The sequence below is a fragment of the Schistocerca americana genome, chromosome 1, assembly GCF_021461395.2.
Source record: "Schistocerca americana isolate TAMUIC-IGC-003095 chromosome 1, iqSchAmer2.1, whole genome shotgun sequence".
NCBI lineage: Eukaryota > Metazoa > Arthropoda > Insecta > Orthoptera > Acrididae > Schistocerca > Schistocerca americana.
Window position 1 is genome coordinate 480,896,077 of NC_060119.1, and position 72,089 is coordinate 480,968,165.

A 72,089-nucleotide genomic window follows, 5' to 3' on the forward strand; every position below is an offset into this window, starting at 1 on the left:
AAGTGTTTTCAACTCATGGTTTTCGTTCTCAAGTTTAGTGATATCTCGTCTCAGTATATCAGCAACTAGCTGAAGACTTTTTAATCGTTCATTTAACTTTTCGATTTCTTCTTTACCGTTATTACAAACACTATTTTTTACAACGTGGCTGTAGCTTTTTGTCTCGTTAATATTACTCACTTCTACACTCGACTCGCTTTCCCTTAAATATTGTACAGCTTCCCACTCCGTTGTAGTTCCTACCTCTCTCGTCAGCTGAACATGCAAGGCAGACTCGCATGCTTCACAACAAAATTTAATTTGCTCTTTGGAATTTCTCACGAGACGTATTTCACTGTTGCTTAAAGACCAACACAATCACTGTGAAACTGTTTTCTACACCATAATCCACAGATCACGAATATTTCCGTGGTTTTTATTAATTTATTGCACTTAAGACACGATTTACTCTTGTCACTAGCGGCCATCTTATATTAAAGGAAATCAAAATGTTATTGCAGAATGCAGATGCTTTGTCTAGATCACAACAAGGTTTAGATGAATTTAGTGAATTAACAGAGCAAGATGCAGTAATCAAAGCGTTATTAATGCAAGGTACAACAGATCAGTCTGATTACCCTAGTTTTGTAAGCAAATGAAAATTATAAAAAATATGAGTTCCTTGGCAACTAGTCCATAATTGTACAAGTAGCATTTCCTTATAAATCCTTGAACCAGTAGGTGAGTATTTCCTTTCTTCCCTTCCAAACAAAGGAGGCGGCGCCAAGCATAGTTAGGCCAGCAATGCATAATGTTTGAATGTTTTTCCTCCCTCCTCTATCTAAGGAAGTAATGAGCTCACATAAATGATAAAAGCATGTCTGTAAAATGAAATATAAATTTATCATATGCATGTATTGTACCATAATAATGTGTTATGTAATTAATTTGTATGTGTGATGTGAATGAAGATAAGTTGAAACTAACAAACAAACTGTAGAAACTGAAACCAGTTAGTGAAAAATTTATGACCATAGCATAAGCAATGGATGGAACGTCGGCCATAGGTCTCTCTCTCTCTCTCTCTCTCTCTCTCTCTCTCTCTCTCTCTCTCTCTCTTTCCACCCAGAACGAAGACAGGCGCCATGGCAATCCTTTAATATGTAATACTCAGGTGAAAGTGTGACACTCAATGTGAAATTAACACTAAGAAATGAGTGCATGCACATTCGACTGTAGCAACTAGCATGTTGACCATTAGCGGCTCATGCTTAGCTGACAAACATACTAGTGTGCAGGTGCCAAACCTGGCAATGATGCCGAAGCAAACTGAACATTATTGTCAGTGTGATAAATTCAAATATGTAATGAACTATCATATTATGTATATAATGTTTTAATTAGTTGTAGAACTCTAAAATACCTAGGAAAACCTGACATATCCATTCCATTGAATAAAAGAGAAGCTGACAAATAAAGGACATCAACCCCTATCAGTCAATGTAAATATAAGTTAGGTGCATTAAAAACACTGTATGTCTCATACCATGTCAACGTACAGTGTGGGGGCAATGTGTAGGTACATGATGAAAGACGACCCCCCCCACCACCACCACCGGATATGTTAAAGTTAAAATTTATTAAAAAATGATCTAATAAAAATCTGATTATAAGCATCGACAAAGACATTAATTATGAATGCACAGTAAAGTTCAGACAAATGACCATAAAACATCATTCACTTTTTTTTGTACATGATTTTGTTTCACTCTCTTGTATGTACACTGTGTGATCAAAAGAATCCGGACATCCCCAAAACCATATGTTTTTCATTTAGGTGCATTGTGCTGCCACCTGCTGCCAGGTACTCCATATCAGCGACCCCAGTAGTCATTAGACATCATGAAAGAGCAGAATCAGGTGCTCCATGGAACTCACAGCCTTTGAACGTGGTCAAGTGATTGGGTGTCACATGTGTAATACATCTGTACACGAAATTTCCACACTCCTAAACATCCCTAGGTCCACTGCTTGCAATCGGATAGTGAAATGGAAACGTGAAGGGTTACATACAGCACAAATGCGTACAGGTCGACCTCATCTGTTGACTGACAGAGACTGCTAACAGTTGAAGAGGGTCATAATGTGTAATAGGCAGACATCTATCCAGATCATCATGTACGAATTCCAAACTGCATCAGGATCCACTTCCAAGTACTATGACAATTAGGTGGGAGGTGAGAAAACTTGGATTTCGTGGTCGAGTGGCTGCTCGTAAGCCACATATCATGCCGTTAAATGCCAAACAACACCTATCTTGGTGTAAGGAGTGTAAACATTGGCCGATTGTCCGCCCCAGTAGCTGAGTGGTCAGCGTGACGGATTGCCGTCCTCTGGGCCCGGGTTCGATTCCCGGCTGGGTCGGAGATTTTCTCCGCTCAGGGACTGGGTGTTGTGTTGTGTTCATCATCATTTCATCCCCATCCGGCGTGCAGGTCGCCCAATGTGGCGCCGAATGTAATAAGACCTGCGATATGGCGGCCGTACCTGCCCCGCGAGGGGCCTCCCGGCCAATGACGCCAAACGCTCATTTCCATTGGCCGATTGAACATTGGAAAAATGTTGTGTGGAGTTTTGAATCGTGGTACACAAAGTGGCAATCCAATGGCAGGGTGTGGGTATGGCGAATGCCCAGTGAATGTCGTCTGCCAGCTTGTATAGTGCCAACAGTAAAATCTGGAAGCTGTGGTGTTATGGGGTGGTCTTGTTTTTCATGGAGGGGGCTTTCACCCCTTGCTGTTTTGTGTGGCACTATCATAGCACAGGCTGACATTGATGTTTTAAGGACCTTCTTGCTTCACACTGTTGAAAAGCAATTTGGGGATGGATCTTTCAAAACGATCGATATAATGATTTCAGTTTGAAGTTTATTTTGTTACATGTTACATTTTTACTTACAATATAGTTCAAATCACAATAAATGGCAATTATTTTCGATGATCATGTCATTATACAACTTCCGTTCTGAGAAAAATTGTGCTTCATGTCTTCACAAAATTATATTAGCAGTTCTCGCCTTCTGATTTCACACAGACAATTGCTGTATTTGAACGTATAATACAATGTACTGAAGGCAAATGAATCTGACTGTTGTCCACTGCAACACAGTTTAGCAACACGGATTTTGTTTGCTCGCTCTCTGCCACCACGCATGCACAAACCTCATCCCCTCCACACTTCCCTATCACTCTGCACCTATGCGTGGAAGCAACATCCTATGTGAAGTGGGCAATAGTGCACTTGTAAATGCCATAGTGATCCCAAACATTGTGAGTATGCAATATAAAATCGTTCACATAGTCTTCTGTTAAATAAATGCACCACTGGCTTTGATTTGGTGATTGGTTGATTTTATTTTGTGTTCCATAGGTCCAACTGTATTGGGTTCACAAGGACATGGAATGTGTCAGTTTTTTACAAATACAATTTGATAATATTATAGCATATACAGACATTGAGTACATAGTTATAAAAAAATTTACACAGTAAATGCTTTGAGCAGCAATACAGAAAAAAGACTGTACATATTTTCTTAGAATCATTAAAGCACTAAGGAAAAAACAAGACCCCTTTATAAATTGTAAAAAATTTCTTTACATTATAATTGGTGTTTTGTAATAGTTTCAATCCATCCGTTAAGTCTCCCCTGTCCTGAGGTTCTTGGAAGCTTTTCTGAACCGTACAACTTTCCCTAAACCTCTCCAGTCCTTTTCCTTCACCCCTCTTCCTTTCCCATCAGCTCTTCTGCCAGAAGGAACCACTGACTCCAAAAGCTTGTAAAAGTTAAATCCTTTTGTTTGTGTGTTCCCCTGCTGCCACGTGGTGAGTAGATTTTTTTAAAATAAATGCTTTGTTTAAAGTCTTACATAACAACATTAGCTGAAACACACCATAAGCAGGTGCGTAAATGATTAAGAGCTCTCTGTGGTAGGTAGAACTGCCACTATTGTGACATGGCATTATGAGCAACTCATAGTTTGAAAGGGGCCTCATTGTGCATCTCCATTTGGCCAGCTGCTAGAATTGTGCAATATCCATATTTGCGGGGCATTCAGATGTGACAATTGCCTGAGGTTGCACTCCACAGGAACATGAAGGCAGGCATTCTCATCATCAAGGTCCTGTCCAACCACGTCTGGCCGTCACAAGTCAGAATCACCATAGTGTGCACCAAGCACATCATAACCCCTACACATTTGCACCCACTGTCCAAGAACGGACCTCCTGCAACATTCTGTATGATCCCATTAGTCAGAGACTAGCAACAACTGTTTTTGGGAATTACAGCCCCATGCATAGGATGCCATCAAGAGAACAACACAAATGGTTACATTTGAAGTGGTTCCATGACTGGGAAGTGTGGATTGCTGATGAATGGCATTGCAATGTGTTCAGCAGTGAATTGTGGTTCTGTACTACCCTGGATAACCATCATAGTAAGTATGGTGGCAGCTAGGGAAGAGGTCCCATTCTTCCAATGTTTATGGTAGGCACAGCAGTGTTACTCCCAGTGTTGTGGTGTGGGGAGCCATTGGATATGACTTCAGGTCATGACTGGTAGTGAATGGGGGAACTGTGACAGCACAACAGCATATCACCAACATCCTGCACCCTCACATATTATCTCCCATGTGACGGTATTGTGGTGCTTTCTTTCAACAGGATAATACTTGTTCACATATGGAATGTGTGTCTATGAACTGTATGCATGATGTTGAGGTACTTCTGTAGCCAGTAAGATCCCCAGACCTGTCTCCAACAGAACATGTATGGGATCGGCTCAGACAATAATTCCATGCTAGTGTCAGTATCCAGGATATCACAGACCAGTTACAACAGTTGTAGGCCATCTTGCCTCAGAAGAGGATACAGTGGCTTTATGGTATCCTTTCTAGCTGAATCATTGCATGCACCCAGGTTAGAGAGAGTGCAATGTCATACTGATAAGGAGGCTCATACTGCCAATTTCTTCATAAATTTGACTCAATATTGTACTAACTGAAATAACCTCACATACCTTGTGATGGTTCACTTTCTTTTATTTCTTCACTTGTTGTCCTCAGTGTTGAGGTGCTGCATTGTGATATTGGCTGAAAAATGGGGTGTGGAAGTAAAATGCTGACTACTTTAAATACTGTAGCCAACAGGTACACAGCTGCGTTCCATAGTAGTTTACTTTCACTGTTCACAACCACCAATAATACACAGTTTTAGATGGCCAGTGCACTATTATTTTAACTTTCCATAAGCCTCATTAACAGTTTACAGGAAAACCTTCACATACTGCTACAATTGTTTACTATTGAACATCTATGGGCAGTAAAAACCTAACCACGAAGTTCACAGTTCTTGAAGAGTAGAAAGGTACATATGGAGCAGACACTGTCATTGTTTTAACACAAGGCCTAATTGTGTAACATTTATTTCACAGTAAAGTTAAAGCATTGTTGTTGTTCTAACCAACACAGGTTTCTTGTCTGAAACTTGGCATGGTCTGACTGTCTCATGACCAAAAATAGGGCCCTTATATATCCTCACAATAATAGGTACTGAAACTACACATTTTTCGAAGTTAAATTTACAGAAATTACAAGTAAAACTTAACTCATTAAATTAACTGAATACATCAAAAAATTGGTTCTTTTTAACAGTTTCTTCTACTACAAGAATTAGGACAAATTATTTGTTTAAATAATGAAATTAACAAATATCATAATGCAAGCAATACTTTTGACAAAACTGTTAATTACTCTGGAATTAATTAAGGGTTGGCTTTGCTAACATAGAGCCAAATTGATCCTTTAAGAATACTATAAGTTGTTCCTCCAAATGTTTGTAATTAGAACAGAATTTATATTTGTTTATATGTCAACAATAGAACTTAAGTTATGAAACAATTTTTGATTTCACCCTATAACAAAAGGTACTAAATAGGAACAGTCAAAAAAATTAGAAAATCAATTACATACATAAAACTAAGCACAAAATTAAAGCTGTTGTTATATTCTTTAGAACTGAGGACCACCCTTCTCTTTTATGGAAATGCAGATTATATTCACATATATTAATGGTAATTAGTTGAAACTGAAAAAACGAATTTAAGTAGGCAGTTGGTAAAACTAGAGGGGAAGTAAAAATATTCCAGCTTGCTCCGTCACAACCTTCTTAAGGCATGGAGTTTCATTTTATTTCCTCCTCCCTTTCTGGGTGCTTAACTTCTTTTGCCAAATGGTGCATATAAAGTAATCCAGAAATATGATGCAATTATCTATAACAAAGAACTACCTGAAGAAAGGTAAGGTTTCAGCATGGTGGAAAGATTAGCAACTTGTTTAAATATTCAGAAATTTAAAAGTGTGGCCATTTGAAAATGCAAAAAATAGTATCCTATGACTGAAATATCAATGAGTGACAATTGGAATCAGTCAACGCATGCAAATACCTGGACGTAATAAATTTGTAGGGATGTAAAACAGAATGATCACATAAGCTGAGTCATAGGTAAGGCAGGAAGCAGACTTGGTGTCTGAGCAGGATACGGTGGAAATGTGCACAGTCTACAAAGAAGCCTGCTTAAAAATAATTTGTGCATCTCATCTTAGAATATTGCTCAAGTGTGTGATGATGATGAGGTCCCATACTCCAAGGAGCATAGGGAACAATGTGGGAGACCCGAATTGCCGACTAGGCAAGGTCGTAACGGAGGTGGTTTGCCTTTGCCTTCCTCCAACCATAATGGGGATGAATGATGATCATGAAGAAAACACAACAACATCCAGTCATCTCAAGGCAGGGAAAATCCCTGACCCCACTGGGAATCGAACCCGTGCGCAGGAAGAGAGAATGCTACTGCAAGACCACGAGCTGCGGACTCAAGTGTGTAGGCATATACGAAATAGAAGCAACAAGGGATATCAAATGTGTATGAATAAGCTTTTCATATGTTTGTATGACTTACAGGAGTGTGTCAAGGAGAAAACTTGAGTTGTCAGACACTTGAGGATAGGCACCAGCTATCATATGAAAGCTTATTTACAACCATTATGAAAGTGTAGAGTATAGATATATTTTTCAGTTGCTTGCATAAGGACTGTGAAGACAAGATTATGCTAATTACAGAGGTATTTAGTCAGCTATTCTCTCCACATTTCCTATGTGATTGGAATGGTATGAGTTCCTAACATGTGGTAGAATGTGAAGTACCCTCTGCCATGCACTTTACAGTCGATTGTGGATCATGTACATAAATGGAGGTGTAGAATTATTGGTTTGAGTAGATTAGCAATAGTCACAATAATTTTTCGTTTGTATACTGTACAGAAGTTGCCAGCAGTGGTTGCTTGTGCCTGTTGGTGCATAACTTGACTATTTCCATGTGCCTGAAGTCTCCACTTCATGACAGTATTTATGGAAATCAATGTACAAATAAGTGAATGACTCAATAAATGAGTTACATCTACTAGAGCATACTACACAAAGTAAATATCTTTCTTTCAAAAAAAAATTGTTTGGAAATGGAAAAGCATGAAGCATGTTTGGTAACTGGGATACTGACTAAGCAAAAAAATTGTACGAATCAAACAGTGCAGTACAAAATTACATTAAAGATATCATTCTCAAGGTAGGGTCTCTCGAGGATAATAATGTATAACTGAAGTACTATATTACATGTGCAAACGCTGTACATTCTTGTTTCAATGACTACCTCCATTAACATATCATCTCTTGATCTCATTTAGTGATTAGACACCAGACTCACAGCTGGGAGTATGTGAGTTAAAGTTCACGTCCTACTATTCAAGCTTAAATATTCTGTACTTTTTCGTAAACCACTTAAGGCAAATATTGAGACTGATTATTTGAGAAGTAAATGTCCAGTTTTCTACCCCACATCTCTCCAATATGAGAATATCATTTGTCATTTAGGGGGCATTTTTCACTATTTTACCTTCCTTCTTCCTTCCTTTCTTGACTGTGTTCACTACAGAAAAGTCTTTTCTTATTTTACCTAGGCTATAAATGGAGAAATATGACTGTAGACTTAACAGTACCCATAACTTTACAATGCACTCCACAATTTGACAGAATATCTAACATGATTGGTGAAACTTGTGTTGTGTAATTGTACAGAAGATGCAGAAAATCAGATTATGATATCACAGTGTAAGAGTGCTGCTTACTGTTCATTGTACACTGTGTGTCATCTATTTTAATAGAAAAGAAGTCCTACATAATAAGGAAAAGGGAATTGACTGAGATGATTGGGATGTGTGGGATGTGTGAGGGAGGCTGGGGGCTGGGATGGAGGAGGGGGACAGAGAGAGTGTAGCATTTCATTGCATGATTTAATTAATGAAGATTTAGTATTGTTTCTTCCTTATCTTTTAGTTGCCTGTCTGTGGCCTTGTGTGTGGTTATGACAGAATTTGTCTCCTCCTTGTATAGTTATGCCTGTAAGGAAATTCAGTATTTTAGTCTAACTTCTCTTCAGCAGTATACAATTGGAACTTTAATATTGAGAACTATTTGTTTACAGCTTGTACAAAATAGATACATGTTTCAAAGTGTTACTGACCTTCAAAGTAGTAACCAGCCTTGTGTATAACCCGTTGCCAGCAATGTGGAAGTCGTAGGATACTCTTAGCAGTACCAGTTGTGTTGATAGTTCAAGCGGCATAGTCTATTGCCGGACGAATTTGTAGCAGTTCTGAAGTGAATGACGTGAAGTGTTTCCTTCAGTATAGAAATCAAGTTGAACTCACAAGGGCTTAAGTCAGGGGAGTGAAGTAGGCGGTATAGGATGTAGCAGCTCCATTGGTCAAACAAATCAGTAACAGCTTGCACTGTATGTGCTTGAGCATTGTCCTGCAAAATGATGGTCAGGTCCTGCAGAAAGTGTCATTACTGTTCATTTTTGGAACACAACCTACGACCAGCTTAGAGACAGCAGTGATGACACTTTCTGCAGGGCCTGACAATAATTTTGCAGGACAGTGCTTAAGCATGTACAGTGCAAGCTGTTGCTGATTTGTTTGACTGATGGGGCTGCTACATCCTATACCACCTACTGCACTCCCCTGACTTAAGCCCTTGTGTACTCAACTCGATTTCTAAACTGAAGGAAACACTTCACGGCATTCACTTCAGAACTGCTACAAATTTGTCAGGCAATAGACCACGCCACTCAAACTGTCAACACAACTGGCACTGTTAAGAGTCTCCTGGGACTTCCACATTGCTGGCAACTGGTTATACACAATGCTGGTGACTACTTTGAAACATGTATCTATTTTGTACGAGCTGTAAATAAATAGTTGTCACTATTAAAGTTCCAACCCTCGTATGAAGATCTTTCACATCTATAACCATATATTGTGCATAAACATATAAAATATCATCCAGATAACATCAAACTTCTATCAAATCATAAAATCCAACATGAAACCTCTACATAGAAATCTATCCACAGAACAAATCTATATGCTTGATGATTCATTTACAGTTTGTTTATCTGAGAAAGTATCATAACTACTGTGACAAATACATATAAAGTGGGCCAGTGATGCTAGGACCTCCTGTATTCACATCTGTACTGATACTTCCTCTTGTGAAGTTATCGTGATACTGTCTCATCTTGAAGACAGACAATTACATACCTTGAGAAAATGATTAAGTGGGCCCTGTGGCAAAAATTAGTATTATATTGTGATATGATTCTTTTCAGTTTTATCATAGAATGCAGGTTTTCACAGCTGGTCTGGTAATTGTGATATTACTGATATGTCTTTTATGGGCACTAGGCCATGGTCCGTAGGATAATCCTATGCCTAATGTTTTGTCTTCCAATGCTGGAGACATCATCAAAGGATTTAACAACTCAGAAATCAGTTACAGATTCAAACAAGCTCAGCAAGCTAAATTGTTTGCATGTATCCACACACAACATCATCATACTGCTGCCTTTGGTACCCTTCACACAAAGACGGGAGCCACTGAGAAGTGCTTCCAATGGAAAAGTACTAGTTTAAAAGGAAGCTTTGGGACATGCAGTGCCACCACCCTTCTATAGCACTCAGTGATGAATTACAGCCACTGGTGGCATGGAAGCACCACTGGGCTACTGCTGGTGGAACATTACTTCCATTAGTGTCCTTCACAGTATGCCACTTATGGCCCTGCTAAATGGCCAAGCAGTGGGTAAAACCACTTGTTAATAGTTAGCTCATGATGTATTGGGATTGTTGCTCACTGTTATTTGATAATATGGTCATGTAGGTCAATGTAGAAGATTTATATGTGAAGCTGAAACACATCCGTCAACATGCAACATAGTGTGAGGAATATTAAGATGAAATGCATAAAATTAAAGTTTTCACCAAATGTTGGAGGCAAACATTCTTCAGAGAAGCAGACAATTGGTGAGCATCACTCACATTTCTTCCCACTTGTTTTGGGTCTGTTGACATGTCGTGTAGCCCATAAGTACTCAAAGTATATTCATATCTGTACCTGTCTCAATCACAAAAAAGATTCTGCAAATTACAGCAGAATTTTATAAGAACTCCAAGAAATTCTGGAGATACATTCAAAGGCCAATCAAAAATTATGTACTCTTCAGAAAGCATGCTAAAAGTACATGCAACTTATCTCCTAGCCCTACAGGAAATACAGGGTTCACAAGATGGCAGCAAATAGTAATGGTAAAGTTCTTAGCTTACATAAAAAAACTCGTGTTTTGACAGGGAAAAGTGTAAAAAATGTGGAAAAGTACTAAAAACCGGAATCACATGCAAGGAATGTAATAAGTTATATCATTTTCGATGTGCAAAAGTGGACTCATCTGTGAAAGAAAATAATGAATTTAAAACATGCTGGAACTGTTGTAGTCTGTGTTGCGTTAAGAACTCGGATAACTATCATAAAGCAAAAATTTGTGACTGTAGGTGTGAATTATCTGTACTAGTCAGTGATATGGAAAGTGAAATCCAGAGGCTAAAGGCTGAAGCTACTCTCTTAAATAAGAAGGTGTGTGAATTTGAACAACAGCGCATGATGAATGACTGTAGGCCTAAACTGAAAACCGAGGAAAGCTTTCCTGCCGTCACTACTCAAAACAGGTTACAAATTCTTGACGAAATGGTGGAACAAGAACAAGTTCAGTCTGTGCAAACTAGAAGTAATCCTTCAAGCAGCAAAAGAAACTGTCAGTGATAAGTTCAGAAAACACCAAGTTCCAAACTCGTGTGGAAAACGTGAAACTGAACGTAAACAAACCATCCAAGGAAGTGGAATCTGTGAAAGTACATGCAAGAAATCATTCCTAGAGAAAAACAGAAGAAACGACGACAATCAGAAACTCAAGCAGGGCCAGATTCTATTATATGGAGACAGCCATGGATGTGAAATACTGCAAAACATCGCAAATATGCAAGACAACTTTGCAGCTGTAGGCCACATCCAGCCTGGAGCTCCTCTTTCTGCTGTGGTGAAGCCGTGCATGCAGGATTGTGACTCCTCCTCATCCAATGACTGTGTCGTCATTATGGGAGGTTCATATGATGTAGCAAGAAATCAAGCAAATGATGCAATTAGACATATGAAAATGGTACTGGATAAGTTAAATGACACCTAAACAATGGTTGTCAACATTCCACAGAGGCATGATCTTATGAAACAGTCTATTGTGAACCAGGAAATTCATAAAACAAATGATAGGATTAAAGCTCTATGTAGTAAATTTCAGAATGTGTCTCTAGTAGATGTCAGCTATCTAGAAAGGGAGCTGCACACATCTCATGGTCTGCATATGAACAAAAGAGGCAAAAAGATTGTTAGTAGCAAAATTATTGAGGAAGTCAGGTGACATTGTTCACAAAATTTTGAAAAGAAGTCCATTGCCATGCGGTGGTACAACCCACCTCAACAAAATCTGCCACAGCACCAGCCACAGCTGGCAAGCCAGGGAAACTTGTAAAGCATGCTGGCCTCATTGCTAGTCCAAAATTATCCTCTAAGGTCCATCAGGTAAAATTCAGCCTTAAAATCATACACCAGAATCTTGGTAGTCTTAGAAATAAGCATAATGATCTAGATGTAATTTCACGGATTGACAAACCCAATACATTAGTTGTAACTGAACATTGGTACAATGAAGCTCTGATTAGCATTAGTCAACCACTATGTATGAAATTCTGCACAGCCTTCAGTAGAAAAGACAAGACTGGGGGAGGTGTAGATATTTTCACTGTAAATGAAAGTAATTTTAATGTTATTGATGTGAGTGCCTTCTGCTTGGAAGGAGTCTCAGAATTTGCTGCAATAAACGTAAAATGGGTAGAGATAACATAACAGTTATCGGTGTTTACAGGCCACCTGCAGCAAATACAGATACCTTTTTTGTAAATCTTTCTGACTTGCTTGTATATATAGACACAACATTTTCTGGGCCAAATGGTCATGTAAACATTATAGTTACAGGGGATATAAATATAGATTTATTAACAAATGATGTCAGCACCAAAAAGTTACATATCCTGTGTGATGAATTTAATCTGACCCCACTCATTCGGGAACCCACTAGAGAAACTGGCAATAGCAAAACAGATCTTTACAACATAATAACAAACATGACCCACCTATCCAACAGTGCATTGGTTTTAAAACTAGCCATCTCAGATCACCATGGAGTACAGCTTAAATTGGAGCTCCATGAGGCCCCCACTGTCACCACAAAGCAACAGTTTGTAACTAAAAGAATAATGTATAATGACAACATAAATAGACTAAACTGCATGCTAGCACAAATAAAATGGTTTGAAAATAATAGCTTTTCATATGATAGCTTTGCAGCTGACTTCTATTACTGCTTTGATACCACATGCCCAGTTGTAATCACAAAAAAGAAACAAACAAAAAATATAAACAAAAATATTTGGGTAAATAGTAATTTCACTGAAGCGAGGGAAAAATTAAAACTACTCCACAGTGCAATGCTGAATAATAGAGAGATTCCTGAGCTAAAGGAAGCCTTCAAAATATATCAAGAACACAATAAGGACTTACTCACACGGACCAGGAGTAACTATGTTGCAAATAAGCTTCAAAACTCACACTACGTAACTGCTGACATCTGGGCAGTCATAAACAGTTTTAGAAACTGCAATGACAAATCCTGTATGGACTTTACTATTAACCACAATGGCATGCTCATAAAAGACCAACTGGAAATTGTAAATATTTTTAATGAATATTTTTCTTCCGTAGGGGAAGCCATAAATGACAAACATAAAAACATGCACTACAGTTTTAAAGGTAATACATGTGACCATAGTATATATCTACCCCCACAAACTGTGCAGAAATAATGGATATCATTAGCTCTCTAAAACCCTCTAATTCAGCTGGGCATGATGGCCTAAATATTAATGTTTTTAAAGCCTGTAGCCAAAATGTCTCTGTACCTCTGTCTGTAGCAAGCAACAATATAATAGAATGAGGCACCTTTCCAGACAGACTAAAAATAGCACAGGTAACACCCATTTTTAAGAAAGGTGACAACAACAAAATAGAAAACTACAGACCAGTCTCAATCCTGCCTGTCTTTTCCAAAATAGTTGAGAAAGTTATATACAACAGGATTATAAACTTTCTTAACAAACACAACCTGATGTTTGAAAATCAAAATGGATTCTTAAAAGGTAAATCAACTAGCACTGCAGCTGCTCAATTAATTGAAGAGGTGTTAGGGGGTATCGAAAGCAAGGAAGATGTGGCAGGTGTATACCTAGACCTGGAAAAAGCCTTTGATTGTGTGAATGTTGACATCCTATTAGACAAGCTATGGAACATGGGCATTAGAGGCGCTGCTTATGACCTAGTAAAGTGTTATATGAGCAATAGAAAACAATTTGTTCTACTTAAAACGGAAAGTGGTGTCTACAAATCAGATATCACTTGCACAAAATATGGTGTGTCCCAGGGCTCAGTGTTGGGCCCCCTTCTGTTCTTGATCTATGTAAATGATATTAAATAGTGTACTATAAATTCCAAAATTGTTCTCTATGCCGATGACATGTCTATTGTGTGTAAAAAGGAATCATGTAATGAACTAGAGACCGAGTGTAATAATGTGACAAAAGAAATTGTTCAGTTTTTTAATGAAAGCCACTTAAATGTAAGCAACAGTAAATCATGTTTGATGGAGTTTAAGAAAAGTAGCTTGAATAATGAAATTAAACTATACATCGGCAACAAATTGGTAAAGAAAGAGTCTAGCGTAAAATTCCTTGGTGTCACAATCCAAAGCAACCTGAAATGGGACGCAAATATTGACTCCCTAGCAACTAAGTTGTCAAAAAATATATTAGCAATTAGTACTATTAGCAAGTCCTAAGGACTGCATACCATGCTCTTTTCTCCTCTCACTTGAACTACGGTATTGAAATTTGGGTGGCAACAACCAAAGCTAATCTAGATAAGCTACTCATTCTTCAAAAAAAGGGATGTAAGAATAATATGTGGAGCAAAATATAGGGAATCTTGTTGCAACTTGTTTCCAAAAACAGAGGTGTTAACTGTTATAAACATATACATTCTAAAAGCCATATTGCTTGTGAAAAGACTGTACCCAAACACTTATTCAGATTTCCACCAGTAAAATACTAGAAATAAAGAAAAATTTTACATTGGCAGCCACAGAACAGCACTTTACGAAAAGGGGCCTCAGTTCGCAGGTATAAAATTAGCTAATGCACTGCCTAGTGCAGTCATGGCTCTTCCTACAATTAAACTGAAACATCAGCTTAAGAAATTTTTAGTAAAATACCTTTTCTACACATTAGAAGAGTACCATACTTATATGAAGAACAACAAATGCTTTGAGAAATTATGTGAATAGAAATCAGTAAACATCTTATTTTAATTTTGTTGTAAATTAATGACGTATTTAGAAGAACGTGTCTTGTGTATTGTACAAATAACTTAAATCATTACTGTTTCTTTGTACATGTGCAGTGTACCATTCAATGTTGAATAAAACTATTATTATTATTATTATTATTATTTTACAATCGTATTGACCAACTAGGATCATGTTAACAACTTCCGTTCCTTTTCTTCCTTTGTTGTTGTTTCCTATTTTTCCAGTATTCCCTCATTTTCTCCCCATGAAGTCTCTTCCTTTCTTCTGTCCATGTTACTCCCGATTTTTTATTTCTTCTGCTGTGAAAGCCTTCCAAATTTAGTATTTTGTTTTTAAAATGGTTTCTTTCTGCTATTTCTGATTCTTTGATGTTGTTTCTTTCAAGATCTTTTCTTACTTCTCTAATCCATGCTATGGTCGATTTCTTCTTCCAGAAAGGTAGGAGTATTTGTTTTGTTAGTCTATTTCCATCCATTTAGTAGAGATGTCCAAAAAAGGTTAATCTTTGTTTGGCCATTACTTCAGACATTTTCTATATATTTTTGTAGATCTCCTCATTACTTCTTATTTTCCAACCATTTGCAGTTTTCATTGCACCTATTATTTTTCTAATAATCCTTCTTTCCAGTACCTCTAGTTTGTCCATCTTATAGTTCATCGTTAGGCATTCAGATCCATATAAACATTCTGGCCGTACCACTGTGGTGTAGTGTTTTAGTTTTATTTTTCTAGATATACATTTCTTGTTGTAAATATTTTTGGTCAAACCATATGCTCTTTCCATTTTGTCAATTCTTCCATCTATTGTAGATTTTTCTAGTCCATTCTGTTGTATAGTTTCTCCAAGATATTTAAAGTTATTTACCTGCTCTATTTTACCTATTTGTGTTTCTATGTATTTTGGTGCATTTTTTATACTTGTCATGAATTTTGTTTTTTCAGCTGAAATTTTGAGACCAGTTCTGTTTGCTAACTTTTCCAGAATGTTTATTTGAGTAACTGCTTCTGTCAGGATTTCTGAAAGTATTGCAAAATCATCCGCAAAAGCCAAGCAGTTTACCTTAATTCCATTTGTTTTCCTTCTCAGAGTCATTGGTCCAATTTTGTGATTTCTTAGCTCTGAATTCCAGATCCTTACAATTTTTTCTAGAACACCGTTAAACAATAAAGGTGATAAACCGTCACCTTGTCTAACACCAGTTTTTATTTCAAAAGGCTGAGATACTTCTCCCATAAATTTGACTTTAGATACTGTACCTGTTAGTGTTTCATGAATTATTATTATTATTATTATTATTATTATTACAAAAACAACAGGAATGTTTGAAATGAGTAGTAGCAGCCATAGGCAGGTGGCAGCAGTGCAGGTTTATGACAGTGAGTCGACAGTCCGCCATTTCAGTAATCATGGATCAGTGGAATGGACAACAGCATGTGTTAGCCACAAAAATGTTTTATAAAAACAATGATTGTTTGGTAGTGGCGCAGAGGGAGTTTCAACATTTATATAATTTAGGACTCATGATGCCATTCTGTCAAAACATGAGATAAAATGTTGGATTAATAACTTTGAAGAGACTGGATCTGCCTTTGAGAAGAAACCAACAGGACAACCAAGAAGTGTGCATTCTCCAGTGAGCATTGATGTTGTACGCGAGCCTGTCTTATGGAGCCCACGGCATTCAATTCATAAGCAAGCAGCAGTGGTTGGAATGGAGTGTTCGCAGAATTCTTCACCTTGATTTAAAATTTCACCTTTACAAACTACAAATGCTACAATTGAAGGACAATGATTACTGGTTATAATTATGATTCTGTCAACAAATGATAACAAAAATAAACAATGACAACGAATTTCTAAATAAGTGGTTGAGGTCAAATGAGGCACATTTTCATCTCACAGCTTATTTGAATAAACAGAACTACCATTACTGGGCAAACACAAATCCTAATGACATTCATGAGCGCCCTTTACATGCTAGTAAAGTGACAGTATGATGTGATGTATCATCAAATGGGATTATCAGATGGTATTCTTTTGCAAATGAACATTGAAACAATAACTGTCAATGCCAATCATTATGTGGAGATGTTACAAACTTTCGTTACACCTTTCCAAATGTTCAAGAAGGCTGGTTTCAACAGGATGGAGTGACATCACACACTGCACAGCAATCAATGGCATATGTGCGAGAATTGTTTCTCAACTGTGTGATCCCGTGATTCAGTAACATTCCCTGGCCCCTAGATAGCCAGATTTACCCATTTGTGATTTTTTCTTGTTGGGCTATCTCAAGAGCAAAGTCTACATGAGTTGACCAACAACCCTGGATAAGCTAAAACGAGAATTTGGAATGCAATTCACAGTATCCCAGCTGAGATGTTGCATTGGTCACTGAGGAATCTCAACAGCAGATTTCATGAATGTACTCATATAGGAGGATGCCATCTAAAGGATGTAATTTTTAAAAAAATGATAAATGCCATCAGTGTTTTGTAAATGCAAAGTTGTAAGGTTTCAATTACTATGAATGCAATTTCTTTACTTCATCACTTCTAGTCTTATTGGATTGTGGAAATGTTCCTGTTTCTCTGTGTCACCCTGTATCTGAAAATTCTTTAAAAAGAATATGTGTCCATATTAATGAGTAAGAAAGGTAATATATCACAGCCTTAATCACCTATGATTACAAGAGGAATGTAGTCAAAGCCTTCATACAACTGCCTGCTTTGAGGAAATTCAACTTCATTGTCAATTAACTTCTTATAAGCAATGAATTCTTGAAAACAAATCAATCTGGCAACCTTCTACTTGCTCCAACGTCAATGAACATGAGTCTGCAGTGAGAATCACACACTCCATCAACAATATAAGGAAGAAGTTTTTCTTGTTGTAGTAAAACAACTCACAGACAGCTGGTTTGATGACAATTATATGTTTACCATTTGTAGCTGCCATGCAGTTGGGTAAACTAGCTGTCTTTTACCAAACCTTTAACACTCTTCCTTTGAGAAATAGTGGCACCTAGGATTTACTTTTAAATTAACTCTTTTTGATTTTATTACTCAATTAGAAAAGTGAAAGAGAGGGATCCTGCCCATCAGACTCCATGACGGAATCGAAACAGTGGCGCAGCCACAGCAGTTCAAAGCAGCACAGTGCGACTAAAAAGGGGCCATTCTCTTTCCAGTGGTGCCGCACAATGCCACGTGACAGTCCAGTGTCCTACAGAGAAGTGTTTCTCAATGGCTCATGTGAAAGGGCATTAAGGTGATGGAGTCACACTCGTGTATGCTATGGAGCTTGCTGTGGGGAACAGTTGGTGCTGTTCATTTTGTTATCACCAAGGCCCACAACTTACTTAATTTCAATCAAACTTCTTTTCAGTTGAAATTGTTTGGAGAACTCGTGCAGTGCAGTTGTTAAATATTTTTGTATGGAAAATTTTGAAGAAGCAAGAAATGTAGCAAAGTGGAAACATCTCCACCTATTATGTGCTTCAATTTTTGTGATGGAGACAGGGGCAATTTTGGAAGAATTAAATCTATACCTTTATCTTCCTTCTTAAAAACATTAATCATGTCTGACTCTCAGAATGTTCTTAAAAGTATTCAACACTGAAGATGGAATAATGTAACCAGCAGTTATATTTTTGATGTGTTATCTGAATACACTTATTGTAAATGAAGAGAGCAGACGCTTAATCTGCTGTAAGTGCAGTCCCACACTGGCATCCAATATAATGAAGAAGTTGATGTCTTAGCAAAGCAAGCTGCAGCTGCAGGAACTCTTCTCAATTTGAAATTTCCATATACAGATTACTGATGTGAAATCAAGAGCCATGGAAAACAGCAATGGCAAGAGATGTGGAATGTGTTCCAACAAACAAAATCTGGATATTATGTGGCTGTGGTGCCGATGAGGTCGACACCAGCATCGATATGCGTTCATCTTTAGACTCTGAGCATCGTCTTTGGACTCTGAGCATTGTCTTTGAGCTGCTCCACCATGTTCAGTTCTTTGTGAGCCTTTCATGTGTTTAGGTGAATAAATGAACTACTGCTAAATGGGTGTTGTTTGGTGTAACCAACCCGAACAATCTCATCACTAGTGACCCCGAGTTGTAACGTCTTCTGTTTTCGCTGTTTTACTGTGTCCGCGACCTCGGCGTTGGTTATTTTTGCATGTATCAGACACACACAGCATTTAAACAATGACTTTGGCCGAGCGCCTAACACTGGATTTTGTGATCGACATGCATCGTGTTGCAGGCGATGTACACCCGCCACGACTGCAACATGATGCCTCTCCCACGATGATTCCGCCGATTTCCCGAGACGTTTTCGAGCCTGCAACAATAAGTGAGGTTAGGAGTGCGCATGACTGTGGCTATCAAATGCCTTTATTCCCACCACATGTGCCCTCCCTCATCGACTGCAGTTACCTCCGTACAGTGCGGGACCAATGTCGATTTTTGCAAATGCTTCGTCGGAAAACCTACTACCACCAGGACAACAATTTGCCACGCCGTAATCTGTGCAGTACCATGTGAACACCTGCCACATGGCCGGAACTGCTTCGTTCACAGGTCTACCTGCTCAGCATCTGACCACACCCACACCTGCCTCGGTTCAGCTTCAGCACATGTCTTCCTACCTCGATACCTCGGCCTGCAAGAGGAACAATAACTTGTTACCTGTGCCTGACCTCCACCTCCGTCCCACTGCTATGCCTCAGTGTTTTGTGCCACGATATTCACCTTATCCGCACACCGTTTCGAGTGGAGTGACTATGAACAGTGAACATTCACACATTCCATCCCACGTTCGACATGATTTCCCACACCGTGCTTCTGGACAGCCCACACCTCTGCAGCCTCCCTGCAACACAGGTGGCCCCAGCTCTGATCATATGTCAAGCTTTCCATGGACTAACACGCGTTCTCAAACTTCGAACTTTTTCTCACCTGTCGCCCCTGCGCTGGCTCCAGTCGAGCCTCCGCTACCATTCTCAGCACATCTTGGTGCCCCTTCAGCGTCGGTCTTTCACGACGTGTCAATCCAAACACACCCACAACATGTTGAGCTTCCACAACCGCTATTGACACATTACGGTGTCTCACCTGGGTCGGCCTTCCGCATTGCGACGGATCGTGCTCAACCACAACGCGTCACCTTCACGCTGCCACCCGAACAGCCGTCGTCGCCACATCCCCTGGAGGCACACTCTCCTGGAATACTGCAGCAACAACAGCTTGATTCAGGCAGTGCCCCGATGAACTCAACTCAACCTGTTCTTCCGAACATTCTACAACGCTTACCAATGCTGCCGCCATTTAATCCCGACAGAGCAACAACCTGGTTCAACCATTACAAATTCGACGAGTCAACCAGGTTTCTGTGCCTCATCACCCACCTGCACGACCAGGAGGACTTGATTGCTGATCTGGTCGACATCCCGGACTCATCTACCAAGTACACCCTAGCCAAAAAGACAGTTCTACGTCGGCTTGCACACTCAACTGAGGCAGCAATATGGCAAGTGCTTCACGTCAGGCAACTAGGCAATGGCAAACCTTCCTAGCTCTGGAGATGGCTACGTGCCCTGGTCAGCGCCGATCTACTCTCTGACACAGCTCTCCTCGCCATCTGGTCAGATAAACTATCTCTTCAAATCCACTTTGCTCTGGCTCAAAGGTCTCCTGAACCAGTCAAGCAAATATGAGAATTGCTGACAAGCTACATGATGCATCACTGCTCTATTTCGCCAGCCACTGCCTACCTGACAAGTCCCAAGTTCAGGCTCATCGCCCTGCATTCGGACGGGGTCGGGGCCGTACTGTGCCGACTGTTCTGCTCACTCCGGGAAGCAGTAAACAAGCAACTGGGACATCACCAGCCCCCCCTATGGTCATGCCCCCTCCTGCAACCGAACCTGCTGCGGCCACTGAACATTGGCCGCTGCCACTGGCAATGGACCTTCCACAGGAAATGCAACCGCATTAAAAGTACTTTTACTTCCACACATGGTTTGGTGAGGTGGCACGGAACTGCAGACCACCCTGCTACTTCCCAAATGCCAATTCCAGGTAGGTCCGAGTGCTGCCTCCTGAGCACAACATGACAGGCAACTCCCAGTGCTCCATTCTGTCCGGGAACGACCGGAAAATTGGGGACGACTTTACATGAAAGACATTTCGTCGGGACACCTTTTCCTAGTGGACACAGGCGCTGATGTTTCACTGTTACCTACGTCCTTAGTGTCGTCAAACTTCTGCCCTCATCAGACTTCACTGCATCTGTGAATTCAACTAAACTACAATGCTCGGGTTCAACTTCCCACGTCATCTCACTCTTCGCAAACTGCAAACTCGAGTGGACTTTTTTAGTGTGTGAAATTGACGGACCTATACTAGGCAGTGACTTCTTGTGACACCACAAACTTTAACTGGACCTAGTGCGAAACACCGTGTTTCATCATCTGTCCAAGACTCATTTCCCCTGTGCTCCGTTGAGCAACCCCCCCACCCCCCACCCCACCCCCACCCCCACCCGTGACACATCAGTCCGGGCTCATCTCATCCGTGCATGCTCGTCTCTGTCGTCAACGTTACAAGAAACCACACACAAGTGCCTCGTCGAGCTTGAACACGTTGCTCACCTACGCAAGGAAAACTCTGAGCTCTCCCTCCGGCTCCACAAAACACAGCTCCAGCTCTCCGATGCAGCAAAGGAATTGCAGACACTACAGCAAGGACAAAGCAAGGTCAGTAAGTGCACCGAATCTGCTTGCAATCCCAGTTATCGAGCCGCCATGTGTTTACCTCCCACTACCCATCGCAACTGTGCTATCAAGACTGCCATAACGTGTACTGACAGTTCCGCAGGGCCACACCCTCCTAACACAGCAGCGTTTGACACTCAGCTGGACACAAGTGCATATGCGCGACGAGCGTCACATGTTCCCGAACTGACGGCTCCCGTCCTGGCCCTCGCGGACAGCACCTCAAACTATGCAACTTCGACTCCTGCATGCTGCCGTATGACTGCCACTTACAACACAAAAACACAAACAGTACACTCGCGCCAAGCGTTTCGCCCGTGACCGTGCTGCCACAGGCCGTACCCTCGCACAATGGACTCATTAACAGCTCACGAGCTCTACCGAGCTCACCCGACCATGGTGCCACTGCTTCGGGCCGGTGGCCATCTTGTCACATTGACTCCTGGTACACTTCACTGCCTCGGCTCCCGTCGTATCCGTTGAGTGGCTCCGAACACCACGACCACGCCTCGTCTGCCCCGCCCGCCACATGTTGTAAACAAACCGCCTCCCGTGCTGCCGGCAACATTTCTATCATCACCAACAGAATGGTTCACAAGCTTTGCCTCACGCCAGGTCCCCCGATCTCCAGTAAACCACGTCGACTTTGTCCCGAGCGCCTCTCCAAACTTAAAAATCAGATTTCTGAACTACTAAGCACTGGCATCATTGAACCCTCTACCAGTAGCTGGTCTACGCCCATACATATGAGACCCAGGAAAGACGGATCCTAGCGCATGTGTGGAGACTACCGTCAACTAAACGCACGAACAATTATGGACACCTACCCCATACCCAACATTGCCAACTTTACCAGTTCCCTCGCAGGTGCGACCACGTTCTCTGTCATTGATTGCAAATGGGCCTACCACCAGATCCCCATGGCACCGGAAGACATCAAGAAGACAGCAATCACCACTCCGACCAGGTTATTTTAGTTTTGATTCATGCCCTTTGGACTGAAAACGCAACCCAGACCTGGCAACGCTTCATCAACGAAGTGCTATTCGACCTAAAATTCTGCTTTGCATATCTTGATGACATTCTTGTGTTCAGCTCCTCCATTGAGGACAACATTCGACATGTGCAAACTGTTATGAACACTCTCGCGGCAGCAGGCATTGAGACCATCCAGGACAAATTGCAGCTACATCAACCCGCTGTCACTTTTCATGGTTTTCGGGTCTATGCTGACGGCATTTCACTGTCCCCTGAGAAAGTACAAACAATACTAAACCTAACCAGACCTTCGTCACTTAAAGATCCCCTTTCTGGGGATGGTTAATTATTATCGCCGACATCTATCTCGGGCTGCGGAGATTCAGGCTCCACTGACGGGCGCCTTGGCAGGCACCAACACTTCTGGATCTTGGCCTGTTCCATGGACCCCTGCTATGACTGACCCTTTCACTGCCCTCAAAATTCTTCTTGCCGAGTCCTGCACCATCGCGCATCCTCATCCCAATGCGCAGCTTTTCATCACCACAGATATGAGTGATACTGCCATCGGCGCTGTCCTTAGCCAGACAATCAATGGCCAAACTTCGCCTCTGCAGTTCTTCCCGCACAAGCTCTCCAATGCACAACGGAAATATTCCACTTTTGACAGGGAGTTCAGAGACGCGAAGAATCCCATACATCCCTCTAGGACAGGCCGTGTCACCAGCCCGATGCACAGGAAGGCACCGCGGATGCCTTGGAGCTCACAAGATGACCGAAACTGTGGGTGTTTTCACAGTTTTCTCCCGCACAACGGCCTCCCAGTAGCTTGGATTACAGGAGTACTTTTACTTTGGACAACAACTGGTGAAATTCAAATCAGTTTGTTTTGTTTGGTCAAATCGACTGACGTTCTCACACGCTAAATATGGAGCATGGAAAACTGATAAGTGTAGTCTAAGAAAGAGTGAGTTTGTGGCATCCTGTGATTGAAAATTTCAGAATTGGGTTATTATAGGCATAGGAAATTATAGGATAGGCATAGATTATAACCTCAAAAAATAATTTATTCAAGAGAAAAGGGTGGTGTATCTTATATGGTTATAGCTACTGTGATGGATCTTTTTTGTAGTGGGTTGTCATTAGTTGTCTACAAATTATTATTACTGCTAGTTGAGCCGTTTGTTAATATAAAAGTGAAAGCTTTCTGAAACAAAGTTTTATTAATTAATCAGTATATGCATAACAATAACTACACACCTCAGAAAACAGAATAACCATTGAGTAATAACAACACAATGGAGTAAACAAAAAAACAACTGTCAATATCCATTTATATATCTTAACATGTCTCCTTAAACAGAAATTGACACACAGTATGAAGTCTAAAGTCACTCCCTCACTTATATCAGAAGGACACCGTTTCTTACATGTTTCATGTCTGGCATTGCTAAGTCATTTAGTGAAAGCATTGGCTAACATTTCTTCAGAAGGTAGATGTTCAAGATTAATAACACCTGACCCAACATACCTTTTCATAAAATGATACTTTATATCTGTATTCTTTGATCTAGAGTTTATTACCAGATTCTTGGCTAACTGAATGGTTTCTTTATTATCTCAACATACTGTAAATGACTTTATAGCACTGCTTGGATCTACTTCAGACACAAGTTGTCTTAACCACAGTAAATCTTGAACAGTTGATAAATGGAAATGCCGTGTGGCTAGGGCCTCCTATCAGGTAGACCATTCACCTGGTGCAAGTCTTTCGAGTTGACACCACTTCAGCGACTTGCATATTGATGGGGATGAAATGATGATGATAAGGACAACACAACACCCAGTCCCTGAGTGGAGAAAATCTCTGACCCAGCCAGGAATCGAACCTGGGCCATTAGGTATGACATTCCATCGCGCTGACCACTCAGCTACCAGGGGCGGACGAACAGCTGACGCCAGGGCCATATATTCAGCTTCACAAGTAGAAAGTGCAATAGTTTTCTACTAGACCACAAAATTAAAGAGTTTTGCAATTTATACATGAATCAGTTACAGAGTGTCTGTCATTGATTTTATCTCCCCAATCTGCATTGCTGGAGACTATTATTTCTCTGTTACCATCTCTAGAAAATTCTAGCTTGTAGTTCATGGTTCCCTTTAAATATATGAACAATCTTTTTATTGACAATCAATGAATCTTTTTAAAACAATGATTATATCTGCTAAAAAGATTTACAGTGAAACACATGTCAGGTCAGGATATTTGGATTAGTTATAGAACACTTCCTATTGCTTCTTGATATGGTACCTTGATATCACTTGCTTCGACTGCTTCAAAGTCCAAATCATGGTCAAATGGTGTTGACAACATTTTGCTTCACTTATTACAAATTTCTACAGACCTTTTTTTGCAGAGGATTTCTGTGAGATCCAAATTTTTCCTTTGTCATGATCCCATGTAATTACCATGCTTAGGCTTTGGCCTATCTGTCCTAAATATTTTATCTCAAAAAATATATTCAGAGAACTTTTGAATTGATCCAGAACAGCTCTGTCATTTGAGAATAATAGCATATCATTGACAAATGAAGCTATGATGACTAGTTTGGTGCCACCTCTGTGAGAATTGATACATGGATCAATGTTTGATATGTTCAGTTTCAGTTTTCTTAAGACCCCATCAAATTTTTGATTCAAATTCTTACAGCTTGTTTGAGTCCATAAGCAGCTTTCTTCAGCCTCCACACTTTTCCAGGAGTTGCAAAATTTTCTGGTGGAATGATATAAATTTATTCATTTAAATCTCCATAGAGATAAGCAGTAGTGATGTCAATATGGTTGATTTCCAAGTTCTCTAGAGATGCCACAGACATGAGATATCTAATGGAGGCACACTTGACCACCACTGGTGCAAAGGTTTCCTGATAAGCAACACCTTGAACTTGAGTGCATCCTTTTACAACTAGGCGTGCCTTAAATGTTGCTGGTGTACTGCTAGTTCCAGGCTTTATTTTTAATACCCACTTAGTCTTGAGTGGTTTGTCCCGCCTAGGTGGTTCCACTTCTTCAAGTGGGTTATTACAAACTAAACCAGAGATGAGAATTATTTCTTCATTGCTTTTTTTCCTTTCTTCTTTATTTGTCACTTCCAAGACTTCTTTGACATAAATATCTTCACTTGGAGTAGTAAGTAACATGATCAGGCCATGTCTTGGGTTTTGGTTCTCTGCTTGACATTTGGGGTGTAACCTCTTGAACAACGTTTTGATTGTCGTGACCCTCATCTTGAGCTTCAGTTTCTATGAGATGATTTTCAAAGCCATAAAAGGTTTCATTATCACTGTCTTCTGATTTATCTTCTTCTTCAGCTTGTGAAGCATTGATGTCTTGAAGAACAGCTTCTTGCTCCAATCCTAAGACATTTGTGGTCTTAGGTTCCTCCATCCTTGGGCTTCAACACTCCCATCCTCCAGGAATTTTACATCCCTGTTAACAGTTATGTGGCCAGTCTTCCTATTGATGAATCGATAGCCATTGGTTGTCTGACAGTATTCTACAAATATCAACTTCTGTGACTTCTTATCTCACTTCTTGTGATGGGGTTTTGGAATGTGAACCATTGCACTGCAGCCAAAAATTCCCAGATGTGATAAACAAAGGTTCCTCCTATGCCAAAGTACATATGATGTCTTCTCTCCAAGTGTAGTGGATGGTGAACGATTTGATAGGTCTGCAGCTGTAGACACAGCTTCCGCTCAATACTCCTTCGGTAAGATAGCATCGAACATCATGATACGAGCCTTTCTGTTGTCTTATTTTCCTCTTTCTGTTTTTGCCAGTAGTTTCACTTTGTATTCACCTTCTCCTTTTTACCTTAATCTGCTATACTATTTTATCCCGCCTATATATATACTAAATAATACGTAACCCACTTCCAAACCATAACCAAAAAAATTTTTTTGCCGCTTTCAGCACTACTGCCGCTATAATATCCACCGTTTCTAGTTCACAAACAGCTCCTTTCACCTTTTAAACAATCATTTCGGCCGGTTCTAATAACTTTCGCTTTATTTTCATTTCCGTTTTTCCCACATCACTTATAATTTTTAGCCGCTTCCCACAGGTTTTAATGTCATTATTTCTTCGTCAGACAATTGTTAGCCTCATTTTCATAATCTGCCACCACAATACCACTCCTTTTAATATACTACACGCAGTTTTTTCGAAATTTTCCCGAATTTCTCCGTCCTTTAACGTGTTCTGGCGGCAACACAACCACCTAACCTTTATGCACATCGTTGTCTACCAACCCAAGTCCAACATAGCCCAGCTGTAACCAACACCTTTTTCGCCTTTTTTCATTCCAGATCTCCAGTTACTTCCCGGTTCACCTTTATCTCTCCCCATATATTTTTATTTTCATTTTCATTTCACCTCATGTTACACTTTCCACCTTCTAATACCATGTCACCCTCACAACACCCCCACAACGACCCCATTAAGTTTTATTTACATTCCCTCCGCAAACATGCCTTCGTCCTAGCCAGATTACGCTCCCATATTCTATTTTCTCAGGCTTGTCTGACATTTGGCATCACCCCCAAAGGCCTCACACTTAAAGTTCCCATCTCTGGCTGCAACCCTTCCTTCCATCAGTCCCTATACCAGTTCCAAACTGAACAATCCATTGCCCTCACCCACCTAATCCTTCACCTACACATCAACTCAGCCAATGAACACACCTGTCAACTCCTATCCTTAATAAAAGTCCTTAATCTTTCCTCTCCCACATCCACACCGGCTGTTCAGAGCATCCTCCTACAGGCCAACCGTAAATTAGAACAGCATGCCACCCTCCACCTCAAAAAACTATCCAATCTCCTGGTTTCCCACCTCCGGAAAGGCAACTCACTCACCCTTCACAACCTTTCCAGCAAACCTCAACCTCCTCTCATTGCACACAAACCCAGTCTCTCCCATCTACTCAATCTCCCACTTCCAGCTCCACTCCCTCCAAAACCTCAAAATTCCGATCAACACAATCTGGAACCACAACACCCTAATTCAGTAGTTAACCTTTCCTCCAAACCTCTCTCCCAATCCGAAACCTCTGTCCTATCCAAAGGCCTCACCTTCAGCCCCACTCCCAGATTCAACCAAACAGCCCTCGTCAAAGATTTACTGTCCTACACTCGTACTCTCTGCTGGAAGTATCACTTTGCCACAAAGAAAAATGATCCTAATCCTACTCCTAATGATCCGACTCCTCAAGACACCATCCAAATTGAACCCTGCCTGGAACAGTTCCGTCCTCTGTCACAGCGGGACCCACCCCCTCTTCCTCAAAATCACCCTCTCCAAACCTTCCAGGGATTTCTGACTTCCAGCCTTGCATCTCAATCCTTCTTAAAAAACCTTAATCCTACACCCAACATCACCACTGCTGAAGCCCAGGCTATCCGTGATCTGAAGGCTGACCGATCCATCGTCATTCTTCCGGCGGACAAGGGTTCCACGACCGTGGTACTTGATCGTCGGGAGTATGTGGCTGAGGGACTGCGTCAGCTTTCAGACAACACCACATACAAAGTTTGCCAAGGTAACCCCATTCCCGATGTCCAGGCGGAGCTTCAAGGAATCCTCAGAACCTTAGGCCCCCTGCAAAACCTTTCACCTGACTCCATCAACCTCCTGACCCCACCGACACCCCGCACCCCTACCTTCTACCTTCTTCCTAAAATCCACAAACCCAATCATCCCGGCCGCCCCACTGTAGCTGGTTACCAAGCCCCCACAGAACGTATCTCTGCCTACGTAGATCAACACCTTCAACCCATTACATGCAGTCTCCCATCCTTCATCAAAGACACCAACCACTTCCTTGAACGCCTGGAATCCTTACCCAATCTGTTACCCCCGGAAACCATCCTTGTAACCATTGATGCCACGTCCTTATACACAAATATTCCGCACGTCCAGGGCCTCGCTGCGATGGAGCATTTCCTTTCACGCCGATCACCTGCCACCCTACCTAAAACCTCTTTCCTCATTACCTTAGCCAGCTTCATCCTGACCCACAACTTCTTCACTTTTGAAGGCCAGACATACCAACAATTAAAGGGAACAGCCATGGGTACCAGGATGGCCCCCTCGTACGCCAACCTATTCATGGGTCGCTTAGAGGAAGCCTTCTTGGTTACCCAAGTCTGCCAACCCAAAGTTTGGTACAGATTTATTGATGACATCTTCATGATCTGGACTCACAGTGAAGAAGAACTCCAGAATTTCCTCTCCAACCTCAACTCCTTTGGTTCCATCAGATTCACCTGGTCCTACTCCAAATCCCATGCCACTTTCCTTGACGTTGACCTCCACCTGTCCAATGGCCAACTTCACACGTCCGTCCACATCAAACCCACCAACAAGCAACAGTACCTCCATTATGACAGCTGTCACCCATTCCACATCAAACGGTCCCTTCCCTACAGCCTAGGTCTTTGTGGCAAACGAATCTGCTCCAGTCCGGAATCCCTGAATCATTACACCAACAACCTGAAAACAGCTTTCGCATCCCGCAACTACCCTCCTGATCTGGTACAGAAGCAAATAACCAGAGCCACTTCCTCGTCCCCTCAAACCCAGAATCCCCCACAGAAGAACCACAAAAGTGCCCCACTTGTGACAGGATACTTTCCGGGACTGGACCAGACTCTGAATGTGGCTCTCCAGCAGGGATACGACTTCCTCAAATCCTGCCCTGAAATGAGATCCATCCTTCATGAAATCCTCCCCACTCCGCCAAGAGTGTCTTTCCGCCGTCCACCTAACCTTCGTAACCTGTTAGTTCATCCCTATGAAATCCCCAAACCACCTTCCCTACCCTCTGGCTCCTATCCTTGTAACCGCCCCCGATGCAAAACCTGTCCCATGCACCCTCCCACCACCACCTACTCCAGTCCTGTAACCCGGAAGGAGTACACGATCAAAGGCAGAGCCACGTGTGAAAGCATCCACGTGATTTACCAACTGACCTGCCTACACTGTGATGCATTCTATGTGGGAATAACCAGCAACAAACTGTCCATTCGCATTAATGGACACAGGCAGACAGTGTTTGTTGGTAATGAGGATCACCCTGTGGCTAAACATGCCTTGGTGCACAGCCAGCACATCTTGGCACAGTGTTACACCGTCCGGGTTATCTGGATACTTCCCACCAACACCAACCTATCCGAACTCCGGAGATGGGAACTTGCCCTTCAGTATATCCTCTCTTCTCGTCATCCGCCAGGCCTCGATCTCCGCTAATTTCAAGTTGCCGCCACTCATACCTCACCTGTCTTTCAACAACTTCTTTGCCTCTACACTTCTGCCTCGACTGACATCTCTGCCCAAACTCTTTGTCTTTAAATATGTCTGCTTGTGTCTGTATGTGTGGATGGATATGTGCGTGTGTGCGAGTGTATACCTGTCCTTTTTTCCCCCTAAGGTGTCTTTCCGCTCCCGGGATTGGAATGACTCATTACCCTCTCCCTTAAAACCCACTTCCTTTCGTCTTCCCCTCTCCTTCCCTCTTTCCTGATGAGGCAACAGTTTGTTGCGAAAGCTTGAATTTCGTGTGTATGTTTGTGTTTGTTTGTGTGTCTATCGACCTGCCAGCGCTTTCGTTCGGTAAGTCACCTCATCTTTGTTTTTATATAAAATTATAATTGCATGTATATATAGGTCTCCATCTGGCAATTTTAACTGTTCTCTGAAAGTTTAGAAAATCTTCTGAACTGTCTAAATAATCAGACAAAATACATAATTGTGCTTGGGGATTTCAATGTTAATTTTGAGGACAACTGTAAAATAGTGCAGAAACTGGTTAATCTACTAAAAACATACAATATGGACATATGTGTAGAAGATACCACCAGATAATGCAGCAAAAGTGAAAGTACTATTGACCAAATATTTATTGACAAATCAAATTGTGCCTTTAAATCTGATGTATTGGATACAGGTTTCTCTGATCATCAAGCAGTTAATTTAACTTTAAGGCACTCTCGGAAAAGTGACAACAGGAGGTATATTGAGAGAAGATTAAGTAATGGTGACAGCATTAAGTCTTTACTCTCATGTAAAAAATGTAAACTGGAACATGGAAACCAACTGTTCTGTAGATATAAAATTCAACAAGTTCTTGTCAAATTATAAATACTGCTATGATATTCCATTCCCTCTTAATGGAATGAAAATAAACAAAAAATCAAATTCATGGATAACTAGTGAAATCAAAGAGTCATCAGAAGGCCTGAGAATGCCACATAAGTGTGCTAAGAAAAATACTACCTTGAAACCATATGTGAAGTGCTGTAGGAAAAAGCGCAGGGAAGTTGTAATTGCTGCAAAAAAAAAGCACAATGATTCATATATCAGAAAGGGTAACAACAAAATGAAATCACTGTGGAAAGTTTTTAATAATCATATAGGAGAACATGAGAATGCAGGTTATAAAATCACCATAAAACACATAAATGAAATTGTTGATGATCCACTTCTAATGGCTAATATATTTAATAATCATTATATTAAAGTAGCCCAAAACTTAATCACAACTAAATATAATCCAAAGACAAAAGTAATAACTTCAATAAATGAAAGGACAATAACACCCAAAGAAGTACAAATGGCTATCAGTAAACTAAAGAGTAAAATGACCTGCGGATTTGATGGTATCCGTGACAGAATTATTAAATATAGTACCGATAATGTTGTCTCTCGACTTGTGGACATAATCAATGACTCCTTTGTAACTGTCGTGTTTTCAAGTAAACTTAAGCAGTCAACAGTAATACCAGTTTATAAAAGTGGTGACAAGTTTGACATCAAAAATTTCACTCCACTATCATTATTATCTGTATTTTCGAAAATAATTGAAAGAATAATGTATGACAGATTACTAGACTTCCTAAACAAAAATAAAATTCTTGTAAATACACTGAATGGTTTCAGAAAGGGCAAATCTAACCAAATGGCCCTCTTCAATTTCCTAAAAATTGTTTACAAAGCTATTGAGAACAAGGAACTAATCTGTGGGTTGTTTTTAGACCTTTCCAAAGCATTTGCTCTTGTAAACCATAATCCTCTACTGTTAAAACTGTATAATTATGGTGTCCGTGGAGTTTTCAAAGAGTGGTTCAAGGCATATTTAACTGATAGGAAACAAAGAGTGCAAATTTCTCATGATGGAAATGTGTACCATTCTGAATATAAAAGAGTTAATTAGGAGGTGCCCCAGGGCTCTGTCGTGGGTTGGCAGGAGAGCCAAGACCATGTTATTAGAGGAAGCCGAAAGGCACGCGTTTTAGCTCACGCAGGCTGGTGTGAGGTCTGCAACAGGACAAGGAAATTAGAATTTAGAAAAACGGACGTAGCTGGTGGAATGGTTAACTTTAATCCATTAATATGAGCGTCGCTCTTGACGGTACATGATTACATTATCAATAGTAACTGGTACTGGCGCCTTGCTAGGTCATAGCAAATGACGTAGCTGAAGGCTATGCTAACTATCATCTCGGCAAATGAGCACATATTTTGTCAGTGAACCATTGCTAGCAAAGTCGGTTGTACAACTGGGCGAGTGCTAGGAAGTCTCTCTAGACCTGCCGTGTGGCGGCGCTCGGTCTGCAATCACTGATAGTGGCGACACGCGGGTCCGACGTATACTAACTGACCGCGGCCGATTTAAAGGCTACCACCTAGCAAGTGTGGTGTCTGGCGGTGACACCACAGGCTCGTTATTGGGACCATTGTTATTCTTGGTTTTTATCAATGACCTATCACAACAGTTTTCAACAGCTGATACTATATTATTTGCTGATGATACAAGCTTCGTTATAAAAGAGAAGAATGATCAAGAGATGCAGTAAAAAATTGACATAACAGCAGAAGTGGCAGAACAGTGGCTTAAAAATAACTATCTAGTTGTCAATGACAAGAAAACTGTATCGATGCACTTCAACCACATAAGGACCAATGTAAAATTCACATGATCAAATAGCCAATTTCAGCATAAGAACCACATTAAATTTTTAGGATTATGGGTGGATGAGCATCTAAGATGGGGAAAACATGTAGAAATGCTTAACAAAAAAATTAAGCAAGTACTGTTACACATTAAGAATGCTTAAAGACTGCTGCAATACCAAAACAGCATTAAGTGCTTATTATGCATACGTGCATAGCCTACTGAGGTATGGTATAGTATTCTGAGGAAACACCTCTTTTGCAAAGCAGTCTTTTAAGCTTCATAAGAAAGATGTAAGATTAATAAGTGATGTTGATCACAGAGCATCATGTAGAGGTACCTTTAACGAATTAAAAAGCATGACCTTACCATCTATACCTATATTTGAAAGTATCAGCTTCTTTAAAAATGATCAAGTTTTAGCTTTGAATAATGAGATCCACAATTATCAAACAAGGAATAGGGATGACTATCATATGGTTGTGCATAGAAAATCAATATATCAGGACAGTGCTGTTAACAAACCAAAAATTCTTTACAGTGCATTGCCAGATAACATCAAAAAATACCAAACATTAATACATTTAATAGAGAACTACAAAATCTACTAATAAATAACAGCTTCTACATCAGAAACGAATACCTGGAATTTTGCTCAAATCTGTAGGTTTGCTTCATAACTCCCTAAGCAAAAATTCATAATCATCAAACTATTCCTGGATAAAACTTAATATCTTTAATCCACATATGTATCTAATTATGCACCTAACTTCTGTGAAGTATGTATCTATATCTATTTAACTAAAGTACTGGTATTTAATACATTTAGTAAAAGCAAACAAGGTGTTTTGCTGGCTTTTATTTTATCTGTATGTGCGTATATCATTTTATAATCTAATTAAGCTGAATAATGTTTTGTTATGCAGATATGTTGATAGGAATGATAAGATTTTGTACATGATGTAAATATATAATATTTTATACTGTTTTGTATTCTGACAAGTCCAATACCATGAATGTGATAACATGGGTGCTAAATAAATAAATAAAAACAAATAAATCCTTTCTGTGACCCTGTTTAATATCAGCAACAAGAGAAACTTTCTTTTGTTCTGTCTGTTTCCTAAACACATATCCATCATTGTTTTTTTTATGAGCTTTCTCCTTTTCCATCTTTGCTAGAACAATATTTAGCAATATGATTCAGTTGTTGCACTTGTAGAATTTAATAATACATTTTGTAGTCCTCTTCTTATTTGTATGTATAGCAGATTCTTCATTTCCATTTGCTTCTTCGGGTTTGACATCTTGCAGCAGTTTGCACAAACCCCAGAATACGTGGGCATGAAAATTTACAACACGCTAAAACAGAAACAAATCCTCAGCATGTAGATGGGGCAACTAAAACCAAAACTATGACAATTGTTAGTACAGAAATGTTGTTATTCCTCAGAAGAATTTCTTAATGATAACATGCCAATCTGAGCAAGAAAGCAAGTGGCTGAAACGATTTGTTAATTAAGCTTAGAATTCTAATAATTATTCTCTCTTTTTACAGTAATACTGTTGTTACGCTACACACAGTCTCTGTAAATTATAAATTAAAAATTATTGTTTCTGTGATACACATAAATTGTAATTGCAGTATTGACAAGTCCCCTGTACATTAAATCTTGTGATGTAACTCTGTTTGTTTTCGGACAATACAAATTCTGATTCTGATCCTCAGTTTAATAGAATCTCCCGTGATACATGTGCCATTGTTTTCAAGCACCATGTCATAGTCTGATACTTAATAATAATAATAATAATAATAATAATAATAATACTTTATTTGACATTTAATCAATCAATGCATTTGTATAAAAACAGGTTACATTTCTCGATACATAGCACAACAACACATTCTTCTGAACATGTCATTGATTAACAAAATGATTAAATTATAAATGAAATGATTTGCTTAACATTATTTACATATTTTTTCTAAGATCTCCTTATTCTGCATGTAAGTATGGTATTCTTCTAATGTGTAAAATGGTTTTTGTAACAGGAATTTCTTTAACTGAAATTTAAGCTTCATTGTGGGGAGGGTCATAACTTTACTGGGCAGTACATTGTCTAATTTTAAAGGTGCATATTGTGGACCATTTTCATAGAGTGCTGTTCTGTGGCTGCTGAGGTACAATTTCTCTTTATTTCTGATACAAGTTAGAACAAATATTGGGCTGCAGTCTTTTAACAAGTAATATGGCTTTTAAAACGTACATGTTTACTACAGTTAGTACACCAGTTTTTGGAAACAAGCCGTGACATGATTCCTTATATTTTGCTCCACAGATGATTCTTATAGCCCTTCTCTGAAGTAGTGATAGCTTATTTAGATTTGCTTTGGTTGCTGCTCCCCATATTTCTATTCTGTAATTCATGTGAGAGGAAAATAGAGCATGGTATGCAGTCTTTAGGACAAGAGTGTCTTTGCAGAACTCGCTAATCATATTAATTGCAAATATATTCTTCGACAACTTACATGCTAGAGTGTCAACATGTGTGTCCCACTTTAGATTTCTGTGAATGGTTAAACAAAGGAATTTTACACTAAACTCTTTTTTACTAATTCATTTCCCATGTATAGTTTAATTTCCTCGTTAAAACTACTGTTGTTAAACTCCACGAGACGTATTTTATTACTGCTTATGTTTAAGTGGCGTTCATTTAAAGTACTGTACAAATTCATTTGTAACATTATTACAGTGGGTCTGCATGTTCTTGATGACACTTATTATCTCTTCAACTAATTCAGCAGCTTCTGTGCTGGTTGATTTACATTTGAAGAACCCACTTTGATTTTCAAACATTAGATTGCCCATCTGGAGAAAGATTATAATTCTGCTGTATATGACTTTTTAATTTATTTTGGAAAATACTGGGAGTATTGAGATTGGTCTGTAGTTTAGAATTTTGAGTTTTCTTCTTCTTTAAAGATTGGTGTTACCTGAGTTATTTTTAGTCCATATGGAAAGGTGCTTTATTCTATTATATCATTTACTGCTACAGAAAAGGTACACAGAAACTTTTTCTCCACAGTTTTAATACATTAATACTGGGGCCATCATGTCCTGTGGGACCGGAAGATTTTAGAGAGCCAATGATGTTAATGATGCAGTGTGGTTTCAGTTCTCTGAGACTGCAGACGTGTGTGCAACTTGCGTTCAGTCTTACACCCTAAAAATATTTAAGTATTTGGAAATATCTTATACAGTACTATAGTAATATAGGATTACAGTACTAAACTAGTGCTAATATTTCAAAACTGAAAATTTAATCATTTATAAAGATTTTTAATATTGATCTAAATGCCATTATTAAGGCTAGAGTGTCTTTCAAAAGGTGCAAATGTCGACTGTCTGACTGGATTACTGAATATGAAGTTGTTGATGACTGGTCAGATATCCAATTCATCCAAAACATCTCAGTGGGCATGAAGAACAGCCAAGTTGTTCAATCACTTCTGTCCCATTGTTGATCAGCGATATGCTGTCATGATTGGAACTGCTTAGGGAAGCTTAATGCACTTCACTACTTCACATAACATTGCTCCAACTGCAGGGTCTTATGTAATGTACTTTCTTACACCACACATGTTTTTTAAGACCAGTTGTTCTTTATTAGTGATATCAGCTAACATATTCAAGTGTAAGCACAGTCTCTCAATGTCTAGGTCATTTTTGTAAAACTAAGTTCATTTTTCCAAATTTGTTTCATCTGTGTTTACTAAAAGAAAGCACTCTTGTTCAACTGAAATGACCTGTGTGAGTCCAGTTGAAGCAAACTGCTCAGTAATGCAAGACTGCACCATTTCACAAACTTCAATGTAAATATCTTTGCAGTATTCCTTTGGGGTTTTGAAAGTGTGTGGTGAGCTGGCTTCACTGTTTTCATACTTCTTTGATATACTTCGATTCTGAGGAAGCAAAGGATCATCAACTTGTGAAGGTTTTTCTTTTAAACGCAATTCCCAAAAGTGTTCAAAACTATCACACCTTCCATTCAATATACAAATCAAGCCCTCATATATTTTTTTCAGGTCAGTAACACTTAGATGAGGGAACTGAATTTTTTCATTGACATCCTCTACTGGGTTCATTGCATGGCAATGTTGTTGTTGTTGTTGTTGTTGTGGTCTTCAGTCCTGAGACTGGTTTGATGCAGCTCTCCATGCTAATCTATCCTGTGCAAGCTTCTTCATCTCCCAGTACCTACTGCAACCTACATCCTTTTGAATCTGCTTAGTGTATTCATCTCTTGGTCTCCCTCTATACTTTTTACCTTCCACGCTGCCCTCCAATGCTAAATTGGTGATCCCTTGATGCCTCAGAACATGTCCTACCAACCGGTCCCTTCTTCTAGTCAAGTTGCACCACAAACTTGTCTTCTCCCCAATCCTATTCAATACCCCCTCATTAGTTATGTGATCTCCTCATCTAATCCTCAATATTCTTCTGTAGCACCACATTTCGAAAGCTTCTATTCTCTTCTTGTCCAAACTATTTATCGTCCATGTTTCACTTCCATACATTGCCACACTCCATACAAATACTTTCAGAAATGACTTCCTGACACTTAAATCTATATCCGATATTAACAAATTTCTATTCTTCAGATACGGTTTCCTTGCCATTGCCAGTCTACATTTTATATCCTCTCTACTTTGACTATCATCAGTTATTTTGCTCCCTAAATAGCAAATCTCCTTTACTACTTTAAGTGTCTCATTTCCTAATCTAATTCCCTCAGCATCACCCGATTTAATTCGACTACAGTCCATTATCCTCATTTTGCTTCTGTTGATGTTCATCTTATATCCTCCTTTCAAAACACTATCCATTCCATTCAGCTGCTCTTCCAAGTCCTTTGCTGTCTCTGACAGAATTACAATGTCATCGGCGAACCTCAAAGTTTTTATTACTTCTCCATGGATTTTAATATGTACTCCGAATTTTTCTTTTGTTTCCTTCACTGCTTGCTCAATATAAAGATTGAATAACATCGGGGATAGGCTACAACCCTGTCTCACTCCCTTCCCAACCACTGCTTCCCTTTCATGTCCCTCGACTCTTATAACTGCCATCTGGTTTCTGTACAAATTGTAAATAGCCTTTCGCTCCATGTATTTTACCCCTGCCACCTTCAGAATTTGAAAGAGAGTACTCCAGTCAACATTGTCAAAAACTTTCTCTAAGTCTACAAATGCTAGAAATGTAGGTTTGCCTTTCCTTAATCTAGCTTCTAAGATAAGTCATAGGGTCAGTATTGTCTCACATGTTCCAATATTTCTACAGGATTCAAACTGATCTTCCCCGAGGTTGGCTTCTACTAGTTTTTTTCCATTCGTCTGTAAAGAATTCGCATTAGCATTTTGCAGCTGTGGCTTATTAAACTGACTGATTGGTAATTCTCACATCTGTCAACACCTGCTTTCTTTGGGATTGGAATTATTATATTCTTCTTGAAGTCTGAGGGTATTACGCCTGTCTCATACATCTTGCTTACCAGATGGTAGAGTTTCATCAAGACTGGCTCTCCCAAGGCCGTCAGTAGTTCTAATGGAATGTTGTCTACTGCCAAGGCCTTGTTTCGACTCAGATCTTTCAGTGCTCTGTCAAACTCTTCACGCAGTATCATATCTCCCATTTCATCTTCATCTACATCCTCTTCCATTTCCATAATATTGTCCTCAAGTACATCGCCCTTGTATAGACTCTCTATATACTCCTTCCACCTTTCTGCTTTCCCTTCTTTGCTTAGAACTGGGTTTCCATCTGAACTATTGATATTCATACAAGTGGTTCTCTTTTCTCCAAAGGTCTCTTTAATTTTCCTGTAGGCAGTATCTATCTTGCCCCTAGTGAGATAAGCCTCTACATCCTTACATTTGTCCTCTAGCCATTCCTGCTTAGCTGTCAATCTCATTTTTGAGATGTTTGTATTCCTTTTTGCCTGCTTCATTTACTGCATTTTTATATTGTCTCCCTTCATCAATTAAATTCAATATTTCACTACTTCATCCTTCAAAGCTACTCATTCTTCTTCTACTGTATTTATTTTGCCCATTCCTGTCAATTGTTCCATTGTGCTCTCTCTGAAACTCTGTATAACCTCTGGTTTAGTCAGTTTACCCAGGTCCCATCTCCTTAAATTCCCACCTTTTTGCAGTTTTTCATCAGTTTTAATCTACAGTTCATAACCAATAGATTGTGGTCAGAGTCCACATCTGCCCCTGGAAATGTCTTACAATTTAAAACCTGGTTCCTAAATCTCTGTCTTACCATTATATAATCTATCTGATACCTTTTAGTATTTCCAGGGTTCTTCCATGTATACAACCTTCTTTCATGATTTTTGAACCAAGTGTTAGCTATGATTAAGTTGTGCTCTGTGCAAAATTCTACCAAGCGGCTTCCTCTTTCATTTCTTAGCCCCAATCCATATTCACCTACTACATTTCCTTCTCTCCCTTTTCCTAGTACCGAATTCCAGTCACCCATGACTATTAAATTTTCGTCTCCCTTCACTATCTGAATAATTTCTTTGATTTCATCATACATTTCTTCAATTTCTTCGTCATCTGCAGAGCTAATTGGCATATAAACTTGTACTACTGTAGTAGGCGTGGGCTTCGTGTCTATCTTTGCCACAATAATGCATTCACTATGCTGTTTGTAGTAGCTTACCCGCACTCCTATTTTTTTTATTCATTATTAAACCTACTCCTGCATTACCCCTATTTGATTTTGTATTTATAACCCTGTATTCATCTGACCAAAAGTCTTGTTCCTCCTGCCACCGAACTTCACTAATTCCCACTTTATCTAACTTCAACCTATCCAGTTTCCTTTTTAAATTTTCTAACCTACCTGCCTGATTAAGGGATCTGACATTCCACGCTCCGATCCGTAGAACGCCAGTTTTCTTTCTCCTGATAACGACGTCCTCTTGAGTAGTCCCCGCACGGAGATCAGAATGGGGGATTATTTTACCTCCGGAATCATTTAACCATACAGTAAAGCTGCATGCCCTTGGGAAAAATTACGACTGTAGTTTCCCCTTGCTTTCAGCCATTTGCAGTACCAGCACAGCAAGGCCATTTTGGTTAGTGTTACAAGACGAGATCAGTCAATCATCCAGACTGTTGCCCCTGCAACTACTGAAAAGGCTGCTGTCCCTCTTCAGGAACCACGCATTTGTGTATGGCAATAAAACATGAAAATAAATAAGTCTTGAACTGTAACATTGACTCACAGTAGCCTGCACGTTTGTAACCTGCCTCTGTTTTGTCCTCTGCAGAAAATGTTTCAAAAAACTTTAGAAGTTCTTCAAAGATTTTGAATATTAAGAAGATACTTGAAGCTCACACAGTCCATCGAGTTGGGCAAAGGGGTCATAGACTAGCTTGGTCGTTGGCACTCTCACAGCGTATGATTCTCAAAAGCCCCATCCTTTTGTTGGATTCCCTTATGGTGTTAAGTCCTTGGTTAAAGCCATAATATCCCTCATAGATGTAAGATGGCAAAGACAGCCTTTCTAAGGCCTTTGACAGTGTTAATCATGAAATCCTCTTAGCAAAGGTTGAATATTATGGTATAAGTGGCTCAGTTGTCTCATGGGTTAAATCCTACCTAGCTGGAAGAAATCAGGAGGTCATGTTGAACGACTCTGAGGGGTACTCTGTATCATCTGGCTGGGGCTCTATTGGCTGTGGTGTTCCTCAGGGCTCTGTACTTGGCCCCCTTTTCTTCCTCATCTTTATCAATGACCATCCCTTGTGTACTAGCTTTAAAACTCACTTTACTCTTTTTGCTGATGACACCTATATCCTCATCAACAAAAGTCCCAACCTCAACTTGAGGAATCGGCCAATATTATCTTTAGTGAAGTATGTAATTGGTTTGTAAATAATGGGTTATCACTAAATGTTATTAAGACCCAGTTTGTGCATTTCCAAGTAAGGAAAAAAGTTGAGGATCAGTGAAGTATTACATTGAATGGTAGTGAGTCTCCACAAAAAACTCAGCTCAGCAACATTCGCTGTTCGTATTATTTCCACTGTATGTTACTGAGACACCACAAAACTGCTTATTTTAATTATTTCCATGCATTATTGCTGTATGGCATAGTTTTCTGGGGTAATCAGCCACTATCCAAAATAATATTCATTGCCCAAAAGAGAGTTATTAGGACAATGAGCGGAGTCCAGCCTAGACATTCTTGTAGGAACCTTTTCAGAAAATTAGGGATACTGACAACTGCATACCAATATATCTACTCCCTGTTATGTTTTATTGGTAGAAATGGACAATCGTACAAAACCAGTGATTCATACCATACCCACAATACCAGGAGGAAGAAAGACCTCCATTATGAATCAAAAAACCTTATTATTGTACAAAAACGAGTCAATTATGTGGTGTCACCGCCAGACACCACACTTGCCAGGTGGTAGCCTTTAAATCGGCCGTGGTCCATTAGTATACGTTGGACCCGCGTGTCGCCACTGTCAGTGATTGCAGACCGAGCGCCGCCACACGGCAGGTCTAGAGACACTTCCTAGCACTCGCCCCAGTTGTACAGCCGACTTTGCTAGCGATGGTTCACTGACAAATTACGCTCTCATTTGCCGAGACAATAGTTAGCATAGCCTTCAGCTACGTCATTTGCTACGACCTAGCAAGGCGCCATTATCATTTGCTATTTATCTTGTGATGCATGTACCGTCAGACCGATGTTCACCAATTATGGATTAAAGTGAAGTATTCTGGAAGCTACGTACTTTTTTTGCTAGTATAATTACTTTACCTGTTCCAGACCTCACGCCAGCCTGCATGAGCTTAAACGCGTGCCTTTCGGCTATCTCCTAGTGGCTTGGCTGTCTTGCCAAGTCACAACACATTACATGAGCTGCAAGGTGTTCAGTGCTCTCCCACCATCACTGAAATTACTTATCCACGAGCTTCCCAAATTTAAACAACACCTCAAACAGTATTTATTAGATAATTCCCTCTATTCGGTAGAAGAATATTTCAGTAGAGTTAACTGTAATTGATTTTTTATTTACTAATTTGATATGCTGTTGTGCATTACAATACTCACAATCACTGTTAACATTACTTTGTCTTTCATTTAGCTATTAAGATCTACCATATTTTTTAATGTAATTTTTTTTATACCTATTAATGTGTAAGTTGTCCTACACCAGATATCCATTTCCAAGAGGTACTTTTATGTATTCCTTTTGTATTATTTGTAATAATTCTGACACGTCCTACATCCATGCAAATGCCTCGCAGTATTGGATCTATGGGATATAAATAAATAAATTGCCAAGTTCAAACTGTGAGCAGTGCAGTGCACATAACGTGCTTTTGGTTATACATCCAAAACTAACTTTTTTAGTCCTTTGAACTTACCTCTCATATTTCAGACACAATCATAGCACTGTCCTCTTAAGTTATCCATTGACAAATCAAGATGAGCAAAAATGTCTTTTAAAAACTAAACAGAGTTTGTGATTCAGTGTTGGGGGTTTCGTATAAGCCAATAAAGTCATTGTTAATGATTAAGGAATCATTGACAGTACAAATACAAAATGACACTTGTTCGTGAATCAAAGAATCACTTGTTTCGTCAACCATAATAGAAAAATATTCAGTCTTCTTGACTGAAGCCAATACCTTTGTCAACACAGACTTTCCTAGTAGATCGGTGATCTCATTTTGAATATTGTAGGATGTCAACTTATACATCTAACGCCGTAACCAATCTTTAAACTCAGGTATGTCATTCTTTCAGAGTTCCAACAATTGAAAAAAATTTAAGTTTCGTCTTCATGCCCTCTAATTGCTAGCCTTTGTGGCACAGAAATTGCACGGTAGTAAAAATTGTCTCAAGAGCTAAACAGCCTTTCTTCGTATCACTATCTAACTGTTCATTCAATTGGAAGGCCATTCTTCGGTTTAGTGATAGAATTTAGTTTCAGAACACCTACTTTATGCATAAATGTGTTTTCATGAAGACGGAATTTTTCCAAAGCCTTTTTTCCAGTTAGAAAATCCTACAGAAGTAAATCCATCTTCATTTTTTGAAGAAAATTGTAATAGATTTTTAGCATTTGCCTCTTTGTAGGTTTTGCAAAAAACTTTTACGGTAGATGCTTCATATTCTAGCCAGGTATATTTGATCAACCAAGACTTCTGAAATGATTTTCCCTTGCCAGATTGTCCAGGTTTTGGCTGTGAACAGTTCTTGCCTGAAGACGATGAAGCAATTGACAACACAATAATTGTTGGAGGTTGACTTGCAGTATCATCAGCTTCCAAGCGTGCCTTTTTGGTATCAAATATATCCATTGCAAACTTAATTAACAATACACTAAGAGGCTAAAATAAATGAATAAAATATAGTCATATAAAATAGTCCACTAGACACTAAAGTCGTAGCACTATCCATGTCTGCAGCACGCACTGAACGAAACTATCCACACTGAATGACTGCAACAGCAAGGTGGGCTTCATATAGCCGCGGCATTGTACTGTCTCAGAGCGTCAAGACGACATGAGGTGAAGGGTTCCAGGGGCTTCTGTTCCAGTCCTTTTGATGTCGCTGCAGCACTGGCCCACCGGTGCACACACTTTACCAGAAGGTTCGTGCACCAATACAAATTCTAAGTGTGTCTCCAGCACCATAATACTATCATGATTCACACCATTCTTTTCAGTTAATCTGCTTACTACCATAACAATTATTTGTTTTAACTCATTAGCGAATGTATTTTAAAAGGTAACTATCGTCAAACAAGGAAAATAAAAAATTCCAACATAATTTTGTGATTTTACAAATTATGATATAACTAATAATTTTCTTAAATTATTGGGGGTGGGAGAGGGGGGGGGGGTGCTCTGCCCCCTCAAACAAATTTTTTGAGGGAGCTCGGGCCCCCTCAGGCCACATGGAGTCGGCGCCTGTGGACATGACTAATAACGAGATATGATGTGATTCTTCAGTTTCTCCCGGCGTATTTCTTGCTTGAACAGTCCATGGGTGTACTGCTGGTCTATAGTGTCCAATGGGCACAATATTTCAGCAATCAGACATGTTGCCATCGTCAGGTGCTCTGACCAACTGAGCTCCTGAGGGCGGGCGGTGTCTTAAATCCCCTCCCCACGGTCCACGCCCACACATCAGCAGTTGGTGAGATGCTGGCATCGGCGTCTGTGGTGGCGTCCATGTAATTGCCTCATCTGCCCTAGCCATCTGTTCATTTCCTTTGCTGAGTGTCTTTTTAATTAGACTCAATGCTGGTTCCCATTCCCTGCTGAGGTTGTAACCGCTATCTCAGTTGATGAGTCCCTCCCTGGTATGAGTTTTGATAGCCTCTCTAACAACGCTGTCCCAGTATTTAGATGTTTGTGCCAGGACCCTGGTATGTTGGTAGTCCATTTCGTGATTTTCGGACAAACAGTGCTCTGCGACCACCGACTTGTTGGGGTACCCAAGTCGAGTGTGCTCTGATGTTCTCGGCAATGATCTTCAATGGTGCGCACTGTCTGTCCAATATAAGTCTTCCCACATTGACACTGAATCTGGTATATGCGGGCTTTCCACAAACTGAGATCATCTTTGGCACTTCCCAATAATGCTCGCGTTTTATTTGGTGGGAAAAAGACAGTTCCTACTTGGTGTCTCCTCAATATTAGTCCTATTTTCCCTGACAGTGCGCCAGTATACGGTATATATACAGTGGCTATCTGTTTCTCCATGACTTCTTCCGTCTCCACACGCAGTACTGTAGAGGTGGGGTGGAGAGTGCATCTGATGTGCCATCCCGAGTACCCGTTTTTCCGGAATACACTTTTGAGGTCTTCCAGCTCTTGGGGCAACTCCCTGCATCAGAGATGGTGCACACCCTGTGCACCAGTGTTTTTCTACATCTACATCTACATTTATACTCCGCAAGCCACCCAACGGTGTGTGGCGGAGGGCATTTTACATGCCACTGTCATTACCTCCCTTTTCTGTTCCAGTCACGTATGGTTTGCGGGAAGAATGACTGCCGGAAGTCCTCCATGCACGCTCGAATCTCTCTAATTTTACATTTGTGATCTCCTCGGGAGGTATAAGTAGGGGGAAGCAATATATTCGATACCTCATCCAGAAACGCACCTCTCGAAACCTGGACAGCAAGCTACACCACGATGCAGAGTGCCTCTCCTGCAGAGTCTGCCACTTGAGTTTGCTAAACATCTCCGTAACGCTATCATGCTTACCAAATAACCCTGTGACAAAACGCGGCGTTCTTCTTTGGATCTTCTCTATCTCCTCTGTCAACCCGACCTGGTACGGATCCCACACTGATGAGCAATACTCAAGTATAGGTCAAACGAGTGTTTTGTAAGCCACCTCCTTTGTTGATGGAATATATTTTCTAAGGACTCTCCCAATGAATCTCAATCTGGCACTCGCCTTACCAACAATTAATTTTATATGATCATTCCACTTCATATCGTTCCGCACGCATACACCCAGATATTTTACAGAAGTAACTGCTACCAGTGTTTGTTCTGCTATCATATAATCATACAACAAAGGATCCTTCTTTCTATGTATTCGCAATACATTACATTTGTGCATGTTAAGGGTCAGTTGCCACTCCCTGCACCAAGTGCCTATCCACTGCAGATCTTCCTGCATTTCGCTGCAATTTTCAAATGCTGCAACTTCTCTGTATACTACGGCATCATCTGCAAAAAGCCGCATGGAACTTCTGACACTATCTACTAGGTCATTTGTATATATTGCGAAAAGCAATGGTCCCATAACACTCCCTCGTGGCACGCCAGAGGTTACTTTAACGTCTGTAGACGTCTCTTCATTGAGAACAACATGCTGTGTTCTGTTTGCTAAAAACTCTTCAATCCAGCCACACAGCTGGTCTGATATTCCGTAGGCTCTTACTTTGTTTATCAGGCGACAGTGCGGAACTGTATCGAAAACCTTCCGGAAGTCAAGGAAAATGGCATCTACCTGGGAACCTGTATCTAATATTTTCTGGGTCTCATGAGCAAATAAAGCGAGTTGGGTCTCACATGATCGCTGTTTCCGGAATCTATGTTGATTCCTACAGAGTAGATTCTGGGTTTCCAGAAATGACATTATACGTGAGCAAAAAACATGTTCTAAAATTCTACAACAGATCGATGTCAGAGATACAGGTCTATAGTTTTGCGCATTTGCTCGACGACCCTTCTTGAATACTGGAATTACCTGTGCTCTTTTCTAATCATTTGGAACCATCCGTTCCTCTAGAGACTTGCGGTACACGGCTGTTAGAAGGGGGGCAAGTTCTTTCGCGTACTCTGTGTAGAATCGAATTCCTCCCCATTCCTCTGTGCAGGGTGGTGACAGCTATTCGCTTGCAAATACAGGTTGGTGTGCGTTTTTTTCCTGTATACCCTGTGGCCCAGGGTGCCATCCCCTCTTCTTTTAAGTATGACGTGCAGGAATGGTAATCTTCCTTCTGCTTCGGTCTCCATAGTGCGTCGATGTCTGGAGTTGAGGTGGGTAAGGAAGTCTAGGAGCTTGTCCCTTCCATGGGGCCAGGTCACGAATGTGTCATCCACATAACGTAGGAAGAAAGTAGGTTTCCATTTGGATGACACCAAAGCTTCCTCCTCGAAGTACTCCACATAGAAATTCGCGACCACATGCGAGAGTGGGCTCCCCATTGCGACTCCTTCCGTTTGTTCATAGTATTCTCCATTAAAAAGAAAATATATGGAGGTAAGAATGTGCTTGAAAAGGTCAATCGTCTTCTCGTCAAATTTCTGTGCAATAAGCTCAACTAACAATCGAAGAGGCACCCTGGTGAATAATGAAATCTCACCACGAGTCTTTCAGCTTGAAGTTGTCGAGACGTTTTACGAAATTCACAGAATTATGAACGTGATGAGGGTATTTACCCACATAAGGGCTTAGTAATTCTGCCAGGTATTTGGCCAGCAAGTATGTAGATGCCCTAATGTTGCTGACAATTGGGCATAATGGCCCCCTTCTTTGTGGATTTCAGGGAGTCCATAAAGTCTTGGCAGTACAGGTCCTTGAGGTATCAATTTCTTCACGACACACTGTGCTACATCTGCGTCCTTGAGAAGAGCTCTAGCCTTTCCCTCTACGGACGAGTTCACAGATCAATGCAATGATTTTGCCTCAAACTCGTAACATTTGTGATAATACACAGATGGCGACGTTAAATGACGAAATGTGGAATGGACGCGAGACTAGACCGTCAGCGCCATTGTTAACATCAATGTCAGAACCGAATATGAGACAATTTCAGCAATGTGACACAAATCGGACACAGGAAACTGACAAACTGGACCGACTATTAGAGTTATTTGCAGACGTAAAACCAGACGTCAGTCCGAAAATTGACATATTAAATCACACTATGACCGAAAATTTTGAACGAACGACAAAACAGATAACAGAATTAAATACCTCCACTCAACAGCTCGGACAGCGATTTGACACATTGTCCGACCGAGTCACTAAACAGGAAGAAACTTTGGTTACATTCACACATGAAACAAAAAACAATATCACCCGATGTGAGAATCAGTTAACTCAAACAGTTAATGTGCAGCAGGAAGTGAACACCCGTGTGGAAGAGTTAGCTCAGGCCCACGCTTCAGCTAGCTCCACCCAAGAAAAGCTGACTGAAGAAGTGGGAAATATTACCCACCAGCTCACAATGGTAGTTCTTGAACAAACCAACCTCAAAGAAAAGATAGAAAAATTAGAAGATCGAGTGGACCTTGCGTCACTAAACAACGACACCAACATGGCCGAGAGAATTGTACATGAATGTAAATTGTGTGACGACTATCTGGATAAAAAAACTTGAAACAATTACACAGGACATACTTTGAAAAACAAAGACACATGTTAAAGACGAGACAAAGCACATAGAAGATGAAGTGACAAAATTACGAGGCAATGTTGTGCCGTGTTTGGCGATTGGTGCAAACGCATCGTCAGGGAACGACAGTGCAGCTAAAACCATGGCTAATGACACAGACAGAACACCTATTGTGGAATCACCTATTTCAAGTCAAAATTACAATGTGCTGCTTTCTTTTCCACCAAACGAGCAATATTACGGTACAACACCTAGAGTAGCAAGTGACACAAACCACGTCAATAGAGTTATGCCAACTGGCCGATGACACATTTGTAAGGCATGGGTATTTCCAGACATTTTCCAGTGAGGACAAGCACAAAGTCCACCCTATTGTGTTCATTAGATCATTTGACGGTGTTTTTCCACATAGTTGGTCAGAAGTCGATAAAATCAGATACGTCACCAATCTCATGAGAGGACGAGCAGCTAAGTGTGGTGCCGCTATGAAACGGCGGTGCCTTACATTTGAACAGTTCGAACAAGCCTTCTTGGACGAATTCTGGTCCGAAAATGATCAACAGAGTCTAAGGAGAGAAGTGTGCAACTCCGAGACCTATAACCCTAAAAAGCAAAATTAAGACAATACTTTGAGAGGTACCTAGACAAGACACTGTACTGGTCCAAACCAGCCGACTTGCCAGCGAAATTGACACTTTAAAGAGCCACTTACCCTTTCCATACTGAGACAGATTAATAGGAGTAACGGAGAATGGCATTAAGACTTTCTTAAACTTCTTAGATCAAGTGAATGTAGTTTACAGAGGCGATTCACGCCACTCAAATTTTACGCATATTAGTTACCAAAATCAGCACCTACCCCAAAGGAACCGTAGGGATGGTGGTTGGTGGAACCATCCGTCTACGCCGCGACACAATACGATGCCTGCGCGCGAAACATATTCAAATGGAAACGTGTATGACGGTAGGAACAACCACAGAAATTCGTGGAATAATAACTTGTAACGAACACTATGTGAAAGTGAATACTGTGCAAGACTGTCATAACACAGCGATTTTGAAACTGCCGCAAGTGAAATTCAGTGATGCTATTGCGCATGCGCATAGACTACGTGCTGCCAGAGATGCATTGGGAAACCAACGCTGGAACATACCTGCGTCTAGGGGACGCCAGGGAATCGGGTCTGCTGATTGGTTGAGGCTCATGACGTCATCAGGGTGACAGAACGTGTGACGTGTGTAGCAGTGCCACCTGGTGACGAGAACTGTAATGAGCTCTATTGACATTAGCGACGTCGCCCACCTGTAGTTTAAAATGCCATTACATGTAGATCTGCACAATCTGTAGGCTGCAGAGCGGCGTCCTAAGCTGCTGCCAGCCCGCCCCCTTTGGGGGGAATTGAAATTCAATAAAGTAAAAAAAAAAAAAAAAAAAAAAAAAAAAAAAAAAAAAAAAAAAAAAAAAAAAAAAAAAAAGGATCTGCACACAGCTGTCATTTTGGAACGCCAAATAAGTCCAGATTATTCAATGGAGCTTAATTTATTGGAGTTAAATGTAAAACCCTGGTTCGAATGCAAATAAACGCGAATGCGGTGACAGACTAACCCGGTTACAGCTCTAGCAAATGCGGAAAAGCGGACCTAACATATGTAAAAGTTACATACATATTCCTTGCATTTTCTACAGTTTATGTACGTTATTGTTCATAATATGTATCAAAATATTCTTTGAATGCTTATTCATTAACTATATTTTCTGATTTTTGCCTTTTTCTTTTAGGTTTTATTGCGAGAAGTGCGATAAATACGGTACCTTCAAATATAAAGCAAACGTAAATATTAGGCAATGCCATGTCCGTTTGTCAACACAATTATTCCGCATTCAGGCTTTACAAGTTCCACAACTAACGAAATTATCACCCTTCAACTAATCTAGGCCTCATTATGCTTCAATTTTGGTCATTGTTGTGTAAACAAAGAACTATATATCAGTGTTATGCACGAACTGCATCTTCCTATACCTTATCTAGTTTTTGAGAATCCGGGTTATGTTCATATGGCATTGTGATAAACAAAGCTGAATGAGGAATTATTAATAGGTCTAGACAATACAAACATCTCCAAATCATGAGACTGTTATAGATGTGTGTCACTGGTAATCACAGTTTATCAGTTATAGTGAAATGTGTAACAAAACATTTGAAATAAATCACAAAGCGTTAGAGTGATACCGTATGTTTTAATGTATTAGACATTCACTCATAGTTCTTTTCCGTATTCTGTATTACATAGGGCCTAATTTGCTAGCTACAATACGGTATGTGGTGATTGTTACCTTGTAAGACATTTCTCTAAATTTTCTCAATAGTGTTCTATGTAAAGAACATGTTTGTCCAGGGTATTCTCACTTGAGTTCATGAAGCATCTCCATAATACTTGCATGTTGATTGAGCCTACCAGTAAGAAATCTAGAAGCCCACTTCTGGGTTTCTTCCTTAAACTGACCTGGTGGGGATCCCAAAAATTCAAGTGGTACTCCAAAATGAATTCCATCGGTGTTCAATACAGGTGGATTTCTCTCAACTTGTGGTCTGAGTGACACTCCCCTCATTCCCAATCTTCCCAGAGGAAGGAACTACAAGTACAGAAATCTAGAAATAGTTTTTTTACTCAACTGTTGTTTCCTCTAATAGTTCATACAAACCATTTTATAATTTTTAGAGAGCACCATCAGATGTTCATATAACTGTAAAGTTAAATATCTGTTTAATATGAACATTACTGTTATCCAGTACATGCATCCTTGAGTCCAAATAGTACATGCATCCTTGAGTCCAAACATGATTAATTATAGGAGAGGAGGCTAATGAGATACTCTTTTACTTTATATTTATTTTGGATAATTTACTTTAAATCATTCTCGATCACAATTTGAAATTATTTGTGGTGACTGGCTTCGATCACTTATGTGGTCATCTTCAGACCGATTGGCAGTGGCTGTCTGTGGAGCAGAACTCCATATGAAGGAGGAGATTAGTGTTTAACGTCCCGTCGACAACGAGGTCATTAGAGATGGAGCGCAAGCTTGGGTTAGGGAAGGACGGGGAAGGAATTCGGCCATGCCCTTTCAAAGGAACCATCCCAGCATTTGCCTGAAAGGATTTAGGGAAATCACAGAAAACCTAAATCAGGATGGCCGGGGACGGGATTGAACCGTCGTCCTCCCGAATGCGAGTCCAGTGTGCTAACCACTGCGCCACCTCACTCGGTAGAACTCCATATGGCAGTAAATCACTGTTTGAAAAGTAATTACATTTATTTAATGTCTGGAGTTTCCAGTTTTCTGTCTGATGCCTGCCAGCAACCTGTTAGACTACAGGGTGTAGAATAAAGGAACAGTCATGGAGATCAGCACCATCCATCACGGATAAAATTCTGATTTTGCCCCAGAATGTAAATTTCTATTTTGAATCCCAGGCAGAGAAACAGTCTATGCAAGTATTATGGCATTTAATTTCACAAGTAATCCTAAATTCACACTTCTTATTAACAGCAAATAAAATTAGGGGGTTAATATATTGACATGAGAGTGTGAACTCAAAAACAATGAGGAGGCTTCTGTAAGATGTCAAACTATCACTTTTACACAATAATCTTACTCACATAGATAAAAAGCTCTCTCATAAGATTCCACATCAAATCTGAATAGAATCCCATGCTTTTGATTACTGCCTCCATCACCATTGTCAGGTGCCAGGTCTGACTGTCATAAAATTAATGAGGTGCACACTTACGCCCAGCGGACACAATGCAATTGGCTAAATTACATCATGGAGAAAGCATATGCTAAAGCAAAACTCTCTGCATCCATAGGTCACCTTTTTTGCAAGCTGTCCAGCATAGCTTGCAGTGCCATCACTTGTAGTAGGTGGTGAACTATGTGAAGTTTTTCTCTGTAATTTTTCTTTCCGAAGTGCATGCTTCCATCCATTGCTTAATTATACTAATTAATTTTAAATTGTGTGAAAATATTGTGTTACATTCCTATATACTGCCTCATGTAGTCTGTTCTTTTATTAGAAAATAGCAAATAAATAAACATAAATACTTAGCCAGCATGTGTATTATTGCAATCATACAGTCTAATTTCAGCTGCTTCCGTAATTACAGAGACCCAACAGTTAGAAATATGGGCCAGATTCTCATCTGCTTCAAGGCTATCTTGTAGTTACTCACTAAACAGTTCTCGGAAACTGCTGACTTTCATTTTTTCATGCTTGAGATGATGATGATCATCAACACAGCAATTAGCAGTAGTTTGTATAGGCTGTCCCATATAACTGATACCATACTCACAAGGAATATAGTAAATCCCTTGTACACTGAGCCTGAGAGTATGTGTGTTAGGCCACAACCTTTCTTTAATTTTCCTTGGTGACAAAAAGACTCCTCTGATTCCTTGCCTGTTTACACTCTAACTTACCTGTTGCACCACAGAATGGAAGCCATGCTGCGTCTTCCTCATCATGACTTGGCTGATGATTTCTTCAACAGATTTGACCTAATTTCAGATACAGAATGTTTGTTTGGAGGGAGGGGGGGGGGGGGGGGTTGGATTGTGCAAGAGCAATGGGAAGGTGAGGAGGTACGGCCAAGGATATAAGTAAGATAAATAGTGACTAAATGGTCGTGGCAAGGGGGTGGGAGGTGGTTTGGAGTCATAATAAATACAAAATCAGAAGAGATTATGTCATAGCATTATGACAAGACCACAGACTACATGTCGTAAGGCATGAACCAAATTTATACAGCAGTGTTCTATCTGAATTAATAGCAAACTGACTTCCAACCGGGAATTTGCATAGATAGCCAATACATATATTACATACCTAATACTGCAAAGAATGCAAACATTATAAACAATATCAAGCTTTGCTGAATATGCAAACACACACAACAATTCAATAATAATCATAAGGATAAAAAACATTGTTTCTACTATATATCACAACAAGTGTAGAAGGAAAAATGCCTTCAGCTGATTCCAAAATCATGTTGTTGTTGTTGTCTTCAATCCTGAGACTGGTTTGATGCAGCTCTCCATCCTACTCTATTCTGTGCAAGCTTCTTCATCTCCCAGTACTTACTGCAACCTACATCTTTCTGAATCTGCTTAGTGTATTCATCTCTTGGTCTCCCTCTACTATTTTTACCCTCCTCGCTGCCCTCCAATGCTAAATTTGTGATCCCTTGATGCCTCAGAACATGTCCTACTAACTGATCCCTTCTTCTTGTCAAGTTGTGCCACAAACTCCTCTTCTCCCCAATTATATTCAATACCTCCTCATTAGTTATGTGATCTACCCATCTAATCTTCAGCATTCTTCTGTAGCACCACATTTCGAAAGCTTCTATTCTCTTCTTGTCCAAGCTAGTTACCGTCCATGTTTCACTTCCATACATGGCTACACTCCATACAAATACTTTCAGAAACGAATTCCTGACACTTAAATCTATACTCGATGTTAACAAATTTCTCTTCTTCAGAAACGCTTTCCTTGCCATTGCCAGTCTACATTTTATATCCTATCTACTTCGACCATCATCAGTTATTTTGCTCACCAAATAGCAAAACTCCTTTACTACTTTAAGTGTCTCATTTCCTAATCTAATTCCCTCAGCATCACCCGACTTAATTCAACTACATTCCATTATCATCGTTTTGCTTTTGTTGATGTTCATCTTATATCCTCCTTTCAAGACACTGTCCATTCCGTTCAACTGCTCTTCCAAGTCCTTTGCTGTCTCTGACAGAATTACAATGTCATCGGCGAACCTCAAAGTTTTTCTTTCTTCTCCATGGACTTTAATACCTACTCCAAATTTTTCTTTTGTTTCCTTTATTGCTTGCTCAATATACAGATTGAATGACATCGGGGAGAGGCTACAACCCTGTCTCACTCCCTTCCCAACCGCTGCTTCCCTTTCATGCCCCTCGACTCTTATAACTGCCATCTGGTTTCTGTACAAATTGTAAATAGCATTTCGCTCCCTGTATTTTATCCCTGCCACCTTCAGAATTTGAAAGAGAGTATTCCAGTCAACATTGTCAAAAGCTTTCTCTAAGTCTACAAATGGAAGAAATGTACGTTTGCCTTTTCTTAATCTATTTTCTAAGATAAGTCGTAAGGTCAGTATTGCCTCATGTGTTCCAATATTTCTGCGGAATCCAAACTGATCTTTGCCGAGGTCGGCTTCTACCAGTTTTTCCATTCGTCCGTAAAGAATTCGCGTTAGTATTTTGCAGCTGTGGCTTATTAAACTGATAGTTCGGTAATTTTCACAACTGTCAACACCTGCTTTCTTTGGGATTGGAATTATTATATTCTTCTTGAAGTCTGAGGGTATTTGGCCTGTCTCATACATCTTGCTCACCAGATGGTAGAGTTTTGTCAGGACTGGCCCTCCCACGGCCGTCAGTAGTTCCAATGGAATGTTGTCTACTCCCGGGGCCTTGTTTCGACTCAGATCTTTCAGTGCTCTTTCAAACTCTTCACGCAGTATCGTATCTCCCATTTCATCTTCATCTACATCCTCTTCAATTTCCATAATATTGTCCTCAAGTACATCGCCCTTATATAGACCCTCTATATACTCCTTCCACCTTTCTGCTTTCTCTTCTTTGCTTAGAACTGGGTTTCCATCAACGCTCTTGATATTCATACAAGTGGCTCTCTTTTCTCCAAAGGTCTCTTTAATTTTGCTGTAGGCAGTATCTATCTTGTCCCTAGTGAGATAAGCCTCTACATCCTTACATTTGTCCTCTAGCCATCCCTGCTTAGCCATTTTGTACTTCCTGACGATCTCATTTTTGAGATGTTTGTATTCCTTTTTGCCTGCTTCATTTACTGCGTTTTTATATTTTCTCCTTTCATCAGTTAAATTCAATATTTCTTCTGTTACCCAAGGATTTCTACTAGCCCTCGTCTTTTTACCTACTTGATCCTCTGCTGCCTTCACGACTTCATCCCTCAGAGCTACCCATTCCTCTTCTACTGTATTTCTTTCTCCCATTCCTGTCAATTGTTCCCTTATGCTCTCCCTGAAACTCTGTACAACCTCTGGTTCTTTCAGTTTATTCCGGTCCCAACTCCTTAAATTCCCACCTTTTTGCAGTTTTTCATCAGTTTTAATCTACAGTTCATAACCAATAGATTGTGGTCAGAGTCCACATCTGCCCCTGGAAATGTCTTACAATTTAAAATCTGGTTCTTAAATCTCTGTCTTACCATTATATAATCTATCTGATACCTTCTAGTATCTCCAGGATTCTTCCATGTATACAGCCTTCTTTTATGATTCTTGAACCAAGTGTTAGCTATGATTAAGTTATGCTCTGTGCAAAATTCAACCATACGGCTTCCTCTTTCATTTCTCTCCCCAAATCCATATTCACCCACTGTTTCCTTCTCTCCCTTTTCCTACTCTCGAATTCCAGTCACCCATGACTATTAAATTTTCGTCTCCCTTCACTACCTGAATAATTTCTTTTATCTCATCATACATTTCATCAATTTCTTCATCATCTGCAGAGCTAGTTGGCATATAAACTTGTACTACTGTAGTAGGCATGGGCTTCGTGTCTATCTTGGCCACAATAATGCATTCACTATGCTGTTGGTAGTGGCTTACCCACACTCCTATTTTTTTATTCATTATTAAACCTACTCCTGCCTCACCCCTATTTGATTTTGTATTTATAACCCTGTATTCACCTGACCAAAAGTCTTGTTCCTCCTGCCACCGAACTTCACTAATTCCCACTATATCTAACTTCAACCTATTCTTTTCCCTTTTTAAATTTTCTAACCTACCTGCCCGATTAAGGGATCTGACATTCCACGCTCCGATCCGTAGAAACGCCAGTTTTCTTTCTCCTGATAATGACCTCCTCTTGAGTAGTCGCCGAGATCCGAATGGGGTACTATTTTACCTCCGGAATATTTTACCCAAGAGGACGCCATCATCATTTAACCATACAGTAAAGCTGCATGCCCTCGGGAAAAATTATGGCTGTAGTTTCCCCTTGCTTTCAGCTGTTTGCAGTACCAGCACAGCAAGGCCGTTTTGGTTAGTATTGGAAGGCCAGATCAGTCAATCATCCAGACTGTTGCCCCTGCAACTACTGAAAAGGCTGCTGCCCCTCTTCAGGAACCACACGTTTGTCTGGCCTCTCAACAGATACCCCTCCGTTGTGGTTGCACCTACGGCACGGCCATCTGTATCGCTGAGCACGCAAGCCTTTCCCACCAATGGCAAGGTCCATGGTTCATGGGGGCAGGTCCAAAATCATAGGGCAGACTTTAGTATCACAAAGACCATCATACTACACCTAATGACTGCCAATACCAATCACTATAAGGTGATATCCAAATTTACCTATTAGTGTTGACATACAGAGGGTATTTTCTGGAGTGTAGTTACACAATCAAACAAAGATATCCCTCTCTTCTGCTCTTATTTTTTACACCTCCATGCCCCAACCCTTTAATCCGTGTTCTGCTTACATCTTTCCTTGATCATGAATGCTCACTTTGCCATGTGCTATCCGACCCCCACCCCGCTCCCAATGATCTGTCTCAACGCTGACCCTTTGCATCTGGCGATGCAAATGTATTATCGACCGCCACTCACCCTAAGGTCAGGGCAGACCCACCACATCAGATACACTAGAAAGTGCCTCAGCAGCAGAGCCTGCGGTGAAACAAATGATACCTGAGCGGTTCCAAGTAATGCAACAGTTTCTCCACCACCACTACACCTGAAAGCAGCAGCCTGAAGACTGCTGACCATAGTTAAAAGCACCTTCAGCTGATCATGAACTGTAGCCAGCTCCTTTTGTGTCCAACACATACACTGTCTGTCCTACCATTTCTAACTTAAGGATTAAAATATGAAAACAAACAAAAAAAAGCTTAATATGTGACTTACTACTGTTTGACAGAAGCTAATGGCTTCTCCCCACTAAAATAGCATTATATTGAATATATTGTGTGTTCTTACCTAAGTGCGGGAATAATTTAATAACCTGTTTACGCAGTTTAAAGAAATTTCACCTTCAACTTATTAAGTGTATATGCAATACCTACTAGAATTACAGTAAGCCTCTATTCCCTATTTTAAGTTTATTAATACCAGAGATTGCTGGTTCTCATGTACTTAAGCTGAGATTAATTTGGAACCCTCTCACCACATCCCCCTTGTCCCTTCCCTTCATCTCTTGCATGCCTGTATTAATACTGTACTTTTGTTTTAATGTGATCTTTGCACTCTCAATTGTGATTATTACTTTTCCTAAAGGAATTAAAAATCATTTAGCATGATGTGCTGTCTTTATGGTTTTTCAGTTGATTTTTGTTAATTATCTGTCAAAATATTGTATTGTATTGTATTTTTATTGATCCAGGCAATCATAGTATTGTACAGCTGTACATATGGTACTGGACAGGTCAAGAGAGCTATTTACAAGTAATTTTTACAAATTGATTTTTACATTATTTTGTAGCAACGAAATTATCTATCTTAAACAAAACAGTTAATACAAATCATAGAATTGTACATATGATGTTGGACAGGTCAAGAGAACATGTTTGTAAGTAATTTTAATAAATTGATTTAACATTATTTTGTAATGAGGAAGTTAGCTATCTTTAACAAAACAGTAAATACAACTGTTGCATAGTAAAATACAAACAGCCAATACAAATGTAATAGTAAAACAGTCCAGTATATGTCATCGACATGCACAGTATATAATAAATCCAGTATACTTCATAGACATGCACGGTATATAATTTTCAGAGCTGATTGAACATTTATCATAAAGTTGTGTACAATTTTAACCCCTTTCAAAAAAATGATCAGCTGCATAAAAGCAATGGTCCAAGAGATATTTTTTAACTTATGTGTGAAGGCTCTTGGGTTCTTTGTTGCTTTGATTTCATTTGGTAAATTATTATACATTTTTATCCCAACATTTAAAACACTTTTTTGGTAGCAGGTAGTTCTGGACTGAATCATATGTAGGTCAGATTGCTGCCTTGTTGCATAGTTATGAATATCTCCATTGAATTTTAATGTACAGTCATTGTTTAACAGGTATGACTTGACAAATGAGATGATATTACAAATGTAAGCAGAGGGCAGTGTCATAGTGCCATTTGTTTTGAAATGTTGTCTGCATCATTTGTCATGTCCTAGGTTACATATTATGCGTATTGCCTTTTTTTTGCATTTTGAAAATATATCCACCTCCAGTTGAGTTCCCCCAAAATATGATTCATGACTGTAACGTAGAGTGGAAGTAAGCATAATACACATGTATGAGAACAGATTTTGTAACTGATTTTTTGAGTATCCTTAAAATGTAACACACAATTGATAGCTTTTTTGAGATATAATTTGTGTGAGTCTCCCACTCAAGATTTTCTTCAAGCCATATGAAAAAAAAAACTTGACAGAGTCCACACACATAAGCTCTTTGTTATTTAGAATCACATTGGGCATTTCTTGTTTTTGGGATGAGAGTCTGAAGTTTATGTACGTTGTTTTCTGTATATTTATAATCAGTTTATTCTTGTTGAACCATTTGCTGAGTGACAACATAAGCGTTTTAATTTTTTGGTTGTGGTCCTCTGTATCAGTACCTGTTATTAGTATACTCGTGTCATCAGCAAATAGTGTGGTATGTCTTGTAGAAAGCTTCATGCTTATGTCATCGATGTACAGCATAAACAGTATGGGTCCCAGGATTGAGCCTTGTGGCACACCATATCTAATAGGCATTGTGTCAGAGGAGTGGACAGTAGATTGATGGGTGGTTGTATATAGCTTTTTTTTGCCTCTGTATGTGTCTGCTTGTGTCTGTATATGTGTGGATGTGTGTGTGTGTGTGTGTGTGTGTGTGTGTGTGTGTGTGTGTGTGTGTGTGTGTGTGTGTGTGTGTGTGTGTGTGTATATATATATATATATATATATATATATATATATACCCGTCCTTTTTTTCCCCCCTAAGGTAAGTCTTTCCGCTCCCGGGATTGGAATGACTCCTTACCTTCTCCCTTAAAACCCAAATCCTTTCGTCTTTCTCTCTCCTTCCCTCTTTCCTGATGAGGCAACTGCTGGTTGCGAAAGCTAGAATTGTGTGTGTATGTTTGTGTGTCTATCGACGTGCCAGCACTTTCGTTTGGTAAGTCACATCATCTTTGTTTTTAGATATATTTCTTCCCACGTGGAATGTTTCCTTCTAATATATATATATATTTTCAAAATTAATTTCAACTTTTTGAAATCTCTTTGACAGGTAAGATTCTTACCATTTGTTTGCGATTCCTCTAATACCTTTATTTGCTAACTTCTTAAGGCGTGTGGTCTGGTCAAGGCTTTGGATAAATATAAAAAGGTACCAGATGTGATTTCCTTATTATCCAGTGCTTTTAAGGTTTTGTTAAGATACTCATAAATAGCTGTGGTAGTTGTCTTTTGCTTTCTGAAACTATGCTGGTGTTTTGTTAATAAGGATAGTTTATTAGTAAAATCTTCCAATTTGGTGTAAAATAATTTTTCAAATATTTTTGAGAATGAGCTGAGTTGTGCTATGGGCCTGTAATTGGCTACATCATTTTTAGGGCCATTTTTGTGAAGTGGGGTAATTTTAGAAGTCTTTAGTAGGCCAGGGAAAACTTCATTTGTACAGGATGCATTTATTATGTGGATTAGGGGTTCTACAATGGATTCTCCACATTTCTTTACAATTACATCAGGACTGTTGTCACTGCCACTGGAGTACTTATTCTTTAGTCCTTTTATAGCTGTAAGTACTTCAGTATTGGAGACTTTGTGAAGAAACATTGATGCCTGTACTGGTATGGTTTCTATTAGTGTTTGGTGTTTATTTGGTCTGTGGCAGTTTTTCTTTATCAGGTTTTCAGCTATTTTGCTAAGATAGTCGTTAAAACCATCTATGTTTTGGGGATCTGATGTGATTTCATCATTTAGGTTTAGTTTTAATGTTTTGTTTATAACATGCTGCTTACTGTTTGTTTCATTTTTTACAACTGTCCACAAGCCTTTCATTTTATTGTTAGATTCCTTTATAAATTTATCATTGTATAATTTTTTTGCTTGTTGGATTACTTTTCTGTAGATTGCAAAATAGGTCTTGTAATATGACCTAAACTGATCATTGACTTCATGGTGTTTCATGTGATTTTTAAGTCAGCTTTTTTTTTTGCTGGAAATCCTTATCCCTTTTGTTACCCATGAGTTTGTGTGTGTTTCCGATTATCCTGGATTTCAGTGGAAATGCAATATTGAAGTGGTGGAGAAATGTTTCATGGAAGGAATTAAATATGTAGTTTGTATCATTTTCTTTATAGACCTCTGCCCAATTTGCAGCCTTTAACAGACAGTTAAAAAGCCTTATATTATCATCATTAAATTGTCTTTGCATTTTAGTTATTGTGGGATATGACAAATTAACTCAGCACTTCTACAACCAAGTCAGTCAGTGGTATGTTGTAATAGCAAATTATGTGATGGCAGAATGCTGTGAGTCGAGAGCTCCAATGTTATGATAGATAACACTTGGCATGATACTCTGAAGTAAAGTTTTTTTCTCTGGTATGTTAACTTATTTGCCTATGAATCTAAGTACACTTAATGTGTCATACATATTTTGTGATGTTTCTGGACAGATATTCTGATGATAGGCAATGTCTGAAACATTACTAATTACTGGTCAGAAGTGGCTAAAACATATACTGTTTGCTTAACATTTCCTGGTGATTTACCCATAATTTAATCCTTGCCCACTATTTCCTTTTGCATTTATTTTAAAAAAATAAAAGTAACTTCCTATACATATATAATGGTACACTGTACTTGGAAATTCAATCTTTATTTTTTGCTGTTTTGAGTGTTCACTTAAATTATGAATTATTTAAAAATACATAAAACATGAATCACATAACCCGCTGGAATACTAAGAAACACTTACAGAATTTCTGTAGAATGAGTTAACACCATTATTCCAATCACTTTACAGAAAACTATCAGAACAATTATTTAAACTCTTTCACTTTACAATTTATTACTATATTTGGTGGGATGAATTTGTGTAAGATACACTACTTCTTGAAAAGCTGCTGGCAACCAAAACATTTTTATTGAAAATGTATGTACAATATTGTGCAAGTGTTTATTTAGGCAAATAGTAATAATTAAATAAACTGAAAGTAAGTTGTTTCTGTACACTGCATGATTTTGAAATATATTCCAATTAATTCACAAAATTTACTTCCTTTATGCAATTTTCAAGTGCATCTTTACTTCAATGGTACTTACTCTTTACTTTCACTTGCCTCTTTTTTTCCATCACCTCAGTTAATTTCCTTCATTTCATTCTTTTACAAATGTCTGCCATGTCATCAGGCGTAGCCTATCTAACCCATAACCAGTTTGGTTGGGTCATACGGATGCCAAGGAATTTGGTTTATGTTTAGACTGAATACTTGTAAAATTGTAGTGCTGTAGGTCTACATACTTTGCAGACTTTCCACTCTGAACTGTAAAACCAAGTGGTTGTTTTTAGAGCTGGTAAGGTTGGGGCCAGACTGACCCCACCATACTGTTTGTGGGATTTCTCTAACGAATTGTTTCCTGTTCCTATAGATTGAAACAATGTTATATTCTCATAAAGAAATGAAAGTGATCAACTTGATGAATGGCTACAGTCTATCCTTGACTAAGTACAGCTACACACACTGATTAACCAGACATTTTTGCATGAAATCAATGAAGCCTTGATAGGTCGCTGGAGGGAGTTGGCACCAGATCTGCACACAGAGGTCACCTAATTCTTGTAAATACTGAGGAGTGAGCTCTGATGCCACGGTCAAGTTCAATCACATGCCAGTCTGTGTGATGGGCAAAATCAAGTATGTCTGTGTGATCACCCTGTGTGAGTTCTTAAATGCAAAATTTAGGACTTCTGCCTTCCTTTTGCCCTCTTCTACAGAAAGTAACCAGCTACAACTCCAAGTCAGGCCTTTATCCGGATTATATAGCAGCCATGACAGTAATGAAAACGAGGTAGAAAATGAAGAGGTGTTGGAAGAGGTCATATTTTGATCTAGCACTTATCAGGCATTGGTCCTGCATAGGTCTCCAAAATTCTTGTTCTGAATGCAGCATCTGGTCATTCCATGTAATGGGTAATATTTTCAGAGAAATTCTTAGTGCAATGAATGATTTTTTTCTTTTTTTGTGAATCCATCGGAGATGGGATAAAGGACTTCAGATGGCTTCAAATTCTTGTGAAAAACCTTGTACCAAACAGCTGTTTTTCTATTTATAAATCCTTTACTATATGCAACTAGTTTCGGCATCCCATTAATCTTAAGGCTATATGTAAAACACCGGATAAATACATCACATAGTTGGTCTGCATTGTGCAGGTGCCACCAGTTTTTTTTTTACTAGATGCCATGGACTTATTCAGACCAACGTGGACACCTCAGTCATAAGACAACTAGTTATATTTATACAATTATATGCATGGTATCCATTATTTCAGACATCCGAAAGAACAGTCACCATGCATACAATTGTATCTAAACATAGCCTAGCTTGGCATTGGGGAACTTTCTTCAGTTCAGATGCACTCATATACTCAGAGCCATTTGCAGGAATAAGGGTACTACTGCAGTAGTGACATATGGAATTTTGGGCTGGATGGGAGACTTGCTGAGGTAATCCACATAGTCGGGAAGGGCACTGTGTCTGGGTAGTGAAGTAGTCAATGTAACTGCCTTGAGAGCAGGAAACAGGTTCAAATCCCAATCCAGTAAAAAATTTCTTGTGTCACCACTGATCTAGGTCAACAACACAGCAAGGAAGCATTTAACAAAATTATCATAATATGTTTATGTCAGAGGTATCCACATGGAACTGAAGGAGACATTCACAGAATCTAGTAACGAAACTGCTGGGACCTGCACAATGCAGACCAACAATGTAGATATGTTTATCTGGTGGTTTGCATACAGCCTTAAGATGGCTGCCATTGGGTCACCGAAACTACATGCATGCATGTAATAATGGATTGATCGTAGAAAAACAGCTGTTTGATCCAAGGTTCTTCACAAGAACAAATGAAAAAAATCTGAAAAACCAGACTATTTCTCCAACAGAAAATACCTGATTGGTGATATATGTCATACAATTTAAGGAACTCTTGAGATTATTATCCTATTCAGCTTTCTTAAAGTAAAAATGTTTTTACAATGATGTCTACACAAGTTTATCTTGTCCGTCTTTTCTATAACTTTTGCAAGCTTTATAATAAAATTTATACGAAAAGTTTTCTGTACATGTTTACTTATCCTGTAACTACAGCTAATTGATGCATAACATAGTGCTATTGTGATGGGGTTTACTCATATGTTAATCCAACCGACAGGTTTGGTTCTTAAGGTTTCAAGAAAATAGTCTGGTTTTTCAGAATTTTTTTCATTTGTCCTTGTGAAGAACCTTGTATCAAACAGCTGTTTTTCTACGATCAGTCCATATATTATGCACATGTCAGAACCATTTCAATGTAAACATTTAAATTATGGTGAGGAGTATGATTTTTAACATGCTTCACAAGCTTGATTTTAATTGCTTTAACCAAAGAAAACTAGGTTGAACCTCTTGCACAGCCCACTTTTGTATATTATCCCTTAACTGTCACAAAGTTGCCAGCAGCCATGGCAGATGGCTCTGCTGTGGCTGGTGTTGGCCTCACAGCACTTACCATGTTAAGTAATTAGCAGAATTAACTGAATTATTGGGCAAAAACATGACATTAAATGGAAATTCCTCAGACATACGTTAGAATTTTGGATGCACTTTTTAAATAAGACTTCTAGATGCATATACTTCATGCTCAAGGCCACAGAAAGCTGTTAACACATCAACTGCAGTTTTGTCACTGGAAGCCACACACCTGATGCCATATACCTGGTGACAAAACATCCATCACCAAGCATGTCATAACTGACATGTTAAATATAGAAAATTAGACCAAGAAATTCAGCAAAATAAATTCTCGGGGAATGTTTTAATACAAAAAATAATAACGAACTGAATAAACAATTTTCAGATTGTCCACACAAATTTTGCTTTTTGACTTCATTCAGTTGTCAAGTGGAAAACATTTGTACTGGAGGATTTTGGTGAATACTCATACTTTACCTGTGAAAAATAGCAAAACCATTTGAAATGGCTATGTCCATAGTCCAATTAATGTTATAGTATAGTAGATATTTCAGTTACATTTTGTTAACTATATGCAATAGGATAGATGAGTCAAAAGAAACACACAAACAGTGACATTTTCTTTATTAAGAACACTCGGATTTCCACATCACCCTGAGGTACCGAGTATGATGCGTTACTCATTGTTTTACATGGCGAGTTTCCCCAGTAGGCCTATAAACCATGATACACAAACATGCACACACAACTGTAAAAATTTAATTTTTAGAGTATGTGTGATCAAAACCAACATGCACACTCAACACTTCCCTGTCGGGTTGCACCAAAGCACTTGCAACATTCGACTTTTCAGCCAGGGTTGGTTTACCAAACAAACTTTTTGGACTGAAGTTCTGTTTATTAGATGTGCGTTGCACTTGCAACTTCTCATTGCTGGCACAGTGTGGACCTTCTTTCTTGGAGCGAGAGTTAACAAGTGACAGCAAATGGTCAACTGCTTTTTCCACTGTCTCTTCCGTTTCAGTATCTAATGAATCTACATGGTTTAGCAGGACTTTTAATTTAGCTTTCAACTGTGTTCCCCGTGAAGCAGTTGCCTCATCATTTTGCTTTTTCATTGAGGACAAAATAGCAGATGCCTGTTCTATCGAAGTGGTTTCTTTATCTTTGACTGTTTTACTGAAATGTAAGTCATATGTCATTGATACAGCATGAATGTGTTTACAAATGTTCAGATTTATTAAATTGTCTGGACAACAGCAAGAGAAACTGTGAATGCAAATATTACGAGTGCAACACAAAAGTCTGCAACTGAGGTTGCATTCTAGTGCTTTTAAAGTAACAGTGTATGTGATGCCACTTGTTGATTGAGATTTCACATAAAATCGTTTGCCATCACTATTGGCCTCTGTCAATTTTTTTGGATTCTCTATGCCGTTCTTGAATTTTCTCTATTCGATGAGTATGTCCACCCTTGTAGAGCTTAATAATTCTTTCAAAAGATTTGTCTCTTACTAATTTCATTAGTACCAGCAGCAACTTGTCCAGTCTATTATTGGTCTTGCCATCAAGGTAGCAGTACTTTAATACTCTATGCATGGCTTCCAGATGCATGTTTGTGTTTATGTTTAAATTACGGCGATAACAATACGCCCAATGTTGGGGCCTGAATCCGTAATGATTTGTGAAATACATTCCAAATTCTCTTGTGTCTTCGTCCTCTTGTAGCTCCCTCTCAAACAACTCTAGCAACTCACTGAACTTTTCTATATCTGCTTCTTCTAACAGCATACGCAAAGCTTTGTAAACCTGCGTTTACTTGTTTGGGCCACCATGCACTTTCCTCAAGTTGCTTCTCCAGCTGCGGTCAATATGCCACGTACATAGCAAATTGTGTTCTGCCAGACCCATTACACCTGCCCAAGCACATCAAAAAACATTTGTGTCGTCTGACATAAACACAGTTGATTTGATAACTCCTGCTTTCTCCCTGACACAAGTAAAGAACTGTGTCATTATGGCTGTATTCTCTTTATTAGAAATGCAAAATGCCACTGGAATACCACTCCCAAATTCATCTATAACTAGCAATGTTGTCACTAATAATTTGTACACGTTTGTGCAATGTGTCGAGTCTACACAAACAATATTGGAACCGAATTTTCTAAGCAATTCGCTTTGGAATGGTGTTGTGGTGGCAGCACCGTCCAACGCACGAAGGGCTGAACTACGGCACTGCCGACACAAGTAGGGGCAGCTGTACCGTTATGCGGAATTTCGGCAACGGTGCATCGCACACCGGACCGCACGGGAACAAAGCTGCCATCAGTGCGAGCTAGTCGACGCGACGCGACACACGTCTCCCCAGTTCTTCCGCCGCGGACCACGTGCGTCGAGTCAACGTGACTCCGCCGTAAATGCGTACGCGCGGTCGTAAACGCAGTCGCCGTTAAATTGTCTTTCGCTTCTTCGCGGACGTTACGGCGCCTCCGGTCGCGCCAAGAGCAGGACATTCTGTGACGCGGCCTTTTGTCTCGCTCGGTCCACGCGGTCGCGCCACGGCTCGTCACTGGAGTGTACACCCTCCGGGATCGGTGACCGAGCCGTGCCGCCAGTGCAACGCGCCTATATAGGCGGACATTAGCGAAGTATATTATTTGTCATTTATTGTAACGGCAGGAAAAATAAATGTGTCCTGTCCAGAAACCGCTTTAGTCATTTATTGCCACAAAGCCTCTCCCATGAGCACAGTGCGTGGGCGCGGTGATAAATGCCGGTTCACTGCACATGAGCGACTGTAAGCGGGGATACAGCACGTTCCCGCTTCACTGGCGACCCCGACGTGATCTGAGGCTAAAAAAACACGTGGTGACAAACGTTCGTCGGTACGAGAGACGTGGAACCGCGAGTAGGCTTGCGCGCATACGCCCGCGCCGAACAGTGCTCCGTAGTAATTTTTTTTTAACTTACTTTTTTTTGTATTGTCTTTGTGTGCGTATATTTTGATCGCAGACTGCTTAGTGTTATTTTTTTTTCTTTTCGTGTGTTTCCCTTGTGTTATTTTCACTGTGTACTTTCCTCTTGTACGAGGATTCGACTCTGAACTAAGATGGCGACACTAGAGGAGTTGCAAAAGACCGTCGAGGAACTGCTCGCACGCAACACGAGGCTAGAGAGTGAGCTACAGGCACGGACTACACGCGCGGACGCCGTCGCTAACAACGCTGACAACGGCGCCTAGCACCGCGGCTGCGGCAGCTTACGACTCCGTCCCCCCACCTCCGTGGCGGCCAGCGCCTCCCGCACCCGCATCGGATGCCGACCTGCACCAGCTAGTGCAAAACTTGACGGCACAGGTGGCAGCTCTCTCGACGCAAGTCGACCGGTTGGCGCGCTCGCAGCAAGAGGGCAGCACGCGCCGCAGCGGCAGCAGACCGGGCGACAGGCGGCGTGGCTCACGCAGGTGGCAACGCAGCAACAGCCGCTCCAAAGGTACCCCGCCGACGTCACACCACGCACAAAGCGGCTACTGCTGGTACCACGCCCGCTTCGGCAACGAAGCAACCAGGTGCCGCGCTCCTTGCTCGCACCCAAACGCCAGCTGCGACCGGACCTAGGCGCACCCGGCTGCAGTATGATATCGAAGCGTCTGTTTGTTGCGGAACGGGGGGCAGGCGTGAGGTACCTCGTCGACATGGGTTCGGACCTCTCGATCTTCCCCCGTTCTATGTTACGAGACCGCAGGTGGGCCGAGGCACTCTGCCTTACAGCGGCGAACAACTCCACTATTAAAACTTACGGCACACACAGCCGCAATATAGATCTGGGCCTATGGCGCACGTTCTCGTGGACTTTTACCATGGCCGACGTCAATGAGCCGATCCTGGGCGCAGACTTTCTCGGCCACTACGGGCTACTAGCCGACATCGCAAACGGCCAGCTCATCGACGCCACGACTAAGTTAAAGATAGCGGGACAGCGCCGGCAGGCTGCACACTACAGCGTTAAACCCGTGAAGTGCCCCGGACCGTACGCTGACATTCTGGAACAATTCCCCGACCTCATCCGCCCAGCCGGTGCACCGAGAGACATCAAACATTCGACGGTGCACCACATAATAACCACACCCGGACCCCCCACATCGTGTCGCCCACGTCGACTCGCGCCGGACAGACTCGTAGCAGCAAAGGCAGAGTTCGAGGCCATGCTGCGGCAAGGCATCGTGCGACCATCGAGCAGCCCATGGTCATCGGCGTTGCATTTAGTGCCCAAGAAAGACAATTCGTGGCGCCCGTGTGGGGACTATCGCGCCCTTAATTCGCGAACGGTGCCGGACCGATACCCAGTCCCACACCTTCAAGACTTCAGCTACGCCTTGGCGGGCTGCGCGGTGTTCAGCAAGATTGACTGCGCAAAGGCGTACACCCAAATTCCGGTGGCGCCCGAAGACATCGAAAAAACAGCCATCGTAACGCCCTTTGGGCTTTTCGTAAGCCTGTTTATGACTTTCGGTCTTCGGAATGCTGCCCAGACTTGGCAGCGGTTCCTGGACGGCGTCTTGCGAGGCTTGCCATTTTGCTTCGCGTACCTCGACGACATCTTGGTGTATTCCAAGTCGCCCGAACTCCACCGCCGCCACTTAACGACCATCTTTCAGCGCCTGAGTGAAGCCGACATCGTCATTAACCCCGCTAAATGCGAGTTCGGCGTGACGGAAATTGAGTTCCTCGGCCATTTAATTACGCCCACCGGATCGACACCGCTACCGGAGAAAGTTAAGGCAATACAGAACATGCCGCGTCCGCAGACGCACAAAGAATTACGACGCTACCTCGGCATGTTGAACTTTTATCGTCGACACCTGCCCAACGCCGCAGCAGTGCAAGAGCCGCTGACTAAGGCGTTACAAGGTCCTATCTCAAAAGGAAAGACCCTCGTGAATTGGACAGACGCAATGGAGCAGAGCTTCACGGACTCAAAAAGGAATCTCGTGGAAGCGACGCTGCTCGTGCACCCGGTACATGACGCGGACTTAGCTGTAGTCGTGGACGCCAGCCAGGCCGCCATCGGCGTGGCGTTACAACAGCGCGTCGGCGGGAGTTGGCAGCCTCTCGGTTTTTTCTCTAAAAAGCTTTCCGATTCGCAACGTGCTTGGAGCGCTTATGACCGAGAGTTGCTTGCAGTGTACGCGGCGGTGAAATACTTCCAACCGTCCATAGAAGCCCGACAGTTCATCATTTTCACCGATCACAAACCCATTACCCACGCGTTCGAGAACAACCACACTAAGTGTTCACCGCGCCAACTCCAGCAGTTAGAGTACGTGTCGCAATTCACGACTGACATTCGACACATTTCGGGGATAGACAATATCGTCGCCGATTGTTTGTCCCGAGCGTGTGCCGTTATTTCACCCCCTGTGAACTTTGAGGACGTGGCCCAAGTACAGGAGAGTGACGAAGAACTGCACCGCTTCCGTCACGACACTTCCAGCGGCCTCCAACTGGAGCTGGTGCCTGTCCCCGGCTCCGCACGGAAGATTTGGTGTGACACCTCAACCGGCACGCACCGACCGTTCCTCCCGGGGAAATTCCGGCGCAGTGCCTTCGACCGTGTCCACGGACTGTCACACCCCGGCACCAACACCACTGCGACGCTCGTGGCTGCGCGTTTCGTCTGGCCCGGGCTTCGGAAGGACTGCCGCGAACGGGCGCGCACTTGCACGTCATGTCAGCGCGCCAAAGTCGGGAGGCACACCCACGCACCCGTGGGCACCTTCCCGGACGCGACACGCTGATTTGCGCACGTTCACGTGGACCTCGTCGGCCCGCTTCCTCTCTCACAAGGCAAGCGGTACCTCCTTACTATGGTGGACCGCTTCACTCGCTGGCCGGAAGCAACGCCCGTCGCGGACGTCACAGCCGAGACCGTCGCCACCGCATTCGTCGACACCTGGGTGGCACGCTTCGGATGTCCCAGTCACGTGACAACTGATCGCGGCCGCCAGTTTGACTGCGCGTTGTTCACGCACGTCGCCAGACTGTGTGGCACCCAGTTACACAGGACAACCAGCTACCATCCGGCGTCGAATGGCATGGTCGAACGGTTCCACAGGACTCTCAAAGCCGCTCTAACCTGCCACGACACCTCATGGCCAGAGGCGCTCCCACTGGTGCTGCTCGGCCTGCGAGTCACGCCGAAGGAGGAGATCGGCGCGTCACCTGCCGACCTCGTTTACGGGCAATCTCTGACAATCCCGGGCGATTTTGTCGAAGATGCAAGTCTCCCACGCGACGCCGTGGCACCCACTCTGGCGGAACGTCTGCGCAGTCACATGGCCGGCCTCCGAGCGCACGCACCGACGCGGCACGGCACCGGGAAGATATTCGTCCACGCCGACCTGCAGCGCTGCACGCACGTCATGTTGCGTACCGACGTAGTACGGCCACCTCTCCGACCGCCCTACAGTGGGCCGCACCGCGTGATCGCCCGAGGAGACAAAACGCTGGTCCTCGAGTGCAACGGAAAGCCGTCGACAGTGTCAGTCGACCGCGTCAAACCAGCCTACGTCTTGCCCGCTCCATCAGCCACGCATTTCTTTGACCCGGCAGAAGATCTGTTCACGGACGACACTTCCTCTGCCAGCGGTCAGACGGAACCCGCACCCGGAGCCGCCGGTGACGCACAGCTGCAGCCTGCTGCCATCGCGCCGCCACGTGCGCCTCCCTCCACCACGCCCAGGCAGCTGGTACGGCCGCCCGGACCGCGCCCACCACAGGCGCACCGGTCGCCCCCACCACAGCCGCCAGCGGACTACGTCACGCGCGCCGGCCGCCGCGTCCGATTCAAACGGCCGTGCTGCGTCGCCAGCGCACCACGACACCCAAACCGGCAATCACGCGTCCGAGCCGCCGAACGCCGTCAGAATTCGGCGCCCACAAGCCGCTGTCCGCTGTAGAGACCCGACCTCCAGCTGCAAGTGCCTTCGGCCAGTAACTCCAGTCGAGCGTTCGTCACAGCTCCTGGACCCGCGTTCGCGTCTTTTGCCTCCGCCACGTCGGGCGTTGAGGCCGGATCGGCACCCGCGCCTGCTTACCTCATTCGCTTCTCCGTCGAGCTCCGGACATCGCGCACCACACCGCCCGGCTTGTCCGTAGTAGCTCCCGGACCCGCGTTCGAGTTCCGACGGTACCGCACTCGCGCAAGCGCCTTCCAGACGTCGCCACCAATGACCTGCAATGCGCGCCTTCACGCGCATCGCTACGGACAGTCGCAGCCAGTGCCTGCTGCCGCTGTCACTAGCCACCAGCGCGAGGACACGCCCACCGCACGCTCGCCGGTCCGGCGCGCTGACGTCACGGGCCGCCGCCCTTCCGACGCCAACCGACCCCCGCCAAAGCTGCCGCACTGCCATCACGCAGTGCACGAACTTTAAACACACGCGAACGATCGCCGCGTTTTCGCAGCTACGGAGCTCCGCTCTCCAAGGGGGGATCTGTGTGGCGGCAGCACCGTCCAACGCACGAAGGGCTGAACTACGGCACTGCCGACACAAGTAGGGGCAGCTGTACCGTTATGCGGAATTTCGGCAACGGTGCGTCGCACACCGGACCGCACGGGAACAAAGCTGCCATCAGTGCGAGCTAGTCGACGCGACGCGACACACGTCTCCCCAGTTCTTCCGCCGCGGACCACGTGCGTCGAGTCAACGTGACTCCGCCGTAAATGCGTACGCGCGGTCGTAAACGCAGTCGCCGTTAAATTGTCTTTCGCTTCTTCACGGACGTTACGGCGCCTCCGGTCGCGCCAAGAGCAGGACATTCTGTGACGCGGCCTTTTGTCTCGCTCGGTCCACGCGGTCGCGCCACGGCTCGTCACTGGAGTGTACACCCTCCGGGATCGGTGACCGAGCCGTGCCGCCAGTGCAACGCGCCTATATAGGCGGACATTAGCGAAGTATATTATTTGTCATTTATTGTAACGGCAGGAAAAATAAATGTGTCCTGTCCAGGAACCGGTTTAGTCATTTATTGCCACAAAGCCTCTCCCATGAGCACAGTGCGTGGGCGCGGTGATAAATGCCGGTTCACTGCACATGAGCGACTGTAAGCGGGGATACAGCACGTTCCCGCTTCAGTGTCATTAACACTATCATTGTATCTTCACTCGATAAAATTTCCCATGTTTTGACCAGGTTGTTTGTGCATCAGAACACAGTCTTTCATTCTTTCTAAAAAAATACTCACACTAATTTCATCACTAGAATGGTACTGGTGAGGATCAATTAGATCCTTCCGAGTAAGGAGGTGCAGTCTCTCAACCTCCTCACAATGTATGGAATCTCTCACATCATCCAAAATCCTCTGGAACGTCACACCCTCAGCAATTTTCCCTGCAACATTTCTACTATGAATAAAGCTACAACCATAATGTTAAACAAATACTACTACCTATACCTAATATTTCACTGTTTGCGCAATTTTGTCAGGACAAATACTGGTTGCCAGTAAATAAACAGTTAACACAATGCATTGTCATTGCTGCAAGTTATGATGTTAGG